This window comes from Cupressus sempervirens, chromosome 4 (genome assembly GCF_028749045.1).
Source record: "Cupressus sempervirens isolate cs-2001-9-10 chromosome 4, ASM2874904v1, whole genome shotgun sequence".
Taxonomy (NCBI): Eukaryota; Viridiplantae; Streptophyta; class Pinopsida; order Cupressales; family Cupressaceae; genus Cupressus; species Cupressus sempervirens.
In genome coordinates this window covers 45,343,953-45,416,041 of record NC_143121.1, presented here as the reverse complement: position 1 = coordinate 45,416,041, position 72,089 = coordinate 45,343,953, and positions in this window count along the sequence as shown.

The following is a 72,089-nucleotide window of genomic DNA, read 5'->3' as shown; positions in this document are numbered from 1 at the left end:
GACAATGATCCACTTACTGATCTAATTGAGTGCATTTCTAGATTTAGTGCCTTGAGTGACATAGTTATCCTAGGTGACTTCAATGCATGGACTAGGGAATGGCAAACTGCTATACATGACCAAGGCATAGATTAGACCTATATTACAGAACTTGATTATGTCAGTTTGGGGCTCTAGCATATTTTTGAGGATCACCATGGACCTTTATCTATATATGGCCATCACCTTCTTTACCTGTGTGAGTCTTCTGATCTAGTTATTCTGAATGACCTTCTTTGCTTTCCTAGATCTGAGATTTTTACCTATTAGCCACACTATGGAAGTTTAGTGTGGTTGACTACATTATCATTGGTGCTTCTTTCATCTCTTGCATCTGTGGCATCACCGTCGCCCATGTCTCACTTGCCTACTATCCTCTTTTGTGCCTAGCACTTCACTTCTCACCCCTCTCGTCAGTCACCCTTTCCCTTTACGAGGAAGGCCACTCCACACCTTCACCCACATCCCCACCCCCCTGACTACTTTGGATCACAACCCTAACCATTTCCTCTTTTTCTTTGCCTAGGGTGATGGGGACTTCTTAATTTTTGACCTACATTGACTCTTCTCGCCTATTATTTCTTTGAGTGTAACCATGCTCCCTCCATGTTTGATCTCTTAACTACAACCATGTGGGAGTCGACTTTCTTTTCCATCCCCCACCACCCTATCCTTAGATCAAAGCACTAGAACATGTGCCCTATGAACCATTCGTTTGATGCCAACTATAAATCCTTTCACCGTCACTTGACTTTTAACCTTTGAGACCTCTCAATGAATTATCATCAATTTTTGACATTCCTACCATTGGTTTCTTCATGTGAAGAAATGTACTTACATTGCTTCATAGTGAAATTCCTTACATGATACGCTTAGCCAGGACTCAAAGCTCTTTTGGTGCACCTTGTTCCCATGGTATCTGCCCCTACCTTGCTCCATCGACCTATGCTTCGTCATCTCCCACACCACCACCATTTACGACATTCTAGGTCAGCCGCCTCTTCACCTCATCTCAACCTCTCACTGTTATATCTTTACTACTTCCATCATATAAAAGACTGTTAGAATGATGAAATGCAGTAGAGTAGTCGATGAGTATGGCTTGTAGACAAAACTACTCAAGCTTGGTAGCTCAGTGATTGGCTCCTATCTCACCAAACTCTTTAATAGAGAGGTTTGTATTGGCTTTCTGGAGGCTTGGTCGAGGCACATGATCCATATTATTCATAAGATGAGGCCAATTTTTGACCCCAACAATTACAAGATCATTGTGATTGGGCATACCTTTGCTAGACTTTGTGCCGCAACATTGAATATTATTCTTTTAGGGGAACTAGATAGGATGAACTATAGGGCTAGAGGTCAAGCTAGTTTTAGAGTAGATTATCAAACTATGGATCATATCTTGACCTCATGGATGGTGCAAGGTTTACAAATAGGAGAAGTATGATGGTTAGGATAAATCATAGGATAAGAATTAGGATTAAGATTTGTATCATGGTTAGGGTTGGTGTTTAGAGAAAAGATTAGTATGATAGTCAAGTTTACATGTAGAGTAAGGAATAGGGTTAGGGGTAGCGGTAGGGTAAGTATTAGGGTTATGGTTAGTATTAAGGTTAGGGATACATTTTAAAGGTATGATTAATATCATTTAGGGAGTAAAGGCATGCTTAAGATTATGATTACATTTATGATTTATGATTAAGGTTAGTTTTAGAATGGTAATTATAGTTAATGCTATGGTTAGGTTTTCAGAAAGGGGCAGGAGTAAATATATTATTAAGATAACTTTAAGGTATAGGTTAAAAATTATAGTTTGGGATGATGCTTAGATTATATAATTTTGAACTAAGGAATAGAATTTAGATTATGATTACAATTAAACTTAGGAGTCAAAATAGAGATTTGGTTTGCATTAGGGTTAGATTATAATTAGAAATAGGGAAAAGGTTGTAGTTTTGATTATGATATATGAAATATTTGGCAAAAAGGTCTACTTTGCACTTAGGATAATGATAAATTATATAGTTTGGATTATGAAAGGATAAAAAAATATGAAATTAGAGTTTTACATTTTTTATTAGATTTTCTATCTAGGACTATATTTTATGGTAGGACTAAGATTAGGGTTTAGTATATACGATTTAGGGTTACAAAGATTTAGAGCTCAGGTGAAGGCTAAAACATGCATTTTATAACAACAATCTTGACCATGAACCTAACTTCAATTGAATTGTAACTTTAACCCTAAACTTTAATGTACTATCTTAATCCTAATAACTATATAAAATTCCAACCCTAATTTTAAGAATAATAAAAACATAATCATAACCAAAATTTATCTAATATTTTCATTACAATAATTATTAGAGTGTTTGAGCCTGGGATTAACGTTTAGGGTTTTCAATTCAAATTATGATTATGATTAGGATTAGTATTAGGTAAGGTTGTATTATTATTAGGGTTATGGTTTATGATAATGATCAAGGCCTAGAGATTATAATTATGGTTGGGTTTATTACATTTCAAACATTTTAAATTTTAAATGACAACCTTAACCACCTCACGTATACATTTATGTAATGTCTCTTCTTACTTTTTTCTACAATGGCATATGCATAAGTTAAAATTTGTGTGTAGTGTTTTCCTAATTATTATTTTTATGTATTTTTCTAAAATTCACGGTGCTTCAAATTAAACTCCACTTTATTTCAATCAAACACATATATATATAAATTTCCCCCAATTAAAGTTTGTTATTTTATCTATCTCGCAAAATTGTTTATCTTTTTTTCTACTTTTAACATTTTTGGTATTAATTATTACAATCAATCATATGTATTTTCAACTATCATATATTATTTCTATTTATTTTTGAATTCTATCTAAATCATGCTTTAGATATTCTAAATAGTTATTTTAAATAATTAAAAAAAGCACAACCACTCTTTGTAATTAAATGTTTTGAATTGCTAAACTTATTTTGTTAAAACTTTCATTTATTTCTATTTTAATTATGAAGATAATTTTTTTCTTTATTATACTTTCTACTTATTTTTTTTTAATTATGAAGGTAAGTTTCTTATGTTTGGGTTCATCACTTAGTATGTTGGTTAATTATGGTATCTTGAAGATCAAACTAATTCTAACTCTATAAAAATTATGATGTTTCAAGGTCTTTTTTAGGATGTTGTAGGGTCAGTAGATATCTTAGTTATCACTGAGACCCATTAGAGTTTGGGTCTCGATTGTTATCAATGGTTGTTAGTCTTCAGGGATGAGGTTCACTTCTCGGGTGGTGTGTGGGGGTCTGGAGCTGTTGCCTGGCTGATTAGAGACAACCTCTTCAATGCTACTTCTGTGGTCTATTTCTGAAAAACATGCCAGATTTATGTGGATTCAAGTATGCTATGATAGACACTGTCATCATGATTTGTTACTTCCCACCAGCCTCTTCAGCCTATGCCATTCCAAGTACCGAGGACAGTGATCCACTTATTGATCCGATTGAGTGCATTTCTAGATTCAGTGCCTTGGGTAACAACATTATCTTAGGTGACTTCAATGAAAATACTAGGGAATGGCAGAACCCTATACATGACCGAGGCATGGACTAGACCTATATTATAGAACTTGATCATGTTAGTTTGGGACTCCAACATATTTTTGAGGATTGCCATGGACCTTTATCTATCTATGGTCATCACCTCCTTTAGTTGTGTGAGTCTTTTGATCTAGTTATTTTGAACGACCTTATTTGTTTTCCTAGATCTAAGCCTTTTACCTATTAGTCACACTATGGGGGTGTAGTTTGATTGACTATATTATCATCGGTGCTTCTTTCATCTCTTGCTTGCCTACTATTCTCTTTTGTGCCTAACGCTTCACTTCTCCCCCCTCTCATCAGTTCCCCCTAACCTTTATAGGGATGGCAACTCCACACCTTCACCCACATCCCCACCCTCCAGCTACTTTGGATCACAACCCTAGCCATTTCCACTTTCTCTTTACCTAGGGTGACGAACACCTCTTCATTTTCCACCTGCATCAACTCCTCTAGTCTATTATTTCTTTAAGTGTAACCATGCTTCCTCCATGTTTGATCTCTTAACTATATCAATGTGGGAGTTGACTTTCCTTTCCATCCCCCACCACCCTATCCTTATATCAAAGTACTAGAACAAGTGCCCTATGAACTGTTTGTTTGATGCCAACTATAAATCCTTTCACCGTCACTTGACTTTAACCTTTGATACCTTCCCTTCAACTATTGTCAATTTTTGACATTCCTACCATTGGTTTCTTCATGTGAAGAAATATGCTTACATTGCTTCACAGTGTAGTTCCTTGCATGATATGCTTAGCCAGGACCCAAAGCTCTTTTGGAACACCTTGTTCCCATGGCATCCACCTTGCCTTGCTCCATCGACGGGTGCTTCATCATCTCCCACACCACCACCCTTTACGACATCCTAGATCAACTGCCTCTTCACCTCATCTCACACCCTCACTGTGATATCTTTACTGCTTCCATCATCTATGAGATCGTCAGAACAATGAAATGTAGTAGAGTTGTCGACGAGTATGGTTTCTAGGCGAAACTACTCAAGCTCAATAGCTCAGTGATTGGCTCCTATCTCACCACACTCTTTAATAGAGTGGTTTGTACTAGCTTTTTGAAGGCTTGATCGAGGCACGTGATCCATCTGTTTCATAAGACATGGCCAATTTTTGACCCCAACAATTACAAGACCATCGTGATCGGGCATACCTTTGCCAAACTTTATTCCACAACATTGAATACTATTCTTTCAGGAGAACTAATAGGCCAACAATGGGAAAAATAATAGTAAACAATTAAAAATTTTATGATGAAGTTTGGCCGGTCTATACGTGTCAATCTGAGAGAGTAAGCTCTCGAAAGGTGTCCAAGCAGTATGCCAACAAGGGATGATAGTTGTGAAATGAGGAATTATAAATGAAACTACAACACACAAAATTAAATCTATGAAAAATTAAAGAAATCCTAGTGATAGGAACCATCACTTCTTAGTGACAGGAACATTAGAAACAAAAACAACAAAATTAATATACAATTAAAGATAATTGTAACTCACAATAGATCAAATTCATATGAAATATTATTATGCAATAAAACATAGGTATTGAATGTATAAACTAATATAACATGATTAAAACACATACCATGTAATTCTAAACTGGTCAAAATACAAATAAAAACAAGCTTAAACACACATAAAAGAAAGAATCACAAAGTGACTTTAGAGTGGGCCCTCCTCCTCAGCTTCCTGGTGACGAAAAGACAAATTGCTTTTACAGCTTCTTAACCATGCATATGAATATAGAACTTATGATTTAAAATAACAATATTTCTGTACACTGTTGTGTGCTTTTAAGAACTATATGTGTCTCCCTACTTCTATCTCCTATTGTTTATATAGATCTAGCTCTAAAAATTTAATAACTACTTTGTTATGCACTCTATAAAAAGAGTAGCTATTACATAATAGAGTTATAACAAAAAAATATGGTTTGTAAAGAATAACCAATTTGCTGTCATTGCTCAAATAGAATGTATTTCCTTCATTCACATTTGTTGAACCATGGTGATGGTTTTATTATAAGCAATTATAGTGGTTTGTTATGGACCAAGCTTACTTCCATATGCTGCCATGTGATTTTTTCCAGGTATAGGTAGAATATGTGGCTTAGAACAAAAAATATCCCATGCCAAGAATAGGCAATGCTTTGCAGCAGCAATGTTGTCTTCAGCTAAAATTATTTGCAACAATATGGATTTGAAACAATTTGTTATGGATGAGTGATTTTGATTTCCACATGAGACTATACTATCTCTTCTCCTTAGCAGCAATAACCTTTTATGCTTGGTTGGATTCTTTGCTATCCACGTAAGAATTTAGCTAAGCTGGAGGAGTTTTATGTTGAGCTAGTAATATGGTCATAATAGCAACAAAAGATGGAACAAACTTTGAAAATTGAAATCTGAACCTGTAATAGTAAACTAGAAAAATCACGTTTTGAAAACAACCTCTAACTTTTCCATCATTCACTTTCTAAAGATTCTACTACGGGTTGTAATTGGGCATGTTCTGGACAATACCCATGTCTCGAATTTTTGAGATTCATCTATATCTGTTCATGAAAGGAAATGCAAAACTGTCTGTCCTTATTTTTAGTTGCTAATTATTCCAGTCAAGTTCTTTCTCAACATACTCCTTGGTCAATATTCCTTGAATAATGCTTTAAATTGTTGAGGAAATAAGGAATGTTAATAAGATTCTTACATAGAAGGTGATAGGAAGAATCATAACATATTATCAACTTGTTAGATAAATACAATTTCATCTACTTATTCACATATTCTATCTAATAAGTATATTAAATATTACTCATAAATATTATATCATATGCAACATAGAAGGAGAAAATAGAATAGAAAATGGAAATTGAAATGAATATGAAGGTTTATATGAAGGTTAAAATATGGCATAATCTGGGACATAAAGTGCTCTGATCAGGAACTAGATAGGCTGAATTGTAGGGCTAGAGGTCAAGTTGGTTTTAGAGTAGATTATCAGACTATGGATCATATCTTGACCTCACAGGAAGTCATTAAGGAAGTTCATTATCACTTTGCAAAAGTCTAGTATTGTTTTGTGGACTTTCATATAGTGTTTGATTCTGTACCTAAAGTAGCCCTTTTTTCAGAGGTTTAGAGACATTGGAGTATCAAATATTCTTTTGATGGCCATTATGAGACCCTATGAGTGAGTCAAGGGTAGACTCAGGACTCTAGCAAGGCTCTTTGATCCTATTTGTAGCACTATTAGGGTGAAGTAAGGGTGTCCCCTCTCCCCCACTCTTTATGGCATCTACATCAATGAGCTTGAGGGATTTATCAAAGAATCATCCCTTCCACGTGATGGTTGTTACTTACATTAGATTTTAGTTTCCATCCTTCTTTATGTAGATAATGTGATTCTTCTTGCCTCCTCACTCAGGAGCCTCCAGAGAAATCTTGACAACTTAGCCTCCTTTTGTGACTCGAGATAGCCTATGGTTAACTTGGGGAAGACTTGGGTCATTGTCTTCAATTGCTTTAAGATCTCACACTTACATTTATATTTCTAAGCTAGGAGATTGAGATCGCCTCCTCGTACACTTACGTTAGGGTCAAGTTCTTTGGTCTTTGTTTTAGTTTGAGACCCGCTATTCATCCTAGGATCAGTAAAGCGATGGGTTCCCTTGCCATGATTGAGACATAGTGCTTCAGACACCATTTCTAGGACACCCCATCTAAGCTGTCCCTCTTGGACTCTTTGGTCAGACCTACTATTCTATATGGTTCAATTGTTTGAGGACCATCATTGCTTGATTCATATTGGGCCTCCATTGAGCGTATTCAAACTCTCTTCCTTTTGCAGATTATCAAATGGCATCACTCCATCACCCACAATATCATTTTGGTTGAGTTCAGAGCTCATCCCTTTAGGTTGGGGGCTATTTTTGACCTTATATGGTTTCTCTACCATCTTGGTTGCTTTGCAGACTCCACTAATGGCTGGGACAGATATTCTTACCTTGCATACTGCTCCTTAGTTGCACTTGCCAAATCTGACACCTCTTTGAGAGCTTGCTGCTGGTATGCCCAGGCCACATCACTTTTGAGCTCCATTAGGATAGCCATTGATCACTTGCCCCCATTTCAATTCTCATTAAATATTCCTTCTCATCTTCTCCCTTCTAGATAGGAGTTGAACGAGTAGGTCAGACTTGACATCTATAGACAGTACCTTGTTATGACTTCAACTAACCCACTTGGGGGGTTAAGTCTGAGGATGGTTTTCTATGTTAAGCACTTTCTAGACACACAAGATGTGATTATTTCTTGACATAGATATTTATCTCAAAGTTGGTGTAATGCCCTTCAGTTTGCATTATGATATTTTAGGATTGGTTCCCACCGTCTATGGGCCCAAACAAACCACTGCATTGATAGACATGACCAGATTTGTAGGCTATACACATTGGCTGAGCTTGAGACTGAGTTACACTTAATTTTCCATTCTCCTATTTATTACGAGATCAGAGGAATTTTTTTTTTATTCAGAGAGTGCAGTTCATTGACCTCCTTCTATAGTTACACAGATCAGAGATGTTTGGCACTTTATCTCCAGGAGGCGATGCAACTTTGTGACCACACCCTACAGCATCTATTCCCCCTAAAGAAGGCCGCAAGGTAGCTCATTACAAACTTCTTGTTGCCCTTGCCCTTTGGGCAGGGTGTGAACTGGCCCTTGGATAGTTCCACCATTGTTCACTCCAGATCTGTGTGACCCTGCATGGCTTATCTTCATCTTCCTCAGTGTCAGCCCACTAACAGTTCTCAGAGATAATTACATGCTCTCCCTCACCTGGGTTGGTATCCTTTAGGAAGAACCCTTAGTCTATGTCTTGTATCTGGTTTTCTTCTCTTTTTTCTACTTTTCGGACCACTTTCTGGGGGTTTACTAGTTCTTTGCTTCTTGTTCTATAAGTTTTCAATCCCATAGACACTTGTTGGTCTCCCGCTGGACATTAATAAATTTATGTTATCCTATATAACTTATCTATTTTGATTGTATTTTTCTATAATTTTTATTTACAAAAGTTTTTTAATTAAAATATTAAAAAATGAACTTAAAAATGTAACCTTACTTATTATTTTCTCATTATTTCATCCTAAATTTTTTGACAGGAACATCAGAAAAAAAAAACAACAAAATTAATCTGCAATAAAAGATAATTGTAACTCACAATAGATCAAATTCATATGAAATATTATTCTGCAATAAAACATAGGTATTGAATGTATAAACTAATATAACATGATTAAAACACATACCATGTAATTCCAAACTAATCAAAGTACAAATAAAAAAAAGCTTAAACACACTCCATAAAAGAAAGAATCACCAACTGACTTTAGAGTGGGCCCTCTTCCTCAGCTTCCTGGTGATGAAGAGATAAATTGCTTTTACAGCTTCTTAACCATGCACATGAATATAGAACTTATGATTTAAAATAACAATATTTCTGTACATTGTTGTGTGCTTTTCAGAGCTATATGTGTCTCCCTACTTCTATCTCCTATTCTTTATATAGATCTAGCTCTAAAAATTTAATAACTACTTTGTTATGCACTCTATAAAAAGAGTGGCTATTACATAACAGAGTTATAACAAAAATTTATGGCTTGCCAAGAATAACCAATTTGCTATCATTGCTCAAATAGAATGTATTTCCTTCATTCACATTTGCTAAACCACGGTGATGGTTTTATTATAAGCAATGATAGTGGTTTGTTACGGGCCAAGCTTACTTCCATAAGCTGCCATGTGATTTGTTGTAGGTATAGGTAGAATTTGTGGCTTAGAACAAAAATATATCCCATGCCAAGAATAGGCAATTCTTTGCAGCAACAATGTTGTCTTCAGCGAAAATTATTTGCAACAATATGGATTTAAAATAGTTTGTTATGGATGATTGATTTTGATTTCCACATGAGACTATACTATCTCTTCTCCTTAGCAGCAATAACCTTTTATGCTTGGTTGGATTCTTTGCTATCCACGTAAGAATTTAGCTAAGCTGGAGGAGTTCTATGTTGAGCTAGTAATATGGTCATAACAACAACAAAAGATAGAACAAACTTTGAAAATTGAAATCTGAAACCGTAATAGTAAACTAGAAAAATCACATTTTGAAAACAGCCTCTGACTTTTCCATCATTAAATTTTTCAAGATTCTGACTCATGGGATTGTAATTGGGCATGTTCTGGACAATACCCATGGCTTGAATTTTTTAGATTCATCTATATCTGTTTGTAAAAGGAAATGCAAAACTGTTTATCCTTATTTTTAGTTGCTAATTATTCTAGTCAAGTTCCTCTCAACATACTCCTTGGTCAATATTCTTGGAATAATGCTTTAAATTGTTGAGGAAATAAGGAATGTTAATAAGATTCTTACATAGAAGGTGATAGGAAGAATCATAACATATTATCAACTTGTTAGATAAATACAATTTCATCTATTTATTCACATATTCTATCTAATAAGTATATTAAATATTACTCATAAATATTAGATCATATGCAACATAGAAGGAGAAAATAGAATAGAAAATGGAAATTGAAATGAATATGAAGGTTTATACGAAGGTTAAAATATGGCATAATCTGGGACATAAATTGCTCTCATCAGAACGAAATAGGATGAACTGTAGGGCTAGAGATCAAGTTGGTTTTAGAGTAGATTATCAGACTATGGATCATATCTTGACCTCACGAGAAGTCATTAAGGAGGCTCATTGTCACTTTGCAAAAGTCTACTATTATTTTTTGGACTTTCATAAGGTGTTTGATTTTGTACCTAGAGTAGCCATTTTTTCAGAGGTTTAGAGACATTGGAATATCAAATATTCTTTTGATGGCCATTATGAGACTCTATGAGTGAGTCGAGGGTAGACATAGGACTCTAGTGAGGCTCTTTGATCCTATTTGGAGCACTATTGGGGTGAAGTAAGGGTGCCCCCTCTCCCCCACTCTTTATGACATCTACATCGATGAGCTCCAGGGATTTATCAGAGAATCATCCCTTCCACGTGATGGTTCTTACTTACATTAGGTTTTAGTCTCCATCCTTATTTTTGTAGATAATGTGATTCTTCTTGCCTACTCACTCAAGAGCCTCCAAAAAAATCTTGACAACTTAGCCTCCTTTTGTGACTCGAGATAGCTTGTGGTTAACTTGGGGAAGACTTGGGTCATGGTCTTCAATTGCTTGAAGATCTCACATTTACATTGCTACTTCTGAGCTAGGAGATTGAGATCGCCTCCTTGTACACTTACCTTAGGGTCAAGTTCTTTGATCCTTGTTTTAGTTTGAGACCCACTATTCATCCCAGGATCAGTAAAGGGATGGGTTCCCTTGCCATGATTGAGACATAGTTCTTCAAACACCATTTCTAGGACACCCTATCCAGGTTGTCCCTCCTGGACTCTTTGGTCAGACCTACTGTTCTATTTGGTTTAATTGTTTTGGGACCATTGTTGCTTGATTTGTATTGGGCCTCCATTGAGTGTATTCAAACTCTCTTCCTTTGGTGGATTATTAGATGTCATTGCTCCATCACCCACAGTATCATTTTGGTTGAGTTCAGAGCTCATCCCTTTAGGTTGGGGGCTATTTTTGAGCTTATATGGTTTCTCCATCATCTCGGTTGCTTTGCAGACTCCACTAATGGCTAGGATAGATATTCTTACCTTGCATACTACTCCTTAGTTACACTTGCCAAATCTAACACCTCTTTGAGAGCTTGCTGTTGGTATGGCTAGGCCACATCACTTTTGAGCTCCATCATGAAAGACATTGATCGCTTGCCCCCATTTCAATTCTCATTAAACGTTCCTTCTCATCTTCTCCCTTCTACATAGGAGTTGAACGAGCAGGTCAAACTTGACATCTATAGACAGTACCTTGTTACGACTTCAACCAACCCATCTGGGGAGTTAAGTCTGAGGATGGTTTTCTATGTTAAGCACTTTCTAGACACACAAGATGTGATTATTGTTTGACCCAAATATTTATCTCAAAGTTGCTGTCATGCCCTTCAGTTTGCATTAGGATATTTTAGGATTGGTTCCCACCATCTATGGGCCTAGACAGACCACTACATTGATAGAGAGGACCAGATTTGCAGGATATGCACATTGACCAAGATTGAGACTGAGTTACACTTAATTTTCCATTTCCCTATTTATTATGAGATCAGAGGGAGATTTTATTTTTTAGTCAGAGAGTGCAGTGCATTGACCTCCTTCTTCAGTTACACAAATCAAAGATGTTTGGCACTTTATCTCTAAGGAGGTAATGCAACTTCGTGACCACAACCTACAGCTTCTATTCCCCCTAAAGAAGGCCGCAAGGTAGCTCATTACAAACTTCTTTTTTGCCTTTCCCTTTGAGCAGGGTGTGAAGTGGCCCTTGGATAGCTCCACCACTATTCACTCCAGATCTATGCAACCCTGCATGGCTTATCTTCATCTTCATCAATGTTAGCCCACTAACAGTTGTCAAAGACAATTACATGCTCTCCCTTACCTAGGTCTATATCCTTTAGGAAGAACCCTTAGTCTATGTCTTGTATCTGGTTTTCTTTTCTCTATTTTTGGCTTTCCGGACCACTATCTGTGGTTCTGCTAGTTCTTTGCTTCTTGTTCTATAAGTTTTCAATCCCATAGACTCTTGTTGGTCTCGCACTGGACATTAACAAATTTATCTTATCTTATATAACTTATCTATTTTGATTGTATTTTTCTATAATTTTCATTCACAAAAGTTTTTTAATTAAAAAATTAAAAAATGAACTTCAAAATGTAACCTTACTTATTATTTTCTCATTATTTCATCCTAAATTTTTTATTTAACATTTATACTTTCCAGTTTTAAAATAAATTCTATTATTCTTTAAAATCAAAAATAGAATATTTCAGTTGTAACTGAACATAGATTTCTTTTATGCTTTACTACTAAGGCTTGTCTTATTTTTTATTGTCTTGTGGTATTTACATTGTGAATTTTTTATAAAAAAATTAATAATTAATTTTTTTTTAAAAATCCACTTCTATTATTGTTTAAATAGTAGGAAGAAAAAGAAAAAAAGAAAAAGGAAACAAAAAATCTATATAACCAATAATATATGACTAATCAATCTTCATAAATGTATATCTATTTAAAATATTCTTCTAAATAGATGAATATAAAATTGAATATTCAACTTCCATTACTAAATTACATTTTTTTTCAAATGACATTATTGATATGGAAATTTCAAATCAAAATATAATCTTAAAAATAATGAAATTTATTTTCTTATTAAATTTTAATGGAAACTTAGAAACAAGGGCATGGTGATCTTTTATGATGAAATAAGTTTCAATAAAGTAAATCAAAAAAATGAAGAGGATTGAAGATTTACCTTGGGGTCCCATGGAGGGGGCTTGGGCTCTATCTTTAAGGAGCTGGAGGTCCCATGATAATATTTTGGGGGGGCTAAAGCTTAATTTGGAATCTTTTCCTATTAACTAGGAGCCCCTACTTTTTAGTTGAGTGGATGGAAAGGGTAGCGGGGGGGTTGGAAATAGCCACTATTATTTAGGGAAGAATTCTGCCACTTGACAAGAACCTACCCTTCATTTTCCCTCCAAATTGAAATCACCATACCAAAACTTCTAAAAACAACAATTTATATTTTTAATATTTTCTTCAATTTAGGAGTTTTTCTTTTAAAGTAGAATGCCCATGGGACTGCTTCCCTTTAAATGTTCCTAAAAAAGCTCAACAACACCTACTCTATTTTTAAGCAAGCGGGTGCCCATGGGACCCCAGCCTTAGTCCCTCTTATCCCAATTTCTTTGCAAAGTAGATAAAGGTTGGTAATAGAAGATGGTTGAAAAGCTGACCAAATTTCATAAGGAGTCCGGATGATTGGTATGTGTTCCATGTTCTACGGAATGAGCTCCACGTGTTATCAAAGAATCTGACACGTATGTGTTTCAAATAGTTGACGAAAGCTATTAGAAGTATGGCATTATAGATAACCCCACTTTACTAATTTAAAAATGGAAGTCTGTCAAATGAAAATTTAAATTATGACACATTGAATTTAGTAAATTTGAAATATAAGGCATTGAATTTTGTTTAATTTTATTTTTTTTGAGATTTTATACTGTATCCAATTAATACTACTAGCAATTGGAGCCTATAAGTTCAAGAGTAACGCAGATTTCTAATGTCACAAGTCTGATTTATTTTTTTTCACTTGTAATCTAAAATGTCATGGAACTCATGCAGTTAGATTTTTCTCTTCTATTCACTTTTAGTCTACAACTTCTTAGAACTCAACTTATTTGCTTTTTGTTTTGGATATTTTTAAAACTTATTTTAATTTTAATTTGTTTCAGATCTATCTTCTACTTTCCACCTTGGTTTGCTACAAGTGTCGGTTCTTCAACCAAGCTGTCATTAGAGGAGTCTAGATGTTGTTAGTGGATAGAGATTAACCTTACTTCCATTAATAACAAAATAATATAATTAGTAATTAGTAAATAACTTAGTTAGAGGATAGAAAAAGATTTTTCCAATGAAGAAAAACAAGATTTCCATCAAGTTTTCTCATGAGAAAGTGTTTTCCTTCTAATATTCAAGTTTCTAAATTCTTATTGATGAATATGTTTATTTTTAGAAGAATTTTGTAAGTGTACTGACACTATTTTTAATTTCCATTATTTCCAAATTACATTCTTAATGCATATGTATATGACATTTAAAAGAAAAATCTCCATTTTGCTTATGCTCTCACATCCTCTCTCCTTGTGACACTTGTCACAATGCTATGGATTTGAGAAAGAATAATCCATGTGCTTCTCTCTCCTTGCATCCTAGCCCTCCCTCACCTTCTCTCAACTACACATCTTGGCCCTCCAATCCACTACCCTTTTTCCTATAAAATGAACCCCTGTCCCTTCACATTTATAGCCACACTTGAAGCTAAAGTTATAATCATCTTTTGAAGAACAAAGTCATCAAATACACCATTACCATGCTCAAATTCACACTCATTTCATAGTCAATCTCCCGTCCATTGAGGGCTTGAGGCACACTTGAGCACACACCTCAATCACTTGGATAAATCCTCTTCATCGTTGGAGTTACTCAAAGGAGTGAGGCTTGCAATTCCTTTAAATAATTATTTTTGGTTTCATGTTGCAAATTAAGGATTATGAGATGTGTCTTCATTACTCATTAAATTTTCCTTGTGTGTGAAATTTTGTGTAGAATATGGGATTTAAAGAGAAGTATATTTTTGTTTAATTTGTGTTCTTGTAAAGTATATGTCCAATTTATAAGAATGCAATTTGCATAGTTCTAATTAATAGATGTTATTGTCTACACTCATAGTAGTGTCTTTTTTCATTGGAGAACATAACAGGAAATAATGCTTACAAAATTTAGCTTTGTAAAACTTCTCTATAGTGTGATCATCACTTAGGTCTATTGTGACATGATTACATTGATTTGAACTATGAGTCACAATGAGAGTGAATGAGCTACCTGATGAAGTTATGATATTGGAATGAGTTTTTCTTATCTTGTGATATGCTTCTATTGAGTCAAAAAATTTATTCTTGTGTAATTGATTAAAATGTGTTATCTTTCATTGGCTTTAATAGGTTGTGTTACTTTCTTGCTAAACTATGAATGAAAATTTCTTATTATATTATCCAAAATGTGTACACAATTCCATTATTCTCCTCTTAGTTTTTCTTGTTTAGTCTTCCTCAACATCGGGTTGGGGGTCTTTCATGTTACGAAAGATTCCAGGGAAACTTAATAGCTTTCTGGTAGGGTGGTAAAGTAGTCCTACAATATTCTTGCTCTTATGTTCTTAGATAGGTTCTAGAGCTTTTGTCAAAAAGGCTGACATAATCAATACATCTTGGTATTCTGGTAACTAAATTATAATTTCTTTTAGATTCGAGCATATATGTATTTCTATCATTTTTATTAAATTTAATGATAATTAATCAACTAATGTTGATGGTCAATATTTAAATGACTTTAACTCTCCTTGACTTCCGCATATTATGGGGATTGCTAATGTGGAATTGGTTTTACAGGGGCAGTTCTTATCAAGGAGTTGTAGAAATGAGAATGAAAATGATAGATGTATAATACTCTTGAAAATTAGTTATGTACACCAAATATATTTTATGCATAAAAAACACATCCAAATAAGTGAACTTTGAAATTAAAACATATTAGGGAAGAAGTTATGGGCATGCAAAATGTACAGAGATTGAAGAAGAGCTAATGTTGTGATGCAACTTTCCCTTGAGTCCCCTTTCCTCTTTCTTCTCCTCACCTTTGCCATGGGATTTCCCCTCCTCCACATGGCCATGAGACACTGGTGCAGGGTGAATCTTGCCTACATGGCCATGAGATAAGGGAGTAGGATGAGCCTCGATGATGTGGCAATACATAGGGTGAGGCTTGCCTCCATCAATGTGGCCATGAGAAAGAGGGGTAGCATGATCCTTGCCTATGTGGCCTTGCTCATGCGGAGCTATGGCTACCATGTGTTCCTCCATAGGACCACCATGTTGTAGATGTGTCTCCTCTTCTTTCTTCTTCCCAAACAAGCTGAAAAGTCCACAATCCTGATGCTCTGGTGCATTTGAATCGGCCATTACAAGAGAAAAGAGAGAGACTATGTGAATAAATACAAATACCACCAAAATGAAAAAATAAGAATCTTGAGAGATGTGATATAGTTTTTAAGTGAGAGAGACTTGAATATGTAAATAGTGGGGAGTGATAGGACAATTTATAGGATTTCACAAATGATGTGGTTACAACACATCGTGATGAAGCTGCCACAGTAATATTCAACAAACACATGGCATTTATGAGCCAATGAAAAGAATTTCAAACATCTTGTGGATAAGATGTGGGAAGGCCCACCAGAATAAAGTAATTAAAACTATACACGACAGTTGAAAAACGAATTGGTTGTATAGTTGAATTTATTAATAGTTTAGAAACTATAAAGCAGTTATATTATAATTTTAATTTAATACTAACTAATATTAAAATGTCCATTATGTCTATTGGATAGACATTTCTATTGAAAAATGTGGCAACATTTCATAACAAAAAAATCACATAATGGGAGGGTTTACGTAGACGCACTTCAAGCTCTATAGAACACACTCCAAGATTTATGGAAAGTATTTTAGTTACTCAGTTATTTAGATGTTGCCCATTGCCAACAATAAAGAAAAATTGGGGGTCTTTACTGGACCTTAGGCTGAAATTTGACCGTTACCCCTAGTACCAACTTTCATTTGATATTTTAAGAAAAGAATAGCTTTATTAAAAGAAATATATTCTACTTTTTAATAATTCTGTATACTTTATCAATTATAGTATACATGTTAAAATTATGTATACTTATATCAATTATAGTATACATATTGAATGTGGAAACAAATATGTTTTCATTTCTATTAAAGAAATGTGAATAATATAGTTATTAATTTTTAAAATATACATGAAATTAAATTTTAAAATGATAAGAATTTTATAATAAATAAAAAATTAAAAAAACATAGTAACAAATTATTATATAAGGATGAAAATTTTATTATTATCAGTTCTCTCATAATTTTGTTTCGATTTACATTTCATTATAGGAATTAACACTTAAGATTGCTTGTAAATGTTAAAGCATCCTTAGTTTTCTTAGTTAAAGGAACATTAAACATTTTTGAGAGTGTAATTTAAGAAGTCTAATCATTAATTGTTATCAAAGTGAGTATCCCAAGCTAAATTTTCATGAATATACTTTTTATAGTACACAAAATGGTGTTGAGACTGGGGTTGGAGCCTCAATCTTACAAAATTTGATATTCGTTTACTAAATTGAAGTGTTTTTGTTGTAGATTTAACAAGTTTGTAGGTACATGAGCATATTTATAGAGTCTCCCAATGCTTACATTAGGTTTTATAACACCTATAGGAAGTATTATGATGCCTATTCTATTTCTTACAACATCTACCAAACTTCCTACAACACCTATGGAGAATACTCTCTTTTCTGTCTAAAATCTACTACTAAATTCTTGTAACACCTATAAATAGTCTTATAACACATATATACACAACCTTATAGCACCTAAAATAGATAGAATTGAACTTTGAAAACTTTGCAAGTATGATGTAACTCATGTTTTATTGTGTAGACGCTTGAGCAGAAAAAGGTGAAAAAACCTACTCTTAAGTTATCAGGTCACTACAAGGAGAGAAGAGAAGAGGATAGCAAGGTAGGAACAAAAAATTCAAGATGCCACCTTAATTGAAAGTTAAAATAAAGAAGCAAAGTCTTATGCACACTATGTTAAAGTCACAAATGCTTATAAATCAAAATATGGACATCTTTGAATTTGATCTCACTCCCTAAAATTTTAATTTACACTCTAAAAAGAAGCTTCAATTTGAATTAGATTTGTATGCCATTTCTTTGAGTACTTGGTAAATATCATGAGATGATACCATTATGATGGACATCTTCAAGTCAAGATATCTCTGAACGATGTCATACAATATGATAGTTCATATCTCATGTGTCTCTAAGGTTACTGCGATATGACATGGTGTATGCTATGTGATTTCAATGTGTATACCAAGAAAATATTTCAGTATGGTGAATATCATATGGTTGGTATTCTTGGGCATACCATATGCTTGATATTACCATAAGCTAATAAATCTACTCTGTGTTGTTTTATTTGCATAGAAATCATCCTCCCTAGCTAAGAGGGAGTGTAAATGATTGTGGGTTTGATTGGATTATTCCCAATCAATGAAATCAAATATTTGAATGTCCTATTGACCTTAAACATTTGATATCCATCCTATACTATCATTATCATGGAACATTTGTATAATTATTAACAATGTGTGTGTGTGTGTGTGTGTGTGTGTGTGTGTGTGTGTAGAAAGATGCCTTATCATTCTATTGCACACAATTAAAATAAATATTCTATGATAATGTAAATGTAATATGCAATTTAAAACCAATTTTGAAAATGTACTATGTTTTTCTAAAAATAGAATTGTTTATTCAACTTTCAAACCCTAGCAAAATCAATTGCTACACTATTTTCATGATAAGGAAATGAGAAAAATGTTGATTTTCAATGTAGAAGACCCAAAACATAAAATATCAATACTTTTATAACTGAAATCCTTTAATAATAAAAAATTATGTTTGACGAGTCATCCTTGCCTATTCTAGAAATCATAAATAAACTAGCAAGTTTGCCTCGGGAAAAGGTGCAAGGGGTATGTCGATAGGTCATAGAAGTGAAAGTAGCATTTACCAAAATATAATATTTTGTAAGTGTTGCTTGTTCCATTTCAATTAATTCCAACACATTAGCAATATTTTATATATAAGCCCATATATAAGAGGCACAAAAGGAAGAAAGTAGGAAGCAAAAGTTACTTTTTGACCAACAACGAATGGAAATTAACTTGAATCTTTCATAAAGAAAGAATAGTATTTTCCCATTTCATTTTGTTTGAATAGTTACAAACTAAAGGCATTTTAGTTTTACACATTCCACCATTAGTATCCACAAAGAGTAGAAGTGGGATATAGAACATAAAAGAGATGAAATGAATCAAATTGTGGGAGCAAGGAACATGCATCTTACATAGCCCAAGTTAACATTCTAAAACAACAAACAACACAAAAATACTTGGGTCTATAAATCAAAAAAGATGAAAAACCTTAATATTCCTCTTTCAAATGACATATTGCATATATCCAACTCAATCCTTGAAGCAGTGGAAATATAGCCGCAAAAAAAGCATATTCTAGTTTTTGAAATGTGAATTGCATTTGTAGTCTAAAAAAGTTCTCCTAATTGAAAACAAAACCTAACTATGTTGAATTTAATGTACATGTTAATTTGAAGGTTTGTAAAATTGAATGAAGTTATTAAAGTGTCATTATACACTAAACTTTTACTACAAAAAGTAGTATTTTAGAGAGCATTATCTAATCATGATGAATTTAAATTATAGTGGTGTAATAAAATGTTAAGCTAGTAGATTTATCAAGAAAAATGTAGTAATGAAATGTTTGAAACACAATAATTCATCTGATTTCTTCATCTTGACCACTGGATTGAACCTATAGAAAATGTAAAATTAAAAAGTGTTAGAAGTTGAAATATGCTAAAGGTAAATGAAGTAATGATATGAAACATAAAACTATCAAAGTGGTTGTGTGGTAGACATAAAATACATGAGTACCATGTGAGAGCAACTATTGGAGAGGCTCTTCTTTCATTCTAATAATGTCATACAATTTATTTTTTCATTTTGACATAGTGTTCGAGAGAGAAGGCACGGTTAATGTGAAGGCATTGCAGGGACTCGACTATAGAGACCATTATAAAGGTAAGGCCCCACCTTTAAATTTTACCTATATCAATAATGACTCTATCTAGGGTAAGTTGTTACGATTTATGATAGTGATAGTCTTGGCTATAGTTAGTTGAAATTCTGTCTGCTTGTCTCAGGTTATGGGTTCTATTGGAATAATTTGTTAATGTTTTTCATCCTAGGGAGGGCCACAATAGTTGTTGAGTTTCATAAGTTAACAATAGTCTTTATCGTCCCTCTATGCCTTGAGAATTTTCTAAGCTTGATTTCTTTTGGCCTTCTATCAATAACTCATCACCACCACATTCCAATCATCTTTCCACTTTTATCAAGCTTTTGAGGTCCAAAAAATCCATGAATTTAGTGCATCTAAGCTTGATCTTATCAGTGTTGTTCCTTTTGTTCTTCCATCAGATTGAGATAGGGGCCTTATGTCAATTGACCCTAACCTACCTCAAGTATCTTCCCAAACTAAACATAACCAATGTTCTTGTTTTCATCATAGAAAATGTCAAGCTAAAGCCAAAGCTCAAACTCATGTTTCCCAAAATGCTTCATCATCTTATATACCTCTTACTTCGCATCTCTTTGATCATCCTATGACTAAAATCATGGATAATAATGGTGCCATAATGCACATTAAATAAGCTTAAATTTGAATTTGAATTTGATCATCCTATTTGTAAGTTATTTTATTCTAGACTTTTATGCAATCTTATTCAAAGTGTAAAAAATAAATTGTACTATATAAATTTGGTCATACTCAATAAAATTTCATTTTGTTAGATATTTCAACTTACAAGATTATAAATTTTATTTTTCATAAAGATTCTTAACAATTTTATACTATATATTCTAGAGTCCTTGAGAAATTGAAGTAAAAATACCATTTTGACATATAACATTTAAAGTTGGTAAAATCATATGGTAAGAATTAAAAATAAAATAAAATTGATAAGTATGAGCTAGTTATACTTCTTTTAGATTCAAAGTATATGATGTTATACAAAATAAAATACACAATCTTATAAATTTAGTATCTAAATACACTCCAAAAAATTTGAAATATAAATGAATTGTATAAACCAAAATACATGATCTTATAAGTTTAGTATCTAAATACACTCCAGTCTCCTTAAAATTTTGATACATAAATGAAATAATTCGAAAAAGTTAAATGTTAAAATTATCAAATATTCTTCCAACTTTTTAAAAAATGTTTTTGTTATAATTTACAATAATGGAGTGCATTTCATGAAAAATAGAATAAATTGATTTATTTATAATTATCAATATAAATTATATTAAAAAGATGGTGCAATGTGGAAATTTATTTGGTTTTTTATTAAAAAAAGGAGACTCTAACTAACTACTATGCAAGGTGAATTTAATGTTAAAATATTTGAGAGTGCATTATAGTAGTGCACTTATTTCATAACAAGAGCTCTGTGTGAGCTTGAGTCCCTGCCTTGTGCAAGGGTACTTGTAAGATTTTAAAAAATGTAAAAGATAATAGTATTTTTTAGATATCATAAGTATAAAATTCTATATGAATTTGTAGCTATAATTCTATTTTTTGTTTGGTTGTTCTATTGTGAATCATGTCCCAAAATTTAGTTTGATAAGAATGGTGGTACTTGACGTTGTTGGATATAGATTGATATATAAGTAATTTAAATTTCTTAGGCTAGCCTAGTTGTCATCTACTCTTAGGCAACTTTATACTTCATTTCATTAAACTTAGTCTACTCATATGTTATATTTGTAAATTTAAAAAAAAAAATCAATTAAAAGTACCAAAATATAAAGTGGTTGCTCTCTCTAATCTATAGCTACTAGAGGTGAACATAAGTTTAAGATAATTTTTATAAAACCTTTAAAATATTTTAACATAATTTATGAGTCATTATCAATATGTCTACTTATATATAAAATTCCAAATAATATATTTATAAAATTGATTTTAAGGTATTAAAATGGCTTGTTAAAGTTTACTTAAGAATTTTTTGAATAAGAAAATAAATTATATAATTAATAGAGTAATAGGAAAAATATAGAAAAAAAACAAAACAAAAAAATCCCTTTCACACTAAGAATATTTATGCCAATACTTTTTTATTAATTTAATGTTTTTGTTTGGAATTTTGGGTTGTTTATTATTAGAGCTTCATCTTACATTTTATAAATCAATGTGTTATTTTTTGCACTTATTTGTTTACTTAAGTGAATAGAAAAATAATAAAGAAAATACAAATATAATTGTATTAGTATTAAAATTTTATATTGCCCTCTATTTAATATTTCACATACTTTTCTATGTTTGATTTTGAATTTTAATGAGTAACATTGTAATATTAGAATTTTTAAAATGTGATTTATAATACAATTTGAACAATGAATAATTAATAAAAATACATATTTAAGACAATTGGAAAATAATATGGATATAAATATAAAATAATTACAAATTCCAAAAATTGTGTTACGAAATACAATATAATATAAATTAATAATATTTAAATATTATTATGTCAGTTAACAATTATTTATGCGTGACATTTTCCACTGACCTGAGATTAACAACTATAGAACCCAGCCTTTTTTTTTTTTTTTTTTGTTAAGAAACAATGTATAAATTTGACCCTAAGATAGTCTCGAACCCTGGACCTCTGTTTCTCCACGTAACTCACACGGGGAACTTTTGGGGGTTTCCATGGTAGGATTAACATTGTAATATTAGAATTTTTAAAATGTGATCTATAATACAATTTGAACAATGAATAATTAATAAAAATACATATTTAAGAAAATTGGAAAATAATATGGATATAAATATAAAATAATTACAAATTCTAAAAATTGTATTATGAAATACAATATAATATAAATTAACAATATTTAAATATTATTCTGTCAATTAACAATTATTTGTGCATGACATTTTCCACTGACCTCAGATTAACAACTATAGAACCCAGCCTATTTTTTTTTCTTTTTTTTTAAGAAACAATGTACAAATTTGACCTTGAGATAGTCTTGAACCCTGGACCTATGTTTCTCCACGCAACTCACATAGGGAACTTTTGGGGGTTTCCATGGTAGGATTGTGAAGAAGCTCTTGGGGGTGGCATGGGTAGCGAGAATCCTAGGCAATGTAGTCAAGAAATATCTCATTTGATTTGTCCTTGACTAAAAGGGGGAAAATAATACTAAACAAGAGCTCTAGAAGAGCTAGAGTCCTTGCCTATTGAATAAATAGCTCATCTCTAGTTTAAGTTTAATGAGTACAGTCTCCAATTTATAACTTCTATTATAATTTAAGAAAATTCTAATGATCGGTTGATAGTGGAGAGTGGTCCCATACAGATTGATTGAGGACCCATTCAATAGTTGGTGTTTGGAAGGATGGGAAATGGGCACTGCTAGTGGGTGCAAATATCTGATGATTTAGCGAGTGCCATAGTGTTGACTTATTTTGAGAGGCATACATTTTGGGATATAGTATTGAATGAATAGAAATCCATGTGGACATATATTAAATTCCCATTTGGTAAGATATGCATTTTTATTTGATGTATAAATGTTTCCTCAACTTTTTAATACTTCAATTCAGAATAGGATGAAAAATGGTTTCATTTTAAAAATATTTTTTCTAATTTATATTCATCTTCACCCACTGATATATGTTAATATCTCATTCCAAAGCTCTCATTCTATCGCAGCAGGGTTTTGACAAATGTTAAGAAATTGGCACTGTTTGTGCCATTACATTTGCTTAAAAATTTGGAGACCTTTCCATAAAATGACGTGTCTATGCTTCGAAGCTTTCACATTGGGTTCATTACTTTTGTAGAGGTTGTGACATCTAATTGAGGCATTCCATCAAATAGTTCATAGCATTATCATCTATGGTTCCACAGTTTTGTATTATTTGAAATTTGGATTAACCGCAATGACCCCATTGTGAAATTTGGATTGACCGCTATCAATTTTATTTCTTAGGAGGTTGTAAACCATTTCAATAAAATTGTAACAGGGATATTTTGTATTCATGGTATCTCCCAATGCTACGTCTTTATAGGAATTATGTCAAACAATTGGAGTATGTTGTGTATTCCGAAGCCTTCCATTAAACAATTTGGACTTATTCTTTAGGATTTCACATGTGTAATCATATCAATCAATCCATTTTCTAAAGTCTTCTACAAATTTGGTTCATCAATCCATTTTCAGCAAATGTTGTTGTCAATGCATTTCATGAGATGAAATCCTTTTGATTTGTTCAGCCATATGTTTCGTAAGTTTCTAAAACACATGTAGTTGAAAGATTCTAAAGTCTTTTTAAGAATTGAATGTGTAAATCCAGCAATCATTACTCTATGGTGTCACATTTGTTAATGAGATTTTCTCAAACAATTCATATGCCAAGTCTACACCCCATCATTTGATTACAAATTGGCCAAGGTATTGTCTAGATGATGTTAACTCTCCAGAATTGACTACCTGATCATTTCGGTGATGTGGAAAAATCAATAAAGAATTCTACTAGAGTAATTATTCTTAAATGCAAGAGTAGATCCCAATGGAAAATGGGGAATAAAAAATAAACTTGGATAACAAAATTTTATACATCAGGTGAGACAACAATAGTTATCAAGAAGGTAGGTGTCTATAGCATATGTGTGTGGAATATCACATTAGGCTTTATTAATTTTGTCTTTATATGATATATGTGCTCAAATTTCATTGTAATCGTGATTTTTTTTCAATTTTTATATATAGTTAATGTTATTTAACATATCCTCTATTGTGAAAAAAGAAAAAGATGAAAATCTCAATATATATTAAAAAAAGGAATTAAAAAATAAGATTTGGACAACTAAAATGAATAATTGCATTTTTGAAATGTTATAGCTATCTTTAAGAGCTAACTATTATTCTAAGTGAAAAAAATTCATTCTAAGAATGTTAAATTTTATTTCATTAATTCTATAATAATTAAAATAATGAGACATATAAGAAAATTAATATTCCTTCATTTAAAAAGATAACTTTTAGATAAATATTTTTTATAAATTATTATTATTTAGAAAGTTTGGAAGAAAAATTATTGAATACATAAATATAACCATTAATAATTGAATTTTGAACTAATTTAGAAAAAATATTCAATAAATAAATATAATCATTAATCATTGAATTTTGAACTAATTTTTTTTAATAAATATATCTATATAAAAAAGAAAATTTAATTTATATAAATACAAATCATTTTTCAAATTAATATTCTAAAATTATTTATATTTTTGAAAGAATGATTTTTGTTGTTTGTCATTTTTTAGCTCCAATAGGTCCTAAAATTAATTTGTCAAGTGTGAGTGTATTGATAATTCACTGGTGGCCATACAATCCAATCTTTCACCTTGAGGCTTCTCTTTATAAAGAGCAAGGAAGTCATTTTGATTCCCAGAAATACAACATTTAGTTTAGAACTCCAAAGAATTGCACTCCTAAAACTTGTTGGGGAATCAACAAGTTATAACATACAACAACATTGTACAATCAAATTTGTCACACTTAATTTTGTTGCATACAATGCTCTTTCAAATATTATACATGTTTGTAAAATAAGAATTAAGAAAACTATTTATCATCTACTATTTTGCCGAGTAAACAAAGATTTATCTTCATTTGTGTTGAAACTACATTTCTCATCCTAGCTTTATCAATTTAAAATTTCAATTAAATACATAGTTAGTCAATACTTTTTTCAGCGCGTTCTCACACTCCCCGACAATTACTTGGATTGCCAGAATGGAATATATCATGCTCTACAAAATCATTCTGCCTCAATTCCTGCCGCGCTATATTTCTCCTCTTTATTGCGACCGAATTCTGTCAATCAACGGGAAAGCCCCACAAATGCAATCTTCAAATTCAGTGAAAACACAGCCAAGTTAAATTGTTTGATCCAGACGAAATTATATTTGTTTTAGCATTTTATTTGATACTACAGGAAAATTATTGTAGTACGAAGATGGGCTTGCCCATGATATTCGCGCCTGCTTGTTTGGACTGCTTACTGACTCTTGCAGTTAACTTTCTCGTATGTTACCAAACTATCTGCTTCAATTGACATAAATTTTCAAGATCACAACTTTTCATAAAACTAACATGCCCAATTTATCTCCATCCGATCAAGAATTCACTATTCTTGGATCGTCAAGAAAAAGTTGCAACTATAGGAAGAATGTTTATGGAGTATGCCAAGCCTATAGCTACGTAGCCATTTGATGCTGCCTCTGTGTGATTCTGAACCTGATCATTCTTGCCTGTCTAAAATCCCCTACGCCTTTCCGACTAGGGTTTCCCAATTTGTGAAGAATGCTCGGATTGAAGGACCGCAAGGACGATCATGTGTCGACGATGATGAAATGAGGGGAAAGAGGAATTATTAAACACGACCTACAGCTATCCAATAACTTTCTGACAATGGTTATTGTCGTAATTAATACAACCTTACCTCTTTGAAAATTTTCTTCTCTTTTTAACAATTAAAAAATAAAATTATCCCTTGCAAAAATCCTCTCAACCAATAGAAAATTATAATTTAAATCAGAAAAAAGTTCTTAAAAATATTTCATATTTAAACTTTAAGATATTACAGTTATCTTGACTTAAATTAATTAATTAGGTGCCACTATTGAAAAAATTATAACGAAAAGTCACACTAAGTATCACAAACAAGTACCCCCCCGAGGAATAATAAAAGTCAAATGATGGGGAGAGGGAAAAGTGAACGACAATATGAAAACCTGAAAAATACATTGTTTGCTAAATCTTGTTGACAAATATAGCAGCTAAATGGATAGTAATGCATAGAGTAAGAATGTCATATTATATGCAAAAACGATATAAAGATATGATAGTCAGGCCTAAAGCCTTCATAAAGAGGCAACTTTTCTAGAGAGGATTTGAAAGCATTATTCTAACAATGTATACAGATAACAGAGATTGCAAGCATCCATGAAAGGAAATTAAAAAAGCATATGAAATTCTCTAGTTAAAGTGGTAAGAACCTCAAACCATTTTGAACCAGGCTCTGTAGATGGAGAATGTGAATGTCTTAACATTGATAACAAGTCCATAATAAATAGGAAATAACCAAAAACAAAATGGTTGACTACATTAGTTGCCAATTATGGGAAACAACCAAAAAATAGAAAATGTGTTCACACTAGAAATGCACTTAAATCATTTAAGTGATTTAATGGACAAAAAGTTCTGCAATAAAACATTTAGGAATGCAAGAAATTCATTATCTGAAACTTTTGGAGGAATTCTAGCTTTCAGAAATCTAGTATAAGTTTTTCTTATTTTTGAATTAAAAAAAACTTAAACTCCTAGCTTAAATTGGTATAGCCAATAGAAAAATAGGAATTAATGTAAAAAATATATTTTTTGGAGTGATTGATTAGAATGAAGTATGAACATTAGCTCCTTGCATGGACTAATAAGACAAACAAATATTGATTGTATAGTCAAACTAGCTAATATATACTCTATATGTAAAATAAGCCTAGGGTAGGTTATCTATGTGTAGTGTCGGGAAGTGGCTTACAATGAGGGACAGGAGACTTGAAGTGGCTCTGGGCATGACTCATTGTAAGTTGTTTGTTTTAATAAGTGAAAACATCTCACCTAAATACTGACTTAAATGAACCTAATAAGATAACTGTATGTTCTCTCCCATGCCTTGAGTGCTAGTACAGACTAGGATGGGGTAGAGAGAACGCTTGGTTACGACTTTGCATTCCGTAGTATACCTCATCAGTACGAGAGGATACTAGTGGCCACAGAATCACAGGGGACTCGAGATTCCTAAGGGATTGCTCGGGTAACTTCCAACATGACTTCTGCGATAAAACTTTCCCACTTGCATAGTAGGTTTCCTACGTGTCTTTATGGTGCCTCTAGGTCTAGATGTCTATCTATGTTGGAACCTTTGAGTTAGTGTACTTTTAGGATTTCTCAAACTTAGAGAGTACTTGTGTTTTGTGTTTTGATACCTTGTTTGGGACTTGAGACTATCTCCTCAGCATGGTGGGAGTGGACCAGTTAGGTTCCACGTGGTTGGGTGGTAGTGCTTTTCACTCTTACCATTGAGATCCGTCTGTAGTCGCCATGACTGGAGCTTTCTTGGTTGGCATTTACCTTCACTATGTTCTTGGTTTATTATGATGGATGGTTAGATTTTATGATAGATGTTTTATCATTATGGATGTATGGATGTATCATGTATGGTGAATGGTTTCATTTATTTTACTATACTTTGTATCATGGATTTGAGGGTGATGTATCTTTATTTTTACATATGTATATTCTTTTAAGCCTTTCATACCCTGTGACATGTACAGTGGATGATTGAGCATTCTGAATTAATTTGCCAAGAGGCATTCAGAACAAATGTATATTATGGACATTGGACTTTATTATTATTCTTGCATGTGGATGTGGTAGTTGTTAGACTTAGAATTAATTAAATTTAAATGTGACTCAACATTTTGGGATCCTTAAGGAATGTAATCTGTTATGTATGGTTGTTGATGATTACATGTTATTGCTTCTGCTATTATGTGTTTGATCTGTATGTTATACATTCTTACTTTTAAAAAAAAAAAAAGTTTAGCAAACTTAGTAAAACTTTAGGTTAATTCTTTTGGATCCCTTGGCAGAGCGTTACATATGTTATCAGAGCCTGAGTTTCTACATTGGGAGCTCTGGGTATATTGGAACGCCACTAGTGTTAACTGATTGAACAAGAACTAAAACTTTAAACTATTATGTGTATCTCTTTCAAACTGAAACTTGAAACTAGTTGAACTAAAACATGATGTAAACTATTAGTTGCATATTTTTCATACTTCAACACTTAGATTTAAAACTGAAATTATACTTAAACTGAAATTATAGGCAAACTGAAAATTGAAACTATCTTGTTTGTAAAACATGTGTCTTTTATCTATGTTTTTTAGTAGTATGTTTTATGGTTATTATAGCATCTTGTGTCTTGGATATTATTGTAGGATGGTATCTGGGATGAGGTCTTCCATTAGAGGTCATGGTTGGGGCCGTGGATGAGGTAGAGCTATCAATGTCCATGAGTCTGTCCACGAATACCTTAATCAGGAAGAGAATAGGGAAGAGCATGTTAGTGAGCATCAGGAAGAGAACCATAGAGAGGAGCATGCTAACTTGGAGGAGGTTGACATGAGGCAAATGATGCGAACCATCATTGATCGCCTACCTCCTGTTCATGATCAGGATAGCACACATCGAGTAGGACATGAGCATAGACCCAGGTCTAGGAGCCCTCTGAGGGATCGACATAGATCCATTGTATCTTCATAGATGAAGGACCTTCAGAGGTCCAAGGTCAAGCCCTTTAACACACAAGGTTCTGGATATGTAGTTGAGCAGTGGCTTATTGCCCTTGACAGGATTTTTGCTATGCAGGACTATGACAACAATGTCAAAGCGAGGTTTGCTATTACCAACCTAGAGTTCTTTGGTACCACTTGGTGGAAAATTGAGGAAAAGAAGTTGGGCTTACCATGAACAGTGTCACATGGGGGTTATTCTTAGAGAGCTTCCGTGAGCGATTCCTACCAGAGGAATGGAAGCAGCTTAGAGAAGATGAGTTCCATAACCTGAGGCAGTACACTATGACCGTTATAGAGTATGAGCGCAAGTTCTTTGAGCTCATGCCATTTTCGAGATTTAGTGACAACCCAACACAGTTTGTGCAACATTTCATCAAAGGTTTGAGAAACTGTTTAATTGGGGGTGTTAAGGTGTTTGAACCTAAAACCTTCAAGGATGCGGTACATCAAGCTGTCCTTGTAGAGCAGAGTGTGAACTTAGGACATGGGGGTTTTGTAGGAGCACCTTCAGCATCAGGATCGAAGGGTGGTTAGGGAGCAAGTGGCAATAAGAAACCTCCTTCTGGGGGTAATCAGTGGTAGGAAGGTACTTATCCTCTAGCACATAATGGTGGTGATGGTTCCAATGCTAAGAACTATCACAAGGCTCATCGCAACAAGCCCAACCACTATAATCGGCCATCTCAGAGTGTTCAGTCATATACTAGTGGGGGTAGTTTTCAGCAGTCTAGCACACCTAGAGTTCAGAGGAGCTTCAATGGAGAGTGTTTCACATGTGGACAACGTGGACAAAAATCATCTCATTGTGTTCAAAGGAAACCACAGTTCTCAGGCCAGGGACCCGCAGCTTCAGAACCTACAGTTGGTGACATGGGTAGAGCCCAGAGAGTGTACTCAGTGGAGTCTTATCCTCCTATAGGGGGGAAAGGGTCCAATGGGACCTGCACAGTGAGTCCTTAGCTTTTCTATTCTTGTAGGCTTCCAGGAGTAAGCCTAATTCTAGGGGGGGTGGATGTAGTACCTATCCCTAAGTCACATTTTAGTTATCCTTGCCAAACTCTTTTAGGCCAATTTTATGTTTGATGATTAGTATTATTATTTTAGAGATTATCAGATGTTGTTTTACACTCAGTTTATTATATGATGAGACTACTTGGTACTCTATATTTCATGCATGTATGATAATTATTCAATGTTTTTAGTTATCGATGATGATTAGTTAGTTGGTTTATTATCACATGCACTGTCTTATGGATACTTACCCCATACTGCATGTGTATGGTGTGCGTGTTTGTTTTCTTTATGTATGGTGTTTCTGATATGGTTAAGGAAGGGAGTCGTAGTCACCTGCTAGTCAGGATCTACACGATGTACCACTTCTTGCCATTGTTTGTTTAGCTTAGAATATTGTGTTTGTACATGCATGGATTTTATGCAGGTTGCAGGTACTGGGTATCAACTTCCCTGAATTGCTAGGATGAGCATACCCTATTGCATTATCTCAATGGTAAGAGAGGGGAGATAAACTCTTAAGTCCAATTCCTAAACCCTTTAGCCAATTGTCCTAATTGATAATTAGGAAAAGCATCTAAGTTAAGTACCCTCCGAATGCATCAAATGATGTTATTTCGTGATTATAACCCTTTTAAATTTGTTTGATTTAGTATGTATTTTTCTATGATGGGTTTTCGTATGTTGCTTTATGAGTCTTTGGTGTATTTTCTATTAATTAAGTCTAATTAAAAGATTAAATTAATGATTTAATTTAATGGAAAATTATTATGACATTTTAATATTTAATTATATTTAATTAATTGAGAAATTAATTAAATAAAACGAATTAAATTTGGAGATAAAAGTTATAAGTTTAAATTTAGAAAGTGATAATATTTATTTAATTTAATAATAAAATATTTAGAGTTCATTTTTAAATAAATGCTAAATATTATTATTAATTGAATTAATAAATATTTTATCAATTGAGTTTCTAAAATGAATTAAGAAGTGGAAAAGATATTAAATTATTAAAAAGATTCTACATTGCATGATGCATGCATAAGTTTAAAATAAAAGAAAATTAATTAAAAGATAACATAAGTGAATATAATAATGTTATTTTAATTTGATAAAGTGTGCATGAGATTAAAGTAATAAGTTAATTTAAAATAGAAGTTAAGTGAAAATTGAATAAAGTTATTTGATAATCCATTTAATGTGCATGAAAAGATAAAGCAAAGATTAATAAAAAGTTAATATGGAGTTAAGGGTGGTGAGCAAGGAGTTCTCCCGGGTGAACGCACAATCATTGCCCCGATTTAAGGAAAGAACTCTTTATCATAACTTTGGGGGGTTCATTATTGAGAGAGAAGGAATAGGAGATGACTTTTAGACATGAATTTTGGGAATGAATTTTAGAGATAGGAATTTGGAAGTGAATTTTGGGGAAGCAAATTTAGAAGAAGAATGATAGGAAAGATTATCAGAGAAAAGGTCTTGAAGAGGAGTGAATATTCTAACAAATTTTTGGGGATTGCATATTAGCATCCAGATCAAGTGGTGTCTTGTGTTTTGATCACTGATTAATTATGCAAAAATCCTTTCCTATCTTCTTTGTGTCTGTGAATTGTAAATCTGAATTCTTTGTGATGAAAATTTACTCATTTCAATATTGTGAATTAGTAGATGCTTGCCAATTAACTTTTATATACATAGGGATCATAAAAGAAATCGGAAAACCCTTGTTTTCTAAATTAAAGAACATAGGATTTAATCGGGAAGGGGTTGAATCTAAAGATGAAATTCTAAATTTGGATGGTTGATAATATTTTCTCCATCAGAGTATAGATGAAATAAATTTATATATATATATTGCAATGGGGTTATTGTTTTATAAAAATTTGAATAAATTAAATTATAAAATGCATAATACATATGTTAGAAATTTTAATTAAAATTAATAATAATAGTAATTTATAAGGGAGGGGGCTTCAAAAGTTGAAATCGATATTAAATAAAATATGGGTGGGGTGTGGAATATCCCATGCACCCCAAACCCTCTATGCTTGTCATTATCGCAGAGTACTCTGCTGCTGGCGTAGTAGGTACGACTACTGTCGCAGTGTACTCTGCTGCAACAGTAGTAGAGAGCTGTGACGACCATAGTTAGTGGTAGGCCGACGGGCCTTTAAACACGCCTTTTTTTAATTTTTGATTTATTTATTTTATTTTATTTTTTTAAACGATTTAAAAATTGTTTTAATTAATATAATTATTATTTAATTTAAACTATATTAAATTTTAAATTATATTATTATTTATTAATAATTTTATAAATAAATAAATTATTAATAAATGTAATATGGTTCTTTTTATGTACTATTAATTTATTTTATTAAAGTTTGATTTAATTAAGATTAATTAAATCGGGCATTTGTTAAAAACAAGCTTAATATTATAATACTAATTTTAATGAAAGTGTATATTACTATAATTAAAGATCAACAACTATTATTAATAATTTAATTATTACCCTTAGATTGTTTTAGGACATTGACTTGAAATCAATTAGGGATAATTATGCGTTTCATTTGGATATAGGAACGGGATAATTTGTAAAGGTGAACTATGGGTTCTATCTATTTAAAACATACATTCAACTGGAAATGGAAACCTCGCATTAACTCAATAGTATATTATCTATCAAATTGAACTATAAGACTTTTTACTAGAAAACAAACAATGAAAACTGAAACCTTATTGTTTAACTCAAACTATGCATCTTCAATCAAATCCAAATTGTGAGATTATGATGTTTTCTTTGTATTATCTATGATTTGGGGTTTTGGGATTTGTCCTAGTGTTGACCAGTTTAGGATGTATACTAGAGGTTTGGGAGCTATATGTTTGTGATGTCATGTTAATGATGGTCTCGATCTTTTATACCTAACCTTGGTAATGTGATGCTATGCTTTATGAGATGTTTGTATTTACTGTTTTTATTTCTTATTCAGTCTTCTTGTGTGAAGCTGAGGTGTATGTTTATGAGATACCTGACTTAACCATTTTTGAGTCTCGATCAGTTATATTTGATAACCATTTTTGAGTCATCGATCAGTTGTACTTGGGTTGCTTTCTAGTCACCTTGATGGGACTGAAGTGTTATTGCTATGCTCTTGATGATGTCATGTTGTGACATGTGTAACTTGACCATTTTGGAGTCTTCAATCAGTATTGTGATTTATTATTGGGATACTTTCTGGTTGCTTGTTGGAGAACCTTTGATATTGTGATTTATCATGGATGCCTTTAGTTGCTGATAGAGAACTATCGTGATCATCATGATTATTATTTGATACTTATTAGTTGCTTGTGGAGAACTGATGTAATTATTGTGGATTATATTTATGATGCTTTCAGTTGCCTGTATAGGACTTAGGTGATTTTATTTGTGTTGTCATGAGCCTAGGGTAGGTTATCTATGTGTAGTGTCGGGAAGTGGCTTACAATGAGGGACGAGAGACCTGAAGTGGCTCTGGGCATGACTCATTGTAAGTTTTTTGTTTTAATAAGTGAAAACATCTCACCTAAATACTGACTTAGATGAACCTAATAAGATAACTATATGTTCTCTCCCATGCCTTGAGTGCTAGTATAGACTAGGATGGGGTAGAGAGAATGCTTGGTTATGGCCTTGCATACCGTAGTATGCCTCGTCAATACGAGAGGATACTAGTGGCCACAAAATCATAGGGGACCCAAGATTCCTAAGGGATTGCTTGGGTAACTTCCAACATGACTTTTGTGATGACACTTTCTCGCTTGCATAGTAGGTTTCCTACATGTCTTTGTGGTGCCTCTAGGTCTAGATGTCTATCTATGTTGGAACCTTTGAGTTAGTGTACTTTTAGGATTTCTCAAACTTAGAGAGTACTTGTGTTTTGTGTTTTGATACCTTGTTTGGGACTTGAGACTACCTCCTCAGTGTGGTGGGAGTGGACCATTTAGGTTCCACATGGTCGGGTGGTAGTGCTTTTCACTCTTACCATTGAGATTTGTCTGTAGTCGCTGTGGCTAGAGCTTTCTTGGTTGGCATTTACGTTCACTATGTTCTTGGTTTATTATGATGGATGGTTAGATTTTATGATAGATGTTTTATCATTATGGATGTATGGATGTATCATGTATGGTGAATGGTTTCATTTATTTTACTATACTTTGTATCATGGATTTGAGGGTGATGTATCTTTATTTTTACATATGTATATTCTTTTAAGCTTTTCATACCCTGTGACATGTACAGTGGATGATTGATCATTCTGAATTAATTTGCCAAGAGGCATTCAGAACAAATGTATATTATGGACATTGGATTTTATTATTATTCTTTCATGTGGATGTGGTAGTTGTTAGACTTAGAATTAATTAAATTTAAATGTGACTCAACGTTTTGGGATCCTTAAGGAATGTAACCTGTTATGTATGTTTGTTGATGATTACATGTTATTGCTTCCGCTATTATGTGTTTAATGTGTATGTTATACATTCTTACTTTAAAAAAAAAAAAATGTTTAGCAAACTTAGTAAAACTTTAGGTTAATTCTTTTGGATCCCTTGGCGGGGCGTTACACAAGGTGAAGAGGCAACAGCTAGAACAGAGTGTCCAAGGCACCCAATTGCCACCACCAAGTCCTCCACATACAACACCTACAAAAACTATAATAGTTAAGGATTTTCTTGACAACATAGGTTAGAAAATCAATCCATTAACTATAGAGGATCTCAAAAAGATCCTTCACCAAACTACATTGCAATCACAACTATGCACAAATCCTATTTTGGTGAGTGTGGAAGAGTTACAAAAGGCTATAGTAGAAATCACTAGGGAGAAGGTGAACACACAAGAACCACCTTCACAACCTCCCATAGCCATAATAGATCAATCAAAAGGGAAAGAAACATATGATACAATTGCTAATGTTGATCATATAGTCACAACAACAACAACTGCTGAGGAGCCAACAAAGGAACAAATAGGACAAGATATTCCTATAGCACAAAACCAAGGTGCACTTCCTCAAATCATTATCATTGATCATGGTAGTAGAGAAGAAGAGAAGGAAGATGAGAAAACCCCTAAAGAAAAGGAGCAGGAGGCAATATAGACATTGGTGAACTTGCCTACCTCAGGGACTCCTACTAAAAAGCCAAGCATTGATGCAGTACCACTACAAATCTCAGCACTAGGCTCAAGCTCCACCAAGGTTGCAGGAGTACTTCACTATGGAGATCTTGCACTTGATGATGAAATAGTCATACATAGTTATGACTCAAAGACAATGAACCTAGCACAAATAAATGAAGTGTAAGAGGCACTGGAGAGAAGGAAGAAGCAAGAGATACTCAGAACTGATTATAGACAAAAGCAAGCACTTGTAGAAATCAAAGATATATGCATTCAGCTTGCCTATACCTAATGAAACCAAGCTCATCATGGAGCAATTATCCAACATAATGGACTAGGTATAAAATAAATACCTTGATACTAATGTTAAGTTATTAGAATGGTCTAAAAGGAACTTTCAAATGAAATTTAATGAGAAAATATCTAGTGAGATAACACTTTCACAAGTTGAATTCGCTAAGAAGGTTGAAAAGGTGAAAAAAGTACTTGAGAATATATTCTCATTGTACTCCAAATTGTGTGACTCGTCATTCTTCACACAAGAAACTAGCCAAAGAATACTAAGCTTGGAACATAATCTTAAGATTTCTAGCACACAACTACCCAAAGATCCAGCTCAAAGTGAGAAGCATTTTGCAACTATGCTTCACACCCAAAAGGAGTTAGTTGTATTGATAGCGGAAGAGGCCAATATCAAGGCCAAATTGATATAGATTCAATCTACTATTACTCCACATCTAGAAGTACTGCATAAAGAAATGGCATATGTAGAAAATGTTCTAAAGAAAGATCCTAATCTTGCTACCCTAGAAGGCCTAGTACATCTTGTAGCAGAGACAACTATCCAGCACAAATCACTGGAAATTGCCTTAGACAATTGGGATGCTTCTCTGAAGATGATCATGGAGGTAAATAAAACATTTTTGGCTAAATATTCCATTCATTCTTAGGACCCTTTGACATAAGTGTCAAAAAGGGGTAGATGTAAAGAAAAAGTGGGAGAAATTACATTTTTGGAGATAATTTACATTCTTTGATGGAAGTAATAAAGAATATCCAAAGGGGGAGATGTTCACATTCTAAGGAAGCAATAACAAGATACAACCAAAAGGATGCAAAAACTGCAAGAAGATGTGAATGGGGGAGTTACAAATATTTGAGGTATACAAAATTTTGAACAAGTTTTTGAAGTTCTGTATATATGCTGAAAAAAATGTGTAGTGTACTCATAGAGATTAGATTCAAAATGTCCAGTTAAGTGTTTTTGTGACTCATGTCAAAGGGGGAGATTGTTAGTCTCAAATTGGTTTCGGCAATTGAGTGTCAACACACTTAACCAATTCTCAAGATGATGCTAAGTATAGAATTTGAGCTATAGTGTGTGTTGAGATAGAGAATTCAATAGGTTCCAAGTGAACTTTAGGTGTAGAGTGAAGTTCAAGTGCTCAGTGATAAGTGATGGGTGAAAGCACAAACCTGTGTCACCATTTGTGATATTTGGAGGCGTTACGGCCAAAATAGTTTTGGCCATAACAGTTATGGCCGAACAAGTTTCGGCCATACATATGTGGCAAATTTTTTCGTCGACGTGGCACACACAGTTACGGCCGAAACACTTTCGGCCGAAACAATTCCGACCGTAACCCCCATGTTTCAAATGACTCAAAATACCATAAAAATAGCCAAAAAGTGATTGACAATAATTTTATACACTAGGGGGTTACGGCCGAAACCCTTTCGGCTGAAACTGTTACGGCCGAAACAGTTTCAACCAGAACTACCTATGTGGCATCCTAGGTGGCAGCCACACAAGAAAAAATAAGAACTCCAAACTTGTAACTTTGAAGGCCAATTTGACTTACTAAATTGAAGTTTTTTTTAAAACTAAAAATATAGTTTTTTAGGTCTCGAAGTCAAGATTATGATTATATAATTTTTTAAAAATTTTGATTAAGGATAATATGTTATAATTTGAAAATAGTACAAGTAGGTATTTTAAGATTCAGGAAGATGTCTATTCAAAAATAAGAAAAAAAGTAGTAAATCATGTTCAAAAATTATTATTTTTTAATGCTGCACTAGAGGAGAGAGTCTTCTTCAAGAATATGTAATTTGTTTTAAAAAATATGTAGATTTGATGGAAAAAGTTTCACAGGAGAAAAAAACTGTCAATTTTTGATAACTTTGACTTTGACCAGTTATAACTTAAAAAATATTAGCTGAATTTAAATTTTTCTTTTTTGGTGCACTAGGTATACATGTTGACTCTAACATATTCCAAAATCAGACCAAAATATGAATATTTTCATATATTTGTTTGACGGGAACAAAACTCTATATTTTCAGCATTTAAAAAAGGTTAAAAAATAGACTTTAAAAATTAAAAAATAGATAAAATTTTCACTCAATTTTTTTCAAAAAAATTATAGATATAAACTTCATCTAATTTTACACATTTCATTAGTTTACATCATCTTCAAATTCTAAGCACAAATGCCACTTTTATGTCATTAAAGTTGAAGACTTTAAATTATGATATCACTTCTCCTTTATAAAAGGTGACACAGGTTTATGCTTTTAACTTGATGTCGAGTCACTATAGGTGCCAAGAAGAGTATAGATGCCAAGAAAAATAGAATTACTATAGGATCCAAGTGAGACAAAATTCCCATGTGTGATGAGCATCAACAACTAGTAAGTGCCAAGTAACACATAATCAACATATGATTTTGTGCCTTCACAAACTCAGATGTAAACCATTTTTTAGTAAACTCAGGATGAATCTCGAAGGATCTTGAAGATAACATCAAATATTTTGCATTACCTATGTACTAGCATGTATCCAATAATAAAAATGGAGAAGGCATGCAACCAATAGGAAAAGTGCAAGAATTGAACAAGAAATGAAGAGTGAATATTGATCGTAGATTCATACCTAAACCTAAGTCTTCAAAGCCTTTAAAAGGAGGAAAAAACCCTAGTGTATGTGTGGATGAGAGAAGTGTATGGGTGAATTATAGCAAAGTACAGAGGTGTGCAAAGACTTAGAAGCAGCAGAATAACATTGCAGAATTTAGTTGATCAAGAATAGAGTATCGGAATTTCAAGGAGAAGACATATTAGATCAAGCAAGGATCAGAAAAAATATGGCAAAACAAGGATCAGGAATCAACAATTAAGGATTGCAAGCCATTAGGTCAAGACTTTCTAATACTCTCTAGCAATTGTATTAGGATTCAAAATCCTGTGATGATAGGTTGGTTTAATAGCCATGTTGTAAGCCTTTAAACAAGGTGCTAAATCCTTTAATAGGGTAACATTCCAAGTGAATATTTGTAAATCCTTTAACCAGGTCACTTTTAACAAGATGTAAAGTCTTTAATAGGATAGGCCTTTCATAGGGCAGACCATTGGAAATGGTCAAACTTCATAACCTTAAACAATTACATATTGTTATAGTAATACTTTGTGGGTGTCATCCCCACCCTAGTTTTACCTTCTCATTTGGAGGGTTTTTGGGTTACCAAATTCTTGTGTTATCTATTTTTCATGCATGTCTTTACTTTCATGTTTATCAAATGAATTAGATGCATGTGAATGATTTTAGATTAAAAGGTTTTGAAAAGGTTAAAGTTAGCTACTTCTCTAATTCCCCTGTCCCAACTAAGAAGTAAATCTTCCCACTTGTATACTTATTAGAGAAAGATTATGTTCGGGGGTGAAGTTCCAATAAAAGATTGAAGACTTCAAATAGCAATTCAAGCTCAAGAAATATACAGAGGGTAAAAGAATTGATAGGGGCATGAATGCCAATAAAATGAAAATTTTGTCTGCATGGAAACAATTTGACAAAATTCTTTACATAGATGACATAACATGGAATGTGTTGTTCACAAGTTTCAATGTTTGTTGGAAACACTCAACCAAGCCCACTTCATGCATATAGAACAAGATGCTCATTTCCTAAAGGAGATCTTGTAATCCAATGGTTTCCCCATTCCTTATGAACGATTTCAATATGAAAAATTTCATCTAATTGGATGAATCTCCTAAAGAAAACCCAAATAAAGTAGCACTAAAATTACAAGTGAACCATTTGATTAAATGTCTCCGCTTAACCATTGATAAATGTGAAATATGAACTGTTTGACTAAATGTCTTAGCTTAGCCAATGATAGATGTGAAATATGAACTGGTGACCCCTTATCCAATGAAAACAATTGGCTATGGAAGAATGCATTCCTTCTTACATAATAAACCTAATGATGGTCAGGAAACTCAAGTTGATCTGGCTACCATGAGGTTGACCTAGGCATGTTATAAGACAAAGGCTCAATCCAAAGGAAAGTATAGATTTGGGAAACATACAAGAACTCGTGGATGTTGTTGATAGGAATTCTCAGTCGGTGTTATTTTATATTTTCTAAGGATTGTACATATGTTGGGATGCTAGAAAACACTTTGGCATTGGTGCAATACAAGATACTTGAATAGTAATTGAATATGGTGAATCTGAGCAATCTCATAAATTGTTTGACAAAAGGCCTCAAGAAAATGCTAAAACTTACACAAAAAATAAAAGTCTTCATAGTATTTTGTGATTTTGCTAAGGGAATGGGATCTATAGTTTTAAAATACTAGGTCAAGAGAATATTAGATTCATACTTGGCCTCTCGTTAAGATGAGCTTTGTGAGAAATACTACGAGGTCCAAATTCCAAGGCAAGGAACCTCTTGCAATATTGACAAGCACACTTCCTAAGATATCAGATAGAAAAGTGGGACATATAGATATCATAGATTTTTGGCATGTGATGGAAAAAGAAGGTAGATCTCCTTTGGCATAATGAACATTGGACAATAGGCTAGCTTATGCAAGCAGACATCCACTTGTAGTTTTACATTGAACTAGTTTGGTGAACAAATATAACTATTGGAATTACCATATATCAATTGGTGCTTACCAAAATTGAAAGATCTCATGGAGAGGACCTTCTTTATTATTCAATGAACAAAGAATTGGTTAAGAAGATAAACTAAAGAAGCTACAACCACCAAGTCAATAGGGAAAAATAGTGTGAAGAAAAGTAATAGTTTGCAAGAAGGTATGTCCTATTTAGCCATTACATTTTCTCAGCCTACCACTTCCCATTCTTTGTGTGGTGCATAAGGTGCAGATGATGGTGAAGATCTAGATAGAGGAATTGATCTAGTTTCAACATGTGAGCTCAACAAAGTCACCTAGAAGAAAAGTTCAAAATCCAAAGAGAAATCTTTGAATTTAATCCAAAAAATGATAGATGAACCCTCCTGTTGAGCTGTCATTTTAGATGATGGTAAACAACAGGAATTCTTGTAAATTCCTCTCTTGAAAAGTCAATCTTGTGGATCAACTCCAAGATTCTGAGTTGTCTTATGATAGACTAAAATCCACTCAGTTGAAGATAAATGTGATTGTTCACGAGGAAGCCTTTTCTGGTTCATTTTGAATTCGGATGAAATGAAGAATTTGCACATTGTTTCAAAATAACACTAGAAAGAACTATGCTTTTGTATTTTATGTTTTTTTATGAATGCAATCTAACCATGCAACTAGTATGAAATCCTATTCTAACAAGGGGGTTAGTAAAGCAAATAACGAGAATTGAAAGCAAATAACTTGAATTTGAAAGCAAATAACATGAAATTGAAACCCTAACGGACATAAACCACAGAAAACAACACACTACAAGTTAAGCTTTTGAAGAAATTGGTATGTAACCAATGAAAATAGTAGCAATGCTTCCTAGATTCCACTGATGCAATCATCGATGGGAACTTTCAATAACCAAATGATGTTTCACTTTTGATCAAATTGCAAGGCCATGGAAAGTGTGCTCATGCGAGACAAAGAATTATGCAGGCACAATTTAGTGATTTCTCCTCGAGCTCGGTACATCAGCAGAATTCATAAATCTGTAGCAAACACCAGAACTAAAAGATTGCACAACTAGAAACAATGGAATAAACCTTTGGCTCAATCACAATCTCATGAACAAAATCCACAAAACAATGACACATTCAGGCAAGAATAACTCCACTCCAAATGCAAGCACCAAATGCATAATCTTATTGCAAAATAACGACAGTCCTTGTTACATTTTACAATGAGGTATTTATAAGAAATTATCTCCTCAATTTTTGTTGAGAGTGAGAGATATCTTGATGCAATAAAATTCTTTTAAAACATTAAAACAAACTAAATATATACAAAATGATAATCTAACTAGTGCTTAGTAGGACTCCATCCATTTTATATTCATTAATCAAATGCATGAGCCTTTACAAGTAAAAAAAAAACAAAGAAATAATGAGAGAAAAGCATGCAAAAGCTTTGAGTTGAAGTGGAACTATCTGGAGATGCCAAAATTAGAAGTTCATTCTTCACGAGGCGTTACTCAGAGTTAAACTGCCATCAGAATGTGTTTTCGATGCATGAAAAGCTCTATTTTTGGAACTAGCAGTTAACTGTCGATGCACTTTTGGAATTATAGAGCTACAAAGCTATGGACCTGCATACCTACAAAGATGTGGAACTGTGTACCTATGAAGCTATGGACATACAAAACTGTGTAGCTACGGAGCTACGAGCCTTGACAGGGTCAAAATCTCAAAATTTCACTAAGTGTCAAAACCAAAATTCTGGCATCTGGGTTTTGTTCTTCTTCATCCCAAAGGTATGTTTGGATTTTTGCCCTTGAATTTCTTGATAATCTTAGTGATTTTGGCCACATCCAAAAAATCCAAAGCCTCATATTTGTCCTTGACCTTTTGTCTATAATTGTCTACCCTCAATTCGGGTATCAACAAAATCTCCACTACTGTATCCATAGGTAGAAATCTCTTGCATTCCTCATCTTCAAAAATATCCAAATAGGCATCACTATAGTGCCCCTCTTCTTCCAAAAGTTTCTCTCAGGCTTGATCATTGAGCTGATGAATTTCATCATGTAATATTTCCATTACCTTATTGCTATCTGCTATCTTTTCTATCCAGTCATCAATCATATCTAATTCATCTCTTGTATATACAAAAATTGGTACCTTTTTCCCTTTATGGCTTGTAGAGTCTATAAATCTTTTCTCTAGGCCCATACTTTGTCAAGAATGTTGAAGACGTGCTTCAAAATTGCCACCACTTTATTCACATTTTCTTGTGTAGAATGCAACATCTTTAGGCTTTCTGTGATAATCATGACTCCTTTTTCCTCAAAACTCTCCCACCATTGCTGACAGGCACTAAAAAATGGATCAATATGGACTGCTCCCCCTTCTCTAAGAATAGTATTCAAGGTCTCCTCAGGGTGCTTAGGATCAAAAGGACCAAAAACTTCGGCTAAATATCCCTTTAGGATCTCAACTTGCCTTCGAAGTGCTTGGATTTCCATCTCATCCTCCCCCATGTTATTCATGGTTTCCTTGATTCCCATGGTCACCATTAATCGAGATGCATCCCATGTGGGTTTTCCCAATATGGAATTTTTTAATTCATAATCCTTGGGACCAAGGCTTTCTACATCTGTATCTCCAAGAGGAACAACTACTTGTGCGAACAACTCCAGGCTATTCCGTGTACTTGTAACAAATGGCAATGGTATTGCCTCACATTCCAGGGACTCGAGTTTATTCAAAATTTTTGCAATCTCATAAATGTCTACCTCTGAGGCTTGGAATTTGCGTCTGGAGCTTCTTATTACTTCCTTTTCCAGCCACCTTAGAGTGTGTTCAGCCAGAGGTTTTCTTATTGAAGACAAGGGAGTACATTCTGCAACTTTCTTCCCCTTATCACTCCTCCTTGGAGTTGTTTCTGCCTGTGAGGGCTCTCCTTCTATTTGGTCAGTCTCAATGGATCCGATAGCTTGCACCTCAGTGTCTTGGGCAGGTGATTGAGAATATTTGAGTATTTTCCCCTCATTTGTCACTTCATCAGTTGCCCTTTGTTCTAGTTGCTCCTCTTGCAATAGTTCTTTCCAAATTTGTTCTTCTAATCTTGGAAGTGGAGAAGTTACCAAACCTTTATCTACCACCATAACTTGTGGTGAAGATGAGTGAGTAGGATCGAGACCTTGTGTGCCTGGTGGTATCTGCGTCTAGCCTTCTTATTGAGATTGGCTCATAGGAGTACGCCTAATTTTGCCATAAATTAACATCATTCCCACAAGCATGAAGTCAAAATTGAACATTTTAAATACATCATCCCCTTCTTCACTTTGCTCATCTACCCACTATTGCACTTCATCTTTTGAAGAATAGACTTGTAAGGGTATTTCTTGAGTGGATGGTGATATGCTCGAGGTACTCCTTCTCCTTGCTTCCTCCATGGCTCTAGCTAGCTGGGTTCTTATTTGTATGGGCACTTCTTCCTCTTCATTTGTCTCCTCTTCTTCCTCTTCTTCTTCTTTTGGGATGGTTTCAGGAATAGAAGGAAAAGACACCATTCTCTTAGTCACCCTTTTCCTTTTCTTCATTCATATCTTAATCTTCTTTCATTTTATAGAGGCAGAAGGGGAAACTTGTTCTTCTTGTGTTGGAGGGATAGAAACTTTCTAACTCTCTTCCTCTTTTGATTGGGTAGGCACAAAGGGCGGTAGTGGAGGATTATCCTAGACTTGAGAAGCTCCGATATCCTCAGATCCTTGTACCTCTTATCATTGCTGATGGGAAGGTGCTTGCACTTCACCCTATTTTAATTGAATTCTTTGCTGGGAAGTCCTCTTCCTTTTATTATTTCATGTCCTCTCTAGAGGATGATAGTATCCAATCGAGTGGTCAAGTTGGTATACTATCTCTGGCCGGATGGGAGATTGGAGAGAAAAAGTAGGAATTGTAGCTTTCCTTCCTCTACCTTTCTTAGGGCGGGCTTGAACATGGAAGACTACAATGTCAGGTATGATATCAAGTGGAAAAGGCTGCTTGATCCATTCCTTTGTCATTCTAACCACATGTCTTGCCTGATGATCAATATCTTTGCCCTCCTCCTTGTCAACTTCTTCATTCATAATGGGTCTTTCTTCGATTTTGTCTAAGTTGAATAGGGGGTCCAATAGCTCCTTAGAATCTTGTTGCCTTATTTCCTCTGGAATATTTAGATTGAGGGTCTTCTCTACCAGATACAAATTCATCCTACAATAATCTCATATGCAGATATTGTAGTCATTTGTCGCGTTCATCCAATGATCTTCAATAGCATCTTCATGATGAAACTCTTTTCTAGCCATACTGTCTACTTTCTTGACATTATCAAAATGTATCCTAGGGGAATTGTACTCCTCAAGGGGATAATTATCCCATTCCCATTCAAAAGTCAAAATTTCTTTCTTCCATTTCACCTAGTATGGTACAATGACGAGAGGCTATGTTCAACAAGGTCTTCTTTGTCTCTTCACCCTTTCATATGTAGATTCAATCTATCGGGAAATCTCCAATACCACTAGCTTGTCACTCGGATATCTGGGGAGTTTCTTGGGGTTGATAGTGGCACTACCTACCTGCATGAATGTAAACATCTTAAAATGAATGAAATAGGCCTTGAGAGTTGTTATTTGTGCTTTTGCTTCATCAGATAGCCTCTTTTCATAATCTCCTTCAATGAATTGAATGATCACAAAAATGAACTCATCATTCATGATTCTATATTCCTTGCTTTGAGCGGATAGTTTCTTCTTCACCAGTTGATGGTAGACTATGTAAGGCTAGGCATTGAGATCCTACATGTTGCCCTTTCTATAAAATTTAGGATAATTTGTTCCCCTTACTGCAAGCAGGTATACTATGTAAAATGTCATATAAAACTTCTTCTTGTCCTTCACCGTCCTCAATTGCTCACACAAGTTTTCACTTAGTGTGATGGCCCAGTCCAATGGTACCTTTTATGTTTGGATGGTCTCAATAAAGTTGATCATGAAGGTATTGAGGTGGCCTGCTGCAGATAAACCCATGACTCTGCTCAAAAGGATGATGGAGTAACCAATATCTTCCTTCATATATCCCAAAGTCATATCCACTTTTCCTATTATCCTTCCTTGAGGAGGTCTATCAATGAGATAAGATGACTATATAATATCTATCACCTGCTTTGTATGTTCCCTATACCATCTATCTTCTAATTCGTAGGAGAGCCTAATGAATTGATCCACTCTGGGGAGATGGAAGACCCTCTCAATGTTGTTAGGTCAAAGATCAAGGACCACTTCTCCTGTAATACTTTTTACCACTCTCTCATAAGGAACAAAATGTTGCGCCAATGTCATTACTAGTTCTGTTGATTTCACTGATATGGGATGTGATGTTGCATTCACCAACCCAAAACGTATCAAGGATGAAACCAAATCTGATCTCTCGGTTGGTTTATTACATGTTTTCAAGAATTTTGCAAAGTTAGTGTGTCCCAGGTCAGTATCTCGGATCTTGGCATAATCATCGTGAAATCTTGATTTGGATGGTACGCCTTGGAACTTGAAGACTACAGGCTTTGGTGCTACTCCAGATGTGGATGCCATTTGATCGCCTGTACATAATGAGAAAAATGTTTATTAGTCCAAATATAAGACTTAAAAACTACTAAACCAAAATAAGCATATAGAAAAAAAAAAGGGTCCCCTTTGGGTATTTTTTAAATATATATTTTTTATTTTATTTTTTATTTTTATTTTTTAAGTTATTATTATTATTATTATCTAAATAAATAAAATAAAGAAATAAAAATGTGTGGAGGGGTGTGTGCATGCACAATTGTCGAGCCGCGGTGACATTTGTGCAGCACATCGCATGGCATCGGGTAAGCATGGTGTTTTGGCACCGCGAAGCATGTATGGGAAGCACACAATTTTCATGTGCACAATGCAAATGGAAGGGAGGTGCGTAATTTTCTTGCTCATGGTGCAAATGGAAGGTAGGTGCACAATTTTCTTGCACATTGCATAAATGAAGGTAGCGGCTTTGTGGGAGACCGTCGCACACATGGCCCTTCAAAATAGTGGTGAGGCATGTGAGAATCAATTGAGAGATGGTGTGGGCATGTGTTGCACTATGTGCAAGAGACAGCTGATACAGGCAAGGGGATTTTGGTATGGAGCACATTGCACCGCGCAGGACGTAGGTGACGCAGGCGCATATTTGTACCGTTCACAAGTGCACGGTGTTTACCTTGCTCAAATTGAAGACCTTGGAATGAAATGAAAGGAAATGAAAGGAAGGGGGGCTTTTATAACCCCCCCATACTGGGGCAAGTGTGCAGCGCACCTTGGCATGGGTGCCAGTGCGCAATACGTATCCAGCATGAGCGCGAGTGGTAATTTCAATTATTGTCATTTAAAAAAATAATTCTAATTTTAACACTCTAACTATAATCAAATTTCTTCTCTCAACTCTTGAATTGAGTCTGGGAGTCACAAAGGTAGGGCGTCCCCATTCCTATTTAGGAATGGGGCATGTGTTGTGGACACCACAACACCTCCAAGATGAACGATTTACCATCATCATTCGTAGATGAGTCTATTCAATTCATAGCATCTCCTACACACTCTTCATCTTCTAAAAGTGTGGAAGGGACTCAAGAGGTTCCAGTAGCAGAGAATACAAATAATCAAGATTTCTCATAGACCTATAGGTCCCTTCAGTGATCGATTCATCTACCACTATTTCAGCATCTTGGTTACAACAAAGTTTAGAGAGAAAGAAGAAAAGAGTGATACATTTATAAGCACCAAACCTAGATGTTGTGGCTGATTTAGTGTATAAAGTTACAAAAGTAAAGAAAACTAGAATAGACTCCCTAGATTGGTAGTGAATCCTACCTCAAGAAACTGATTTGTCAAGATTGTGCAACCAGTCATAGAGAAGAACATAGACAAGGAAGATGAAGTTGATGAAAATAATTTTAACATAACTCGAGTGGATTTGGGTTGAACTACTTGTTAGGGTAGAGAGCACCACTTCTAGGTGTTAGCCACTGTCCTAATTGAATAGTCACAAAGAGACAAGTAGGTTAAAAATAAGCTCAAGCACCAAGTTCAAGACCTTTCTTAATGTGCATTCAATCAATCAGAGGTGATTTGCCACAAAATCCTAGTGCTTCTATGAAAATAATGGAAGATCCCCAAAAAGATGTTTGATGGAGATGTCATTTGAAACATAGGAGAGTGTTAGGCATATGGTAATATGGTAAAAGTGTGGGTAAAACACATGAAAGAACAAGCCCCAAACCTATTTCATCAGGTAAAGGTCACATATGCTAAGGAAAATCACATATATAAAAGCATTCATAAAGAGTTGCCCACTCTTAAGGGACAAAAATCATTCTAGAGAGAAATTCATTGTAATTTGATAGAGATTAAAGAAATGGATAATGATGTAGTCAAATATTTGAAATTGATCACAAGCGAAGAAGAAGAGCAATTCAACATATGGTTGGAAAAAATCAAATGGAAACATGATAGTATGGATCAAAAATTGGATGAAGGAGAGAAATGTTAGCATGAATGCTGATGATACTTCATTAGGGGAGTATCCTAAGCATTGTAGAGTATTGACATATTGCATTCATGATTGTGTTGGTCATTGATGTCAACATAGCACAATTTTTGTAAAGACTGGTTGAGTAGTATAAAAAGATCATAATAGTACTAGAAATGGATTGATTGTCTAGTAACGCACAATTACAGACATGTTTGATACAATATTTACAAAGAGTAGTTCAAAGATAGAGTATTAGGAAAGAAGTTCTTGATATTTGTTTTCTAGATTACATATGAGATGTAGTAAGAAGATGCACAATTAGGCAATGACTGAGGAGAGTCAGGTAGTGATGTCATCAAGTGTGTGAGCCCTTGTATTGCATGTGTAAAGTGTTGTATAGATTAATTATCTTATTATAATTAATTTGAAAACCCTCAAGGCTAACTCAAGGAATTATTTTGAAGATATGTTATAAAGGAAAGATGTTTCCCTTGTTTGATACTTGATGTGTATGTGTTGTAATCATTGTATGAAGTGTGAAGTGAAAAAAGAAGCAGAGTGTTTATTGAATGCATCTGAGCGATCCAAGGGATTATTAGATGCATGATTTATGATCTAGCTACAAGATTAGAAGGATTAGAGGTCTAGTTGACAAGACAAAGAAAGAGGAAGGAATAGTATAGTTGAATTCTATTATTCTACAAGGAATAATATGTAAATCATTTAGATAGTTGATTCATTGGTCTTTCCCTTGAAGCTATTTGGACAATGAGTCTAGTTATCTCCCACAACTCCTAACAAGGTTGGCACAACTCCTAATAGGGTTGGATTCTCCTAAGAGGGATTCAAAGTTTCCTAATAGTGACTCATATGTACCAAATGTATCCATAGACTCCTAACAGGGTCCTTCGTGTAAAAAGAAACATTTATATTATTAGTAGATCATCTTGTGGGTACTATCCCCATCGGGGTCTTCCCTCTAGTCAAGGGTTTCCTAAGTTAACATATCTAGTGTTATTGTGTATGAGTATCTTATTGTGGTTTTAGTTTATACTGCTCATATGGTTAAGTTTTTTTTAAGTTGATAATTGTGATAATAGTTGGATAATTGGTTCACCCCCCCACCCTCTTAGTTATATCACTAGACTATATATTCTAACAATTGGTATTAGAGCATTAAGTCCTTAAAGAGAAAGCTTAAAATATTTGGGAGATCATTGGTGAGTCATTTTATAAAGGATAGCCCTAAGTCTGATGGAGGAATGTTTGGAAGATGGAGCTTCTTGGTGAGACAATAGAAATATGTAAAGAATAGAGCATTGAGTTTCCTGATCCAGAATCCTTTATTTACATACAAAATAATAAAGGCACAATTAAAGATAGATCTAGATTTGAAGAAGACATAAAGATCAAAGAAGGTATTGATCAACTTATGAAAAGAGAGCTAGAAGGTAGGAAAATTTTCATTTGTTGTACATCTAAAGAGTTTGGTCTTTTTTCGTCTAGATGTCCTACTAGAGTAAGAAAATCTAGAAAGAATTCTCTTTCTAATGATTATGAAGAATTTAAAGAAATTATGCATAGATTCTTGAATGAATGTGATGATAAAGATAGTGATCCTGAATTGGTCAAGAAAGAGGAAGTAATAGAAGAGATAGCTTTGGTAAGTATTTTTGATCCAAAGGCTAACCATGAAAATGTGAAAGTTATCATTAAAACTAAAAATGATTTGTAGAATGAGAATCAAACTAAATATTATAGATCTAAGCTTGGAGAAGAAGAGAGAGTTGAGTTGACAACACCTAGAAATAGTTTATCAAAGAATCACCCTCTAGAGAAGATAATTGGAAGAAAACACAAAGGAGTGATGACAAGAAATAGAGTTAATAAAGAGATATGTTTGTTTTCTCAAGTTGGGCCTAAGAGCATAGATGAAGCATGCAAAGATGATCATTGGATACAAGCGATGAAGGAAGAATTAGATCAGATTGTGAAAAATGATACATAGAAGTTAGTTGCTAGACATAAAGACAAGAATGTGAGGAACCAAATGGGTATTTAGAAATAAGATGAATAAGAAAAGAAAAGTTGTGAGAAACAAGTCTAGACTTGTATATATAAGAGATACTTACAGCAAGAAGGCATATGATATGAGGAGACATATGCACCTATACATAGAATGGAAGCAGTAAGGATTGTAGTGCGCACTTATGGTTTGCTTTTCAATTATATTTGCCAAACTCTTTTATGCCTATTTCATGGATGTGTTAGTTTCAAGGATATTATTTCATAACTTGAACTAGGGATATATCAACGATGATTACTTAGTTGACTATTTTTCATGTGTTGTTTAATGATTATGGTTACTAGTGCATTAATGATGTTTTAATAATTCATAGTTTATAAATGTGATTTCTTTCAAAGAAATGTTAGATGATGCTTTAATGATGATTACTTCATATTTGTAATGATGCATTATTTTATCTAAGCATTTGATGTCTAACTTATAATTATTATGGTACTTACCCCATACTTGCATGTGTATGATGCATCTATTTGTTTTATCTTTCTGTTTGTCGTGTTTGATGTGGTTAAGGGAGGGAGTTGTAGTCACCTAGTAGTTAGGATCTACACAATGTACCACTCTCTGTCATTGCTTGTTTAGTTTAGGTATATTTATATACATGTACATGCTCATATTTTATGCAAGATGTAGGTACTGGGCATCAACTTCTCTAAATTGCTAGGATGAGCATGTCCTATCACAATAACTCAATGGTAAGAATGAGGAGATAATGTTAAGGTCCAATCCCAACCATAGCCTAAATACTTGTCTTGGAAGGAGGGCTCATAACTGACTTCCTACCCTTTTTAAAACTCGTGAGTTTATCTTTGTGTGTGTTGTTTGATTTTGAGTTTCGGTCTATTTCGGTAATGTTGCTTTTATGTGGATTTCATCATGATTTATTTGCTTAATGATTTAATTATAATATTTTGCTTAATCATATAATATTGAGAATTATTAAATATTATTTGATTAAAAAGAAAATATTAAAGCGTAAGAACAATTAATTAATTAAAAAAAGCTAATTAAATATGTGCTTTAATTTAAAAGTCTAAATTTATAAAATTGGTTAAAGAGAAATTATAATATGATGATATTTAATTAATTATTAATTAATTAAATATGTATGTTAGTTTAAAAGATTTAATTTAAGAAGTTGGACAAAAAGAGATAATTAAAATACTAAACTATTAAAGATTTAATATTGCTTTATTATAATTATTTATTTAATAATAGTTAAATTAGAGTTGCATTTAAACAATGAGCTTTGATTATTATTAATAATTTAAATAATAAACTATGCTTTAGTTAGTACTTGCACTCATTGATAAGTGGAGGAAAAGAAAATATAAAAGAATATTTTAATGAAAAAGTTCCTTAAATGTGCATGAAAGAATTAAATTTAAAAGATTTGATTAAAATTATAATTTAGGCATATTTATATTTATTTAAATTAATAATAATTTATTCAAGAGTTTTATTTTTAATAAACTCTAAATAATATTATTAGTTAATTTTAAAAATATTATATTAAAAATGTCACATGATTTAATAAGCTAGAGAAAGTTTTAATTTAATAAATATTATTTTAATTAAATTGCATAAAGTGTGTAAGAAAATTAAAATATAGTAATTAAAGCTAAAGGGTTTTTACACGATTGCATGATGAAAGCCTTGATTTGGGGGGAAAACTCATTTAAAAAAAAATTAGAGTTCATTTCTAGATACATAGGTTCTGGGAAGCAAAATTTAGGATTGGATCAAAAGAACTGTTGAAAGTTTCAGAGGGTTTGGATTTGCATGCATTCACAGATTGTCTCAGATTTTAGCTGTGGCTTTGAGGTAGGGTTTGAAAATCCATAGTAGAATTTTATTGAAAGATTTTTCTACTTTGTGTCTTCCTAGGTGTTTGCAAATTGCTTATTAATTTATTGTATTGATTGTTGAATAAAGAATTATATTGTAGATTTTGAAATCAAAAATTCATTAGTCAAGATAACTTGACTAAGAAAAATTATAGAAAAATTGTAGAAAATCATTGTGACTATATTCTTATAAACCCCTTTCTAATATAATGAAAATTTTTATTATTGGTAATTGGAAGAAAATAATAAAATTGAACAATTAGCGTTTCAACTTTAAATTTTTCATTAGAACTATGTGACTATCTTGAATTTTCTAAATATAGATAAATATTATTCTTATATCTCAAATAATTTAATTGCAAAATTTATTGGATAAAGAAAAAATATTAACTGAGAGGAAAACATGTTGTAACTAAACTTATGTATGCAAACAAAAACAAACATGCTAAAAATAGAAACTAAGTATAGTAAGGTTACATGCATGTGAAAACATATATGCTAAAAATAGAAAGCTAATTATAATATGGTTACATGCATGTGAAAATAAATATGCTAAAAATAGAAAGCTAAGTATAGTATGGTTACATGCATGTGAAAATAAATATGCTAAAAATAGAAAGCTAAGTAGAGTATGTTACATCCATGTGCAAATAAATATGCTAAAATAGAAAGCTAAGTGTACTAGGGTTGCACGTGAAAATAAATATGTTAAAAATAGAAAAAATAAGTATAGTATGGTTGCATTATTTTTGAGATCAAAGACATGCAAAAATACTAAAAATTAATTAGTTAGTTAAAAATAAAATTTTAAAAACTATTTATTAATTTCTAAAATTTAAATAAATATTATTCATTTAGTTAAAGTGAATGTTAGTAATATTAGTGATTCTTTAAGTCTAATTAAACTCTTAGTTGCATATAAATAATTTAATATTTATTAATGCAAGAGATAAGTTAATAACTAAATATTTAATATCTTTATACATCTATCTAAAACACGCCGAGAGATATCAATCTCAAGGCGCCTATTTCAATAAAGAGTTATTGAGAATAGATAGGCACCTCAAGATTGATATCTCTCAACGTGTTTTAGATAGATGTATAAAGATATCTAAGCTAGTAGCATCCGCAACGCAATATGTAAAACTGAAATCTATTTAATTTTTAATCTGAAATATTCTTTTTAAAGCATGACGCTTATCATATCCATTATGTTTTATAGATATTGAAATATAGTATATAAAATTAATATAGTTAATCTCTTTCTAGAGATTTGAGTCGTTCCTCCTCTGCTTTCCTTTTCACAACTTTCTTCCTTGTCTTCACCTTTTCATAACGATCATAAGAAAAAGGTGGTGAAATTCAAAGTCCATCCAAAGACTTAACTAGTGATATAGCAACAAATGTTAGTCCTATCCTTTCTCTTGGTCCAATGTCAACTATTGCCATGGAAAGTGTTAATCCCTATGATTTATGGATAGTTAATGCCCAAGCCAAACATAAGGGCAATTGATGTGTGTGACTTCTTTGTATTGGAGAAATGGAAATTAATTTTGGAGCTCCATCTTCAAATGGCATTTCAGAGTAATTGTCAAATTCAACCATAACATATGTTGGTGGATCTGGTGGGGCATTTCAAGGTTTGTATATGATATTTGGAATGTATCCCAGAGCTCCATTGACAAGTCCTACATCAATCCATATCTAGTTCATCATTTTGATCTCCCCCCTGGATTAGTACTTCCTTCTTTTGATGCAATGTTGTAGGCAACTGGTTTTTTTAGTGAATGTAATTTATTTCTATTATGGTTATGAACATTATCATTTGTTGCAAATAGATGAATATTATCATCAAATTCCTCTTTAACATTTTGGGGCAATGAAACATCTATCATTGTCATTAATAATTTCCAATCATCTATAGTTGGAGTTGCATCTTGTATACTAGTTAGTAATTGGGTAAACTTTTGTTGGTCTTCACTTTCACCTTCTTGCCTAAACACTTTATACAAAGTAACAATAGTCTTGAACTCTTCCCATAATAACTTTGCATGAAAATTACTATCATAAGGTGGTTTGTCAATAATAGGAGGTAGTTGTCTCAAATCTCCTACTAAAATAATCGATCTTCCTCCAAAATTCATGTTTGAATTTTTTGGAAAAGCTTGACACAATCTGAAATCTATGTTTTGTAACAAATTTTGACCAAAAAAACTCATTTCATCAATTAATATGTACCTAATATGTTAAATTTCTTGTTGTAATGTTCTGAGCCTTGTGCCTTGTAAGTCAAAAAAATATGTAAGAGGAATTCTTAGAGTTGAATAAATTGTTGATGCACCAATGTTAAAAGCTGCAATTCTAGTTGGTTCTAACAATAATAGCGGAGAACATTGTGGTGTTGATGCATCATAAAGATCTTGATGAATGGCTTGAATTAGATATCATTTCCTTGTTCCAGTTGTTCCTTGAATTATCATACATAATGGCATGACACATTCACCTTGATTATAATGTGTCATAATAATATCAAGTGCTTTCTTTTTCTTAGCACCTAAAGTTTCATATGATATACTAATCATCATATCTTCAGGTATAAGTAAATCATTTTTTTTCATAGCATTGATAAAATGTATTGCATTATTTGTGTATTCTTCTCCTCGATATTTTGTACTCCATGGATTTTGTCTATCAATATCTCTTCTTCCCAACATACCTATTTTAGTTAGATCCATCATTTGTCCACGATGTAGTATTGATATTATTTCCCACTCATATTCAATTACATTTTGATTATTTGGTGATTCATTTTCATCTTTAGAATCATCATGAGTTTCAACATTATTTTCAAATTCATTTTCAATAGTCCACCTATCCACATGCCATTGATTATAATTAAGGGACTCCCAATTGGATACAATTGTAGTATCATCTATCCCAATATTTCTTTGTATATTATGAAATGCTTTGTATAGTAATAACTCAAACCAACAAAAATCAACCCATTTTTGTGAGTTTCGTGAAGGAATATTTGTAAATCTTGGAAACACTCTCATAATAGCTACCACTTTCCTTGCTTGCCATTCATTATCTCATTTTCTTCTAGAGTTATAAGTCTAAGATCTAGCTACATCTATTAGTGTGACACTTTCCATTGCATATGGTCTATCCATATATCCTTCAATGAAAAGTTTTAGGTGAGCTTCATCATCATTTTCTTCATTCTTTATCATTGGCTTGAACACCTCTCTTGAAACATTTAATATAACAAATACTCTGCTACTTTCTACTAATGAAAACTCTAATAACACATGGCATGTTTCTTGTGCACAAATGTATCTTTCAATCAAGGTTTCAGTTAGTATTAGCTTATATGCCTTTGATGCTAGTTCAGCTAGATTTTCAATATTTGCAAGTCTTACCAACATTTGATGATATGTCTTACAACTCTTTTTTTCTTTTGCTGCATACTTCACGACATAATTCATTACAACATGTCTTGAAAGAACAGGTTTCCAATCTACATTTACTCTCTATAACTAAAGTATGGTATGATGTTTACTCGATCATCATTTCTCGTTGGTTCATATAAAAGCATAATATATGTTAAGTACCTATAGAAGAATTGGTACAATACCTATATGTTTTGTTGATGTAGATCTCCCCTTGGATTCCATGCATGTATAATAGAATCAAAATATTTTTGAACTATCTTGATTTCATCATGATTTCTCCAATTAAGGCTATCTATGTTAGGTGCTCCCTCTAACCATATGAACCCATGCACATGTAGTGATCCTTTGCGTTGCCATTCATATCTTGACCAATTTTTTTTTTACTTTCATTCCCTTTAGTACTACTTCCTTTCAGAACATTGTATTTTTGTGCTTCTTGTGGATTAAATGGTTCTATTCCTGGCATTAATGCATCTAAGTTGGGCCAATACATATCTGCTGCACTCAAAGTAAAGACAATTGTGAGTGTTCCAATTTGATGCAAGAGATCACTTAATTCAGCTTGACATTTTTCCCAATAAGGCCTTGTACCCCTTAGAGTTGTACCAAAATGCATCAAGCGATCCGCTAGATGTGAGTGAGGGACATTTTGTATATGTTCTCGTAACTCATTGATTGTGATTGGCATATCTTGCAAGCTCTTTTTGGCAAATACTGCTGATGAATTTTGTGGATGATGTTGCATGATCATATTCATCATATAATACCTAAATCATGGGGGTTGTCCAAAGCGATGATCTCTATATCAAAGTAAATGCTTAGCAAATTCACGAAGATAGACTCTTCTCAATCTTGGTTTGATCTAATTGCATCGTCCATCCGAAAATAGTGGTGGAAAAGCCATATCAAGTAATCCTTTTGTGACATACTCATTCACTAGAGATGTTCCAATTCCTGGCCAATTAATTAGTGATCCAGGATCTACATTTGGATTATTTATCCATGCATGAATTAGTTCCATCTCTCTTGATGCATTTGGTGGTTTAGAGGTCATTTATGTAGTATGATTGATAATATTTCCTTGATCCATCTCCATTATTGGACCCACAAATACATATTCATTTGCATCCGAATCAAATTCCATATGAACTGAGTTTAGCTGATCAAAGATGTTATCATCTGAATTGAATGTAAGCTCACTAAGTGGATTTACATCCATTTGAACATTCATATAGAACTTATCATGATTTATTTTAAATTGAAGTGCTTTGTAAACCCTCTCTTTATTGACTGTAAAATTATAACTTTTTCCATGTTGATCCTTCTTAAAAACAATGATAATAGGTAAATATTTTATGTGATGTGGTAATATTTTGGCTATTTCTCTTACTTCATGTGGAAAACTTATGATATGGCCTTTATATTTAAATTGACCTCCAATTGCATGTGTAACTTGAAGAATGGGGTTGATACGTGCTATCAACATTTCTTCTATTTGTGTTAGATTAGAAAGTTTTAATGGTTGTGGACCAGGATCCATGTTATTTGATGCTAAAAATTGATGTTCATTCTTTTCTTGTTGACATCGATGATGAATAGGGCCTTCAGGGACCCGTGCAACCTTCATTGAAAGATAACTTTCTTGACAAATGTAGCACATACTCGGCATAGCAAGGTTATCTAGTCTATTTTGAAAAATTATTTGTAATGTCCTCAAGTCAATCCCATTATTTTGAATGGTATTGATTGTCCCCCTATCCATTTTATTTTGTGTTCTTTTCAATTGTCTTTGTCTTCTTATTTGTTATGTGAACTCCTATTGTAAATTATAATTTCTTGAATCAACATTCATAAGATCCTCTACTCGATCAGTTGGTGTTTGTAGAACATGATCTATTTTCATAGAATTCATCCCATTAGAACTAAACCCACCATTTTTATGAGATTGAGTTTCACCTTGATTTGAGTCACGTTTACATAGTTGTATTTGTTATATTTCTCTTTCATTCAACTTGTCTAGGCTCATAGCTCTTTTTGTTTGTCTTCTCACTATATTTTGATTATCTTGAGATGTTTTTGTATGATGTGCTCTCATATTATCTGCATGTTGTCTCATTTCATCTGTAATCTCTTCCATTGTCATGGTTTCCCTATGCTTGACATGTCTTTCCCTATCAAGTTGGTTTTGATGATTTTTTTCTTCTTCTCTTTCTGCATTAGTCATTTGTTCACGTCCTTGTCTCATATAATTTCGTACATATTCTCTGTGTTGTATTTGTTGCTCCTCATTTGTAGGACTTGTAGCTTCCTCTCTTTGAGCATTATTGCTTTTTTCATCTCACTGTCTCATATAATTTCGAGAATATTCTCTTCGATACTATCTTCACTGTTCTTCATTCTCAAAATTTAGTCTTGGATGAGGCATTCTAGAAAATGTCAATGTGATAACATTAAAAGTAATAGGATTTAAATTAATAATCTTTCACAAACAAATAAAACATAAAATATATTGAACTATATATTATTTTAAATATTTAATATAAAAGGAAAACCATAACCTTAAAAAGCTAATAGCATATTCAACATATTTTCTAGTGAATATATATTATCAATCTGAACTTGTCAATCTTACTAATTAATAATGTCAAACTTGCAAAGTTTGACATTATTATAACAATGATTTTGAAATCATCATTTTCAAAATTAAAATTTATAATAGATAAAATATGTCAAAATTTGAAAATATTATAAAAAATAAACTTGATATATTTTCACTATTTAAAAATTTAATATATGTCTACCACAAATCTACTTGAAAAATATGTCTAACTATATATAGTAGATTCCTTAAAAATAATTTACATATGCTATCCCTTGGTTTAATCATCCATTTCAATTTTCTAGGTTTTTTTTGGACAAACATGAATATCGAGATGGATACATTAGGGGAGAAAAAATCTTCACTGAAAAAAATAATTGAGAGAGATGGCTACAAATATTTAAACTTTAATATGACTTGTATAACATCGTATTGCCAACTGAGAAAGTGATAGGGAGGATATTGAAGAACTTTAGCCTTTCAAACTCAAAAATTTAGAATAAACAATTCAACATTCAAAAATATACTTTTATTATTTTTTAAAATTATAATACAATAGTTTAAAAATCATAACAATTGAGCCTGTCAAGATTATAAATCATAGAATTATACCTTTATTGAGTTTTGAATTTTTTTTAGCCAATTTGTGAAGATATTCCATATTTACGAAAGTATGATTGGTGAGTCTAGATTCAATGGAAAATTAATCCAAGAGGGAATTCCTTGCCAGAATAGGTAAATTTAATCTGAAGCCGATATGTCTAAGAAATATCACATAATTTGAATTGACATCTTACATGTGCTATAGAATAAAGATTACCAAGCATGCCTCCATTATTCAAAATAAGATATGAAGTAGATTGTGAAACTATAGTTTTTTCTATCATGATGATATCTAAATTAAAAACTATCGCATCTAAATTAAAAATCTGTCAGATCTCTTCATGCATTGGGCCAAAGGAAGGGACAAAGGATGGAACAGATTCCAAGCAACAGAAATACCACTATTGATTTCTGATTTGCTAGCCAAAAAAGGGGTATCACTTCATATCGGTTAGATATTTTTTCCCCAATCTTTCTATCAAGTCATAATATATGTTTATTAAAAGTTTGGTTACATACTACTCACACAGCTTGAAAACAAATCTTTCATTTGGAAAAGATAATACAATCAAGTGAAATGGTTAAACAATGTTTATGAATTCTTAAGAGCATAATTCTTTGTTAAGCATCACATTGCCTTACAAACTTCCTCAACAAAACCTTAAATAGATAATGCAAAACCAAATCACTTCAAATCATACAATATGGGTAGAACAAAAATAATAAGAATTATGAAGACATCAAAATTTGACAATCTACATAAATTATTAGATGTCTATGATTTTTAATAAGTATGGATAAAAATGAGATACTAAGAAACTAGATAGAATACATCATGTTTTGCCCTAATTTAAATTTTGAAACTATACTACATTCATTGATTTCATTGCATAACTATAAATGGACAAAGTTTGTTATGCCTCTACATGAGCTTCAAGAATGAACTATGACTTTCAATCGTAAGAATCAATATCCATTGCGAAATATTTTCTAGAATTGATCACATTGATGTGGTTGTAAAATGAATTTTTTTTTATTGAATATCATAGCTGGTTTTTCACATGTGCACTTTAAAATCTATTAGAAAGGACTAAAGAGAGGAATTACAGAATCTATGAACAATTCTTTGCTGCTTTATCTTAATTAGTAAATTGATTTAGCCTTTCCACAAAATCAAAAGAAAAACCTGATACATATTGAATAAGCTCATTAAGAGCTAAAGATGCAGCAATATACTTTTATTGTTTAAATTTACTTTTGATTACCCATCAGAAGGAACCCCAAGAAAATAAGTGAAATATTACTCTTTACCAAAGCCCTTCTCTATTTCAGGTGTGAACTTTCACTCTTTTGGCATTGAAATATTGTTCAATCGAGGTTTGATTTTCAGCATGAATATGGAAGCTATATTTATATCATTACTTTTATGGGATGCAATGATTGATTAAAAATAATTCACATGTAGTCGGCTTTAAATTTTTAATATTAAAAAGTTAACATTAACACAGTCACAACACTTCAATTCCCCCCATTCTGCCATTGTAGGTTATGCCTCTCAGTGTAATGATTTTATTATATTTTAAGAGATGTTGTGGTATAGTTCACTTTGTAATCATATGGTTAATAAATATTTGACTTTATCAGAGCAATTGTACATAGTTAAATTAAATTTATAATTTTATCTCTAGTTGCATTACGAATAAAAGGAAAAGTAAATATTAATATTAGACTTAAATAATGTCATTAATATTTTAGAAAGTGAAATTAATATCAATATTTAAATACAAATAATATACATTTATGTTACTAATTGAATCATTTATGATTTAAAATAATTTAAATTAATAAAATGATAATACTGTATGATATTATATATGTACAAAAAGATTGGGTATTTAAATATTTATTGTTTTAAATAAGTATATTAGCATAAAAATTTATATTAACATATATATTCTTACTTTATTTCTAAACACATCCTTATAACCCAAAGTGGCTACCAGGGCAACTCATTGTAAGTTGTGTAACAACTGATAACATAGTAATTAAAATATCTTGCCTAGACCTATTCCTTGAAATACATTAAAAAAATAAGTTAGAGATTTTTCCTCATCCATGCCTTGAGTGCTTGTATAGACTAAGGATGAGAGGGAGATGATACCTTTAGAGGTATGACTAGTTTCCTCATCATCATGAGAGGGTATTCTGATTCTACATAGAATCACTAGGGGGTCGGGATCTTGAGAGACTGCCAAGGTCACTCTAAAGTTGGCTCATGTGATGACACTCCATAGTATGTAGCCTAAGTTTCCTTTATGATTTTTTTATATTTGCCTCTAGTGGTGTTCTTGTGGATATTACTTTTGATGGTGCATTTATTGTGAGTTGTTACTCATTGATTGAATGTTATTTATTGTTGACAATTGACTTTTATTAATGAATGCTCAGTTATTTATTGGTGATGTTTTTATTGTTGGAGTTAGTGATTGGTAGTTTAATTTTATTGACAATAGTTGTTATCTATTGGTCATTGCGCTTGTGACACTTGACATTGATTTTGAGGTGGTTTTATATTTTTGGTCTTGGTATTTGTATATTGACTTGGTATGTGGTGTTGGTATTGGATGAGTGTCATTTCAATTTTGATTATATTTTCTTCTTGAGTAGTTTGTGTTACCCTTGAGGTAGTTTTGGCTATCAAGATTTCTTACTTAAGATTATTTTATGATTTTATTATCTATGTGTGGCTCGTACATTATGTCTCCTGTACAGTGTGAGTGGGAGCCTAATTAGGTGACCATGCAGTCGGGAGGTAGTGTATTCTTACCATTTGGGTCCCCCTTGGATTGACAGATGTTGGATGCCCCTTGATATAGTGGTAACATTATCATTCTTTCTCTTATCTTTAAGACTTCTATTCATTTGATGTATCTATGTATCATGTTTTTTGAGATCATGTGGGATATTGTATTATTGATGTACTTATATCTATTTTCATATACCCTGTGACATGTGCAGTGGATGTTATTCATTAGATGTGCTTTCATATTGTTAGTTGTACTTATGCATGTGCTTATATGATTATGTATGAGATTATTTTATGATTATGAACATTTTAATTTAGACTTAAACTTATTAATAAAACTTTATTAAAATTGACTCAACGTGAAGGAACCATTGACGAATTAAAACTGCATTTGTAATTGATTACATGTTCTTAATGTGTATGTAAATATTGCTTCCACATTATTATTATTTTGATGTTGCTTAGACTTTAAAAAAAAATAGTTCAGTAAACTTTGTAACATATTAAACTTATTTCTTTTGGGTTCCTGAGTGGGGTGTTACATCTGGTATCAGAGCCCGAGTTTCTACATTGGGAGCTCTGGGTATATTGGAATGCCACTAGTTGTTAACTAGTTGAACTAAAAGAAAACTTGAATTGTTATATGCATCTATTAAAAACTTGAACCTAAATAGTTTGAACAAAAAATAAATAGTAGTAGTAAGACTTTTGAACATGAAACTTGGAAACTCATAACAATTATGTTCTTTCCTTTTGATTTATATTTATGCATTACAAATTTTATGTTTTTCTGACAAAACTAGAGATGTTGATCTTTGTTTTGGAGTGTTTTAGGGGATCTATTTTAGTATTTGTTAAAAAGATGAATGTTGGATCAATATATTTTTTGATTTATTATTAAACTAGAATCATATTGCTCTAAGTGATTGAAAGTGTAGACGTAGTTAACCTTTTTGGTATTAGTTTATTAAATGATCCTTTTGTTTGACATGGTTGATAGCACTCTTTGACTTTTAGTTACCCTAGTCATTGCAGTAGGCTTCCAAGAGTAAGCCTAATTCTAGGGGTGGTGGATGTAGTGCCCACCTATAGTTTTCTTTTCAATTATATTTACCAAACGCTTTTATGCCTATTTCATGGATGTGTTAGTTTCAAGGATATTATTTCATAACTTGGACTAGAGATATATCAATGATGATTACTTAGTTGACTATGTTTCATTTGTTGTTTAATGGTTACGGTTACTAGCGCATTAATGAAGCTTTAATAATTTGTAGTTAATAAATGTGATTTCTTACATAGCAATGTCAGATGATGCTTTACTGATGATTACTTTGTATTCGTAACGATGCATTATTTTATAGGGGCATTTGATGTTTGACTTATAAATTATTATGGTACTTACATCATACTTGCATGTGTATGGTGTGTGTATTTATTTTATCTTTATGTTTGTCATGTTTGATTTGGTTAAGAGAGAGAGTCGTAGTCACTTTCTAGTCAAGATTTACATGCCACTGCTTGTCATTGCTTGTTTAGTTTAAATATATTTATATACATGTACATGCTCATCTTTTATGTAGAATGTAGGTATTGGGCATCAACTTCCCTCAATTGTCAGGATGAGTATGCCCTATCACAATAACTCAATGGTAAGAATGCGGAAATAATGTTTAGGTCCAATCCCAACCATAGCCTAAATACTTGTCTCGCAAGGAAGATTCATAACTCACTTTCCACCTTCCACCCTTTTTAAAACCCATGAGTTTATCTTTGTCAATGTTGTTTGATTTTGAATTTCGGTCTATTTTGGTGATGTTGTTTTTATGTGGATTTCGCTATGCAATTTATTTGGTAAATAATTTAATTATAATATTTTGATTAATCATATAATATTGAGAATTATTAAATATTATTTGGTTAAAAAGAAAATATTCAAGCATGAGAATATTTAATTAATTAAAAAAATGAATTATATTTGTGCTTTAATTTAAAAGTCTAAATTCATAAAATTGGTTAAAGAGAAATTAGAATATGATGATATTTAATTAATTATCAATTAATTAAACATGTACTTCAGTTTAAAAGATTTAATTTAAAATTTTAATTTAAGAAGTTGGATAAAAAGAGATAGTTAAAATATTAAATTATTAAAGATTTAATATTGCTTTATTATAATTATTTATTTAATAATAATTAAATTAGAGTGTCATTTCAACTATGAGCTTTAATTATTATTAATTTAAATAATAAACTATGCTTTAATTAGTGCTTGCACTGATTAGTAAGTGGAGGAAAAGAAAATTTAAAAGAATATTTTAAGAATTAAATTAAAAAATTTTGATTAAAGTTATAATTTAGGTGTATTTATATTTATTTAAGAGTTTTTTTAATGAATTCTAAATAATATTATTATTTAAATTAATAAATATTATATTAAAAATGCCACATGATTTAATAAGGGAGAGAATGCTTTAATTTAATAAATATTATTTTAATTAAATTGCTCAAAGTGTGCATGAAAATTAAAATATAGTAATCAAAGACAAAGGATTTTTGCATGATTGCATGATCAAAGCTTTAATTTGGGCGGAAAAACTCTTTTTTAAAGAAAGTAGAGCTCATTTCTAGATACATAGGTTTGGGAAGAAAAAGTTAGACTTGGATCAAAAGAATTGTTGTAAGTTTCAGAGAGTTTGGATTTGCGTGAATTCACACATTGTCTCAGATTTTAGTTGTGGTTTTGATGTAGCATTTGAAAACCCATTATAAAATTTTATTGAAAGATTTGCCTACTTTCTATCTTCCTAAGTGTTTGCATATTGTTTATTAATTTATTGTATTGATTGTTGAATAAAGAATTATGTTGTTGATTTTTAAATGGAAAACTTATTAATTAAGAAAACTTGACTCAGGAAAATTATAAAACAATTGTAGAAAATTACTGTGACTGTATTCTTATAAACCCCATTCTAATATAACGAAAATTTTGATTATTGAAAATTGGAAGAAAATAATAAATTCAATAGTTAGTGTTTCAACTTTAAATTTGTCATTAGAACTATGTGATTACTATGAATTTTTAAATATAGATAAATATTATTCATATATCTAAAATAATTTAATTGCAAAATTTATTGGAAAAAGAAAAAATATTAATTGAGAGGAAAACACATTGTAACTAAACTTATGCATGCATGGGAAAACAAACATGCTAAAAATAAAAACTAAGTATAGTAATGTTACATACATGTGAAAATAAATATGCTAAAAATAAAAAGTTAAGTATAATATGGTTTCATGCATGTGAAAATAAATATGCTAAAAATAGAAAGCTAAGTATAGTGTGGTTACATGCATGTCAAAATAAATATGATAAAAATAGAAATCTAAAAGTATAGTATGGTTACATTCATGTGAAAATAAATATGCTAAAAATAGAAAGCTAAGTGTAGTAGAGTTGCACGTGAAAACAAATATGCTAAAAATAGAAAAAATAATTATAGTATGATTGCATGATTTGAGAGATCAAAGACATGCAAAAATACTAATTGCATGTGTATTTTTATTTAATATAATTTAATTTTCATATTTATTTATTTAAAGAAAATAAATTAATTAATAAAAAATAAATTATTTAACTAAAAATAAAATTTTAAAAACTATTTATTAATTTCTAAAAATTTAAATAAATATTATTCATTTAGTTAAAGTGAATGTTAGTAATATTAGTGATTCTTTAAGTCTAATTAAACTCTTAGTTGCATATAAATAATTTAATATTTATTAATGTAAAAGGGAATTTAATACCTAAATATTTATAATTTTATTATATTTTAAGAGAAGTTGTGGTAGAGTTCACATTGTAATTATTTAATTAATAACTATGTGACTTTATGAGAGAAATTATAAATAATTAAATTAAATTAATAATATTATTTCTAGTCGCATTATGAACTAGAGGAAAAGTAAATATTAATATTAGACTTAAATAAAGTTATATTAATATTTTAAAAATTGAAATTAATATCAATATTTAAATACAATAATATACATTTATTGTTGATGGCATATTACTGTTTGGTGGGTCAACAGTCTCTGAGGCTAAATAGATTAAGAAAATTTTATTGCTATATTAAAAATTTTTAGGGTAGAAAATTAATCCTCAAAAGTAAAAAATCTTCTTGTTTTACACAAACAGAATCATCTCAGACAAGATTGTGCATATCTTGGAGTTTTCTGAGGATTTTCTACCCTCCACTTATCTTGGGATTCCTTTTTTTATAGGATCAAATCAGAAAAGTTTTTGGGAGGGTGTATATCAAAGAATTAAGAGAAAAATTGCCTCTTGGAAAGTTAAATGGTTGTCATTATCTAGTAGAATATTGCTTATTAAGTTGGTCCTTTCTGCAATACCTAATTATTATATGGGTATCATGCAAGCACCATCTTTTGTTGTTTCACAAATTCAAAAACTTATTAAGGGCTTTCTATGGTCAACAAATTTGGCTAATCAAAAGAAACTTCCACTTATTTTTCTCCAAAATATGGCATATCATCCTACTTTAGGTGGAGTGGGAATTCATGATTTGACAACAAGGAATAAAGTATTTGCTGGTAAGTTGGCTTGGTAGATGTACACTAAATGACAATTAGTTAGGTGTCAAATTATGCAACAAAAATATCTAGATAACAATGAGCCACACAAAATATTCTCTATGTTGGATCCTCCTAAGGGATTAGTCATTTGGGACTTCATGATTGTGTCTAGAGATGTTGTGCTTAATTACATTTCCTGGGAATTAAATTGTGGGGACAAGATCAACTTCCATAAAATACAATGCCAAATATACAAAATATCATCTCAGTTATAGAAGTAGAATGGGGTAACCTTGCTATTCATTTTATGGATGCAATTTGCATTCTTTCAAGGAAAGTAGTATGGAAAGATCTAGACCAACTCCCTTTAGATTCTCAATACAAACAACAACTTCAAAGTATCTTCTCAGATAGATAGGCTTTTATATAAAAGGCTGATGATCGATTAATGTGGATTCTGGAAAAAAATGGTAACTACTCAATCAAGGAAGGTTACAAACTTCCCCAACAAATTGAGTTGACAAAAACACCTTCTCGAGCATTTATGTTCTGCTAGAATAAAGTAGTGCTACCCAAGGCTGGGTGCTTTGCATGGCTAGCAATTAAGCATAGAATTCTAACAAGTGATAGATTCGCTTTGATGAGTATTGCCTCTCCTTTCAAGTGTGTTTTATGTGGTGAGGAAGATGAATCAATTGACCACTTGTTTGCAAGTTGTCAATTTGCATACCAATGTTGGATGTTTGTATTAAATAAATTAAATTTTTATACTGCACTAAAAAATAATATTTGGGACATATTTCAACCTTGGCCAATTCTTTACCCCAATGCCCTCTTTGTAGGAATCTGAAAATGTACACTAGCATTAGTAATTTGGGCTATCTAGTGGGAAAGAAACAAGTTGATTTTTAGAAAAGAAGTATCATCCTTGGAGAAAGTGTTCCAAATCATTGAAAAATTGACCTCAGAAGTTACCAATGCAAGTGTTAATAGATGCAAATTTAATCTAGTTATCACTCCCTGGGATGGAAGTATTATTCGGGAATGGAAATTAATTTTCATTCCATTTGGAACTGGCACTCCTTCAAAGCTGCATACTCCTACAGATAGATCTACAGTCAAATGGCAACCACCTATGCCTGGCTTTGTCAAAATCAACTTTGATGGAGCTTCTAGATGTATTCTAGGAAAATTAGGCTTGGGAGCTTGCATTAAAGACTACATTAGTAACGTCCTTGCAATTACAATGACACCCCTACCTACAAGAACTAACAATATGGTTGAGGTTCAGTCATTTCTCTTAAGACTAATTCTAGCAAAGACAGGGAACTTCCATCAAGTGTTGATTGAAGGTGACTCTCAAGTTATAATCTCAGCATTGTATTAAGAGACAATCATCATCTTGGAAACACAAATATGTGCTCCAACAAATTTGGAATATCATTGATCAGTTTCAAGAGGTTAGAGTTTCACATACGTATAGAGAGGGTAATAGAATGGTAGATTATCTCTCCAACTTAGGTTGTAATGGGATTACAACTTTTACATTAAATCCTTTTGTGTTCATGGAGCATTATAAGGAATTGCAGGAGATAATGGCTAATGATCTGTAGAAGCTGATTATTATGTATGTGCGAAGCTAGAATTTCTTATAGGTGCCGAGTAATTTATATGTGCCTAGTCATAGTTGATGCTAAGTAAACTTGTGACTCTAGGTGCCAAGTGTATTACATGTGTTGAGTGATCTATAGATGCTGAGTCTTTGTTGATGTCATGCAAGCTAGAATGCCACATGTGTTGTGCAATGTCGAGCTAGCTAGTGACTTCAGGTGCTGAGTGTGTTATATGTACTGAGTGATCTTTATATCAACCAAGCCAATGATTTCAGGTATCGAGTGTGTTACATGTGCCAAGTGATACATACATGCCGAGTCACAGTTCATGATGTTCAAGCCAAAATACCTTATGTGCCGAGTAATGTCGAGCTAGCATTTGATTACACATGCTGAGTGTGTTTCATGTACTGAGTGGTCTACATATGTTGAGTCATAGAAGGAAGAAACTCATGCTGAGCTACTTGCATTAAGTTATTATTGAGTACTCATAGGTATAATGACCAAGTTACATGAGTGACTACCAAGCTAAGAAGGAAATGAGTCATGCTAAGCTACTTGACCATAGTTATAACCGAGCACTCATGGGTAGTCTGACATCACTCGATGGTCACCGAGTATTATCCAAATTAGGTACCAAACATTAAATGGTATCTTTATAAATCAGACTACCATGTGTGAGATTATGGTAAAATCGTGTTAAATCTTCCTTAGTAAGCAAAATCTTGTTCGCTAACATCATTTGAAGTACGATTTCACTTCAATTTGGACATGTGGTACTTTGTACATAGAGAGATTAAATTCAAATAAATACAGGAGTAGATCAATTTCCTTATTCATAAATTTTGGGGGCGTCATATTTGTACTTTTCCCTACACAAATTGCAATTGGATTTTGATTTAATAAATGGACCTCTCCTTAAGTCTTCATCTTTTCGATTTTCTATTCTTGCCAGCTAAATTTCCTTCACAAGAATCATGCGTGAAATGTGATTCCTATCACCAATTTCATAGCTACATTCTTCCTAAAAAATTTAGAATCAAACTTCAACTGGTGGTGGAGGAAGATGCAATTTCTCACCCTCTAGATGATGTGGTCTTGGACACTTTGTTCATTGTGCACTCCTACAACATTCACCGAGTGATTTGAACCATAATTGGGGAGGATCTCTTTTTTGTATCCACAAGAAATGTGTTATTTCCTTCAAATTTTGTTTCCATATTCCTATCTAATTCCATGGATCTCCTATAGTCAATGTCAAGATTGCAAATTATTTATATCAAGGTGGCCCGACCGAAATACTAGACTGAAAATAAGTTGAAAAGGGTGATGCAGAGCTATGATCTATTGTCTGAAAATGCCCTGGTAGGTGGAATATTCTCAAGAACCATGCTTATGAAGAACCATGAGGCTATGATGACATTTGAAGCACTACAAAAATCCTTTAAAAAGCACAATCTTTAGTTCCTGACTAAGACCCTACAATTCATGGCATGTGCTTTGGGTTATCAGCTGACAGAGGAGGTGAAGAAACTAGGTTTCTCTAATTGATATTTTGGGTATTCAAGTTTTTAAAGCATGAGAAAAATTTGTGAAGACACCTTTGTCTCCCCCATCTCAGTTAGTTAGTGAACTAGGAGGCTAGTTGACTTCGGCTCCTAATGCTCCTACTTTTGTTCACCATGTCTCACAAGAAACTACTTGGCTACCTCACTCAGATGTCACCAAAGCAAATGTTTGGCGTATACCATCTTCCACTAGCATTTGAGATGCTACTACTGAGGGCCCAAGCTCAGGATGGGAGGTTGCTCCTTTAACATGTTGAAATCTTTGATGGGGCTTCTTTGTAAATCCTAGTCTAGCAACCACTCCTGTTATGGGTACCCCAAGTGAGGATATGGTAGAAAGATAACATAAAAGTTTCTTTCTATTTTCTTTTGGGCTATTTTCCATACTTCAAGCATGTCATATAAATTGTTGAAAATCTTGACTAATTTCGAGGCCTCCATGCCTGCTATGTGATGAAAATGTAAAATTTGACAAATTTCAAATTTCTAATGATATGAGCTTTGTTCATCAATATAACAATTTTTTATATATCGATGTTAAATTTTTGTACATATTGCAATGATGCTGGGTTTTCTTTCTAGTTCCTCCCCAATTGAGCTCTTGAACCAATTTTATTATATATATATATATATATATATATATATATATGTATGTATGTATGTATGTATGTATGTATGTATGTATGTATGTATGTATGTATGTATGTATGTATGTATGTATGTATGTATGTATCTATGTGTGTGTGTGTGTGTGTGTGTGTGTGTGTGTGTTTGTATAGTGGCTATCAGGATTCCTTGCCTAGGATTATTTCATGATTTGATTATCTATTTGTGGATCATAAATTATCTCTCTTGCACGGTGGGAGTGGGAGCCTAATTAGGTGACCACACGGTCAGGAGGTACTATATTCTTACCATTTGGGTCCCCCTCAGATTGACAGATGTTGTATGCTCCTTGATACAATGGTACCATTATTATTCTTTCTCTTATCTTAAAAAATTTTATTCATTTGATGTATCTATGTATCATGTTTTTTGAGATCCTATGATATATTGTATTGTATATTGATGTACTTGCATCTATTTTCACATACCCTATGACATGTGCAATAGATGTTATTCATTAGATGTGTTTTAATATTGTTATTTGTACTTGTGTATTTTCTTATATGATTAGGTATATGTTTATTTTATGATTATGGAAATTCTAATTTAGACTTAAACTTATTAATAAGACTTTATTAAATGTGACTCAATGTGAAGGAACCCTTGAGGAATTGAAACTATGTTTGTAATTGATTACGTGTTCTTGATGTGTATGTAAATATTGCTTCCACATTATTATTACTTTGATGTTGTTTAGAATTTTTAAAAAAATATTTCAATATTCTTTATAACATATTAGGCTTATTTCTTTTGGGTTCCCAAGTAGGGCGTTACAAGGATGTTCTTAGCTTATGCAGAAAACAAAAAGTTCAAGGTTTATCAGATGGATGTTAAACCATCCTTTCTGAATGGAGAACTCAAAGAAGAGGTATATATTAAGCAACCTAAAGGTTTTCCTTTATCAAAAGGCAAAGATATGGTATGCAAATTAAAGAAATCTTTATATGGTCTGAAGTATGCACCTTGAACTTGGTATACAAGGTTGGACAATTATTTGGAAAAACTTGGATTTGCTAAAGTTATGACAAATAGTATCTTGCATTTGAAAGAAGTTGAAGATGGTTTGTTGATGACATGACTTTTGGAGGAAATGATGAAGCAAGTAATAAGTTTTTTGAAGAGATGAAGAATGAATTTGAAATTAGTATGATAGGGGAAATGAAAATTTTCCTAGGATTGGAGATTGTAGAGAAAAATGATGGTATTTTCATTTCACAAGATAATTACTTAAATTATTTGTTGAATATCATGTCCCCTTTTCAAATAATTAAAAAATAATAATCTTTGTTAAGGCAGACAGGCCCAAGAAAGTGAAGTTTCGAAAAAAGGGGGTTAATCTTTGGAAACCGTTGGACTAATAAATGAAAATTATTATTAAAATATGTTTCATTAACCTCTCTTGGACGTGAGTTATAGTTATGCCCTCTTTTAAGGGGTTTGGAGCCATTTTGGGAAGATTCCAGAACTTGATTTTTGCTCATTCTTTGTTATTCTTCAGAGGCTGCCAAACCTGTGGAGAAGGAGACCCAAGAACGGGAGTTTGCAGGTTTCCAAGGAGACCCAAGAATGGGAGTTTGCAGGTTTTCAAGAAGGCTAAGGATGATATTTTGAAGCCATTCCATGTGCATGCTCATACAGAGCTTGCCTTTGTGCTGAACAGTGTAGATTTGTGAGTTTTTGGGTGTGTTTTTTGCATGAGTTTGGGGTTTTCAGTTGAGCATTTCATATCAGTTTTGGTTGCTGCTATATTTCAGACTTTAAGCTGTTAAAATAGATCTGAATATATGTATTGGGACGTGATTAAACTTCTGAGATAGTTTATTAGTGTTTTTGTGGTGTTTCTGGGCATTTTTGTGTTAATTTCGGGAGCCCGATGAGCATAGTTTTTGTCCTACGTTTGTGAGCTATTGTGTAAAGGCTTTATAGCTCTAGAAATGTAATTTTGTAGGCTGTTATGCTGCTGAAATTTCTGTAAAAATGGACATTTTCAGAT